The following is a 72,089-nucleotide window of genomic DNA, read 5'->3' as shown; positions in this document are numbered from 1 at the left end:
CATAATACCATACTTAATTTACACTACCACCTGTCAATAAGAAATAGACCAAGACATATCTTCTGAGCTATCCATAGGGAATATTCAATTATAATTAACCTTCCTATTTTTGTTAAATCTTTGTCCTGAAATGGATTGTTTGTGCCATTTCTTATTCTTGTAACAATCTGTCACTAGAAGGAATTTGAATTTTAATCTATTATTCTGTGAGAAATACAATAGAGGATGTTTCTTTTAATCTCCTCAATACTACTATTGCTTGTCTATTTCATTTATTTTCCATAGGTTAATTATGACTAAGGTTGTAGTCTTTGTGCAGGTGTGGGATACTTTGGCAGTCTGTGGAAAATGATCTTCCACAAACCATATTGGATACAATATATGGCAAATGGGAAATTTCATTTTTTGTAACTTAATATTGATGAGAGGAAAAATAATTTTAGTTCAAGTGATGTACTTTAGAGCATATGAATTCATGCCATCATGTGGATAACTTTATCAAACTACTTTTGAGCAATAGTTAACTGCTATTTATAACCTAAAAACCATAAAAAATAGTTCAGAGGTTACCTTTAAAAATATAAAATTGAGAAAATAGCTTTTGCAGAAAATTAGACACTCTGGCAATGTATTATCAACTGAGTAGGTTTATTGACAGTTGAAAGTGTACTTATTTTTCTTTACCCTTTCCCATCACAGTTTGTAAGATTAATGAGCCCACAGCACTTTCCCACTCTCCATATTTTAGATGTACGCACAAGTTTATCATGACTCTCCGGTCATGAGGGAACAAGGTCTGAGAAAGAGAAGGCCATGCTTACATCTTGAGAAGAACTCTCTTCATAGGTGCAGTGGAGGTCAGTGTGGTCAACTGTTTTACAGACAGTAGCCTGGGTTTTACGAGCAACCAGGGTTTACAGACAAAGCCATGATTGCATCCTTGCTCTGACGCTGTGCGCATTTGAGCATTCTACTGCACTTTTCCCCTTCCCTCCCCTCCCTTTCCCTCCCCTCCCCTCTCCTCCCCTCCCTTCCCTTCCCTTCCCTTCCCTTCCCTTCCCTTCCCTTCCCTTCCCTTTCCTTTCCTTTCCTTTCCTTTCCTTTCCTTTCCTTTTCCTTTCCTTCCTTTCCTCTTCCCCTTCCCCTTCCTTCCTTCCTTCTTTCCTTTCTTTTCTTTCTTTCTTTCTTTCTTTCTTTCTTTCTTTCTTTCTTTCTTTCTTTCTTCTTTTCTTTCTTTTTCTTTTTCTTTCTTTCATTCTTTCTTTCTTCTCTCTCTCTCCCCTTCCTTCTTTCCTTCCTTCCTTCCTTCCTTCCTTCCTTCCTTCCTTCCTTCCCTCCCTCCCTCCCTCCTATTAAATCTATACAATCCAAGGGGAGAAAGTCCAACATAAAACTGAGTAAAAAGGAAGGATCCAGTTGCTGCATTGACCCAAAATTCATTTGGGACATACAGAACCAAACACCAAAAAAATAATTGGTACTACTTATGCATTAAAAATAAAATGAGTTATTAAAAAATCACAAAAACAACACCTAGAACATAATATTTAATAATAAATGTTAGCTCAGTATGATTATTTTAAAAATACTTTTGAAAGGTGAGTTTTTAAATTGAAAATTTAACTCTGTTTAGGGTAAAATATGCCCCACTATAAATAATAAGACAACTGATGACCTCTGTTTTCTTCTCAAAAGAAAACGGAATATTTTCATGTTTCTTTAAATATTTGCTTCGAATGTATACTTATTGAAAGACAAACTTGACTGGTGCAGTACTTTTATAGATGTAAATAAGCAAAAAAAGACATAAATAAGTGAAATATAATACTCCAATGACAAATTTTGTCAAGTAAAAATTGAAACTTTGCAGTACCTAAAAAGATACCGAGTAGAAGTGCATATGCTCTCTCCATGTGCTGGGAGCCAGCCAATTTGTGTTTCTTTCTTTTTTTTTTTAATATTTATTTATTTTTGAGAGACACAGAGACAGAATGCGAGTGGGTTAGGGGCAGAGAGAGAGGGAGACACAGAATCCGAAGCAGGCTCCAGGCTCTGAGATGTCAGCACAGAGGCTGACGCGGGGCTCGAACTCATGAGCTGTGAGATCATGACCTGAGCCGAAGTCAGTTTCTCAACTGACTGAACCACCCAGGCGCCCCCCAAGTTGTGTTTCCATACTGGCTTTGCTTCTTAGAGATTACTGCCTGTATTTCAGTTTCTGATCTGTAAAATATGAGCAAATATATACTTCTTTTTTCTTCGGTGTGTCATGAGGATTTAATGATTCTTATTTGTAAAATATTTAAAGCAGCAACTGGTAAATAATGAATGCTATGTTGGGAACTTAATGAAAGAAATACAGTTATCTTTATATTTTATTTTCCTTCAAATGAAACAAAAATAATCTTTTTTTCTCTATAATAAAAACCTGTCTCTTCATACTTAAAGAGCAAAAATCATTTGACTCTATTTCAAGAAACAAAAAATGACCGCTTAGAACTCTATATGTAATATCTCTTTTAATCTTCATAGAAATTCTATAAAACATGTACTCATATCCCCATTTTACAGATGAGGAATGAGTGACTGATTGGTAAAACATTTTGTTTTAGACATTGCCTAGTCAGTCAAGCATGGTATCACCTTTGTCTTGAGGCCACATTATAGTAATTGCAGCTGAATTTCTCCCCCCAGATTTAGCAATTCTGAGGATTCTGTCCAGGAAGGGAGCTTCAGTTTCCTAGGAGAAGTTCATTCCCCTAATACATCTCCTAAAATGACAGGTGTGACTGTACCCATTACCTACAGTTGCTGTAGTGGTATCCATGATTTGTTTCAATGTTTTATTCCCTGGGAAGGTCAAACTACAGTTCCCACATTATATTCACATAAAGGGTGTAAAATATAAGGCAGTGTAGATGTTAGATATATATATTAAATCAGTAAAAGGCATACATATATTCATTTTCTACCAATAACAACCAAAGGAGATAAAAATGAAAGGTGCTTTTAGTTTCCTAGGATCTTTTTCAACTACTTGTGAAATTTTCAGTATCATTTTTTTTTCTTTTTATAATTTTGAGGAAAGCTTTCAATTTTTACCTTTATATCATTGTAAACTGATTTTTTTTTTAATTTTTCTTAACGTTTATTTATTTTTGAGACAGAGAGAGACAGAGCATGAACGGGGGAGGGTCAGAGAGAAGGAGACACAGAATCTGAAACAGGCTCCAGGCTCTGAGCTGTCAGCACAGAGCCCGTCGCGGGGCTCAAACTCACGGTCCGCGAGATCATGACCTGAGCCGAAGTCGGCTGCTTAACCACTGAGCCACCCAGGCGCCCCTAAACTGATTTTTTATCACATAGCTTAACCTTCTTTCTTCAAACAAAGCACTTCTTTAAAGCAGCATGTGTTTTCATTTTGAGTAGCTACCTTATTTATCAGTATTACCTGTAGTAACTTGTAACCGAGACAAGATGCATATAGAAGGAAGCAGACCCTTCTGTTCCCAAGGTGGCTCATATTTATTGAAGCTAACCTGTTTCTATCCATATTCGCTTTTCTTAAACCTGCCACACGGCAAAAGACATACCACTAATTTTCTTTTGTTTTTTTCCTTTTTTTTTTAATGACTAGTAGGAACATTTCAGCTTCTTAATCACAAATAACACATATAAAATGCTACCAATATGTATTTCTTGATGAACTTAGCAATACAGGAAAATCAAACACATATTCTACACATAGAATGGAGGTTGCAGGATAAGTTAATTCAGTTATTCTGAGGCTAGTAAGTCAAAATATATTTTAATATTTACTACATAGCTTGCAACACACATTTAAAGAATTAATGATTTATAGGGGTGCCTGGGTGGCTCAGTTGATTAAGCATCTAATTTCAACTCAGGTCATGAACTTGCAGTTTGTGAGTTTGAGCTCCGAGTGGGGCTCTGTGCTGATACCTCAGAGCCTGGAGCCTGCTTTGAATTCTGTGTCTCCCTCTTTATCCGCCCCTCCCCAGTTCGCACTCTGTGTCTCTTTCTCTCAAAAATAAACACTAAAACATTTTTAAAAATTTAAAGAATTAATGATGTGTAATAAAGGGCATAATAACAACTGTGAATTTAAGCTTCATAAAATATACTAAAAGTATTAACTTCATGTTCAGGAATGAAACATACCTATATATGGTAATGTTGGGTAAATGAAATTTTTATGAAAAATAAAATTTGAAAATAGAGTATATTATTTTAAACAAATTTATACATTTTATAAAATGAAAAGCTCATCTTTTAATTAATTTTTAAATATTCAGTAATTTTAAACAAATATGTCTACATCAGATAAATTTTAGTACAATCTCTTTTTTATTTATTTTTTATTTTTACTTTTTAAGCTTATGTGTTTATTTTGAGAGAATGAGAATAATCCCTGGAACACAGGAGAGATTCTATAATTGTTCATGAGCAAATGAATAAATAAATGAGTTAAGTCTATGTGCCCCCTAAGAAAGCTGGAGCTGGGAACTCATGCCTTTGAATTCTTCATGGCATTGTCTACTTTTTGCCCTCTATAAGTGAGAGATCATCTGGAGAAAAGACATCCTATGTTTTCATGGAGTAGAGGAGGAAATAAAGTTCTAATCCTATACCTAGACCTTAAATAAACTCATGTGAAAGCTCTTTATTACACGGATAAAATCACTGTAACTTTTGAACATTTTATTTTTGCATATGCCTAAAAGACTGCTAAGATGTCTCAGTGTTTAGACTTCTATGATCTAACCCAAATTTCATTACTTGAACTCAACCAATAGTTCATACTTGCTCAATTAAATCCAGTGACAGTTAATTTATTATGTCCATAATTATCCTCTTTGTAATAGGTACATAGAATTTCCTTAACAAAATAAAGGCCATTTTGAAATCATTTTCTGCAAAGTCAACCCCAGTTTGACAATAGATTTGATTGCTTTTGAATACCTTCTACCGTAATAAAGCCAAATGGATTTTCCATTAATGTGAACTACTCACATAATACCAGCAGGATAAAATGATGTTTCTAAAGAGAGAGTAAATAATTACTGACTCAATGTCCCCATTTAAGTTAAGAAGTAAAGTAATTATGTTTTCCTGCCTCCCACCTGAGGCCAGTGAATGATCTTTTTGATATATTTGGAATTACTTGTTGGTAAGGGGAAAAAAAAATCCTGAGTATATGAGATATCCAACCTTGTTTCATTAAACACCTCCTGTTTAAAAGAGTGTTTTTGGCAATTTACTCTGCCTTCATGAATTGCCAACCTTGAGACCTGGAGAAAACTGTTCTGAAATGTGCTCTTTAGTGACATAAAAACATCCAGCTGTATGATATGTGCTCATCCTGCCTCAAGACGATGACCTTTTAGGGGTATTTGAAACTTGGCCAGTTCTTTGCCTTGTTGGACATTTTGAAATTGGCAAGGATATTAAACTGCTACCCAGATTTTTTTTTCTCTTCAATGCCATAAACAATAAAATTGGCACAAAATTTTAATGTCAAGAAAATGATCCAACGTTTCTTTAGTCCCAATATGCTGTTGCCTTAATGACATTATCATCAAAATAAATTTCTACTTGTTCTATAAATACAGAGTATAAATCCTCTTTTCAACATCGAAATTCAGGACAGTTTAGAAGCACTGTATGCCATTGAGTGGTTTTTTTAATGAAAATTAAATGATTCATGTCTCAACTTGCACGTTTTAGAAATGAGCATGTCCACTTTCTACCCCAAATATACTTTGACATGTTAATAGTCACATTTTGGTGCCTATAATGATTCTCAGGAAAAAAAAAAAAAAAGAAAGATAAGTCTCTCCATATTTATATCTGCCAAGAAAAGAATTTTGTTTATAAAATCTCATCATGGAAACTCAGGGTAAATCCAGCCTCAAACAGAGGATAAGGTTTCCTTCACTACAGGGATTCAGAAGCTGCTACTTCCACATTTACACAAAATAAACTACAGGCAAGTCAGAATTGCAATCCAAGCAGTGACCTCTATCTGAGCCCCCATAAACCAGATAATTCACCTCTGCCCCAAGCCGGCTAGAGACTATGGAGATGCGTGATGCTGACGGCATGCAGATCTTCTCAGTAAATCTACTCATAGCTATGACTCTCCTTTCTAGAAAGAGAAATGCTCAGTGGAAATGTAAACAAACACGTCTTGAATTTCCTGAAAGATCAGTTTGCTTTATAGAACTGTATGCTCACATGACAGCTTTTAAATGTTGGTACTCAAATTAAGGTTTCCTGGCTAGAGGTTGAATTTGATATTCATATCTAGTCTTAAGGTATTATGGTAGTTTTATTTTTTCTCCTAACAAATTGAAAACATATTTGCTGTGTCAAAATATTTTTAATCAATAGATACTATCTTAATTTTATAATGTACTAGCAGAGATAATTACTTCTAAGCAGCATTTGGATAAGTCAGTAGTGGAATTATGAATAGGATGACAGTTTATTGAATCCGTATATGAAATATGCATACTCATTCACCAAATGCATGTTCTAGCCCATAGAAGTAGTGATATTTCAGCATTGCATCTATACTTCTCATTAGTAAAAGGTTTTCTTATTTCTAAGCAGTCTGCCAGATTCTTTGTGCTTCTTTTGTTCATAAATTTAGAAATGGTTGGCATTTTCTTAAAGGGAAAGCTATAAAATAATTTTGATTTATAATCTGTAGACAGAAGGAATGTCAATCAGTTTACATATAAAAGGGATTCACTAGGCTATGACTTCTTTGGGAAGAATAACCCTTTCTTTTTCATAACACTTATGAAATGTCTTCCCCACTGCTTTTCTATCTATGGGGGACAGTACATAAGCAAAGAACTGTATAGTCAATAATTTTCTGAAGTGCGAATGGAGGGTTATGGTTTATTGTGACTTGTGTCTGAAATTTGATCAGCCTTGCAAATTTGGATTCCATGTGATGGTGTTAGAGAGGTCCTGCCAATTTGGAAGTCAAGTAAAATGAATAAATATCAGTTGATAAAGTGGACAAATCCTTCACAAATTAAAGTGGGACTGTAACTAAAGCCAGATGAATGAATATTGGATCCACATGTGTATAGCAAAAGCCAGTTGGAACTTAAAGTTGAATGTCTTACAACCAGCTTGGCCAGTATGGTCAAAACAGACCATCAATTCAAAACAACCAATGCCAGATCCTGTTAGTTTTAAAAAGATCATGCTTCCCAATAATTTGAAAATGATCTCACTGGTAAATTCAACTCTTCTTGAATTTTGTTGATTGTTTCCTCAGCTTTGAACATTGGTTTATATAATATAAATATAATCGTGCAAATACAATATTCATTATATTTTTCCAATGAGAACATTCATTGGTACTTGTTAAACTGTAGTGCTAAGCTGAAATACCACAGAGCTGAATAATTTTTAATTCACTATAGGAAAATTTGCAGCATGATCTATGGGCCCCAAATTAGAGATGTTTTGAGTGAAATTATTATTTATGTAAAGTCTACCAGTTTAGATATGTAAGGAAACAAGAACAAGGCTTTCTATGAACCCTTAAAACTAATGGCAAAATTTGTGGTTATATTTGTCACATTTGGAATTGAGAGATTAATATGCTCATTTATAAAACCAAGTAAAGCTGAAAAATAGGAATAATTATATAGATCAGGGATTGGGGGAAAAGACAAAACTGGAGAAGGGAGGAATATATCAGTATTAGAATCACCTGTGGAACTTTTCCAAAGGATTATTTATTTCCCTGGGTTTTTCTCCTTTAAGTTTGACTCAGAAATTTTGGTGTGGGCCTAAAGAGAGATATTTTGAGAAAGTGATCCTGTTATTCCTTTCCTCCTTCAACTTAAGTAACAATATACTTATTATATATTATACTTATATATTATATTATATATAATACTTATATATTATTACAGTAATAAAATACTGACAACTGATTGATGTAAATAGTGCTTCTGATTTTATTTATTCAGGTAATTTTTCTATAATAACATTTTCCAAAGTAGCATATCACAAAATAATGTTGCAAGGTGTATTAGTAGGACTGTCTCTCAAAATTAAAGAGAGATATTGTGATAAAGTACCATATTCAAATCCGCTTTGGTAATACCTGCTAAACAAATTAACCAGTTTCTTCTTTATACTGCTTTTTGGAAACTTTTATATGCAAATGTGTATTGTGATCTTAAGCAAAGACATAGTAAACAACATATACCAAAATTATTTGACCAGAATATATCTTTTTCTACCCCTTACTCTCATTATTATTTTATTTCAGAGTAATGTGAATTAAGATAGTATAGACATATGTTCATTTACCTTCTATTATTTCAACAGATACACTTCAGTCCAAGAATACAGTCTCTTGCCATCTGAAGTGTGAAAATATGGTTAATGTTTTATTTCTGTACAGTGTGTACTGTTCTGTACGACTTCAAAGATGGTTGTCTTGTGTTTGAGGATAAAGTTTAAATAATTGAATGTAACAGACAGGTGTACTTTTAGAGATCTTTGTTGTTTTTTTCTTTTTTTTATAGTCTGGAAAAAAAGAAGAAGCTAGAGGCAAGAAGCAAAGCATTTGATAATTGGAGCAAAAACAGCAGTTAGTAAATTATTGCAAATTACTGGTCATTCTTTGAGTGGGCTACCCCGATGCTTGTAGTTTTATCTCAGTAACTTTGCATTTAAAACTTAGATAGAGCTGCAAAATCAGAAGACACTGAGAAGGAGGTGAATTACGTGGAAAACGAGCATGGGGGTATCTGAGAAGTTCAGAGAGGAGAAAGAAGAAAAAAGTAACCAGTGTCTGTGAGAACACAGAGATAGAGATTGCCAGTTACCTTGACTAGAGCATCTCAATGTATTGGGACGGACACAAACTAGATTGGAACAAGAGTGGAAATAGCTAAATGACAACTTGACAGCCTTTTTTTTTTTTCTTTTAGTATTCTCCTTAAATACCTCTGTAAATATACACAGTTCCGTAAGAGTATTCGGGGATTGTAGAGGCAGATAGGAAGGAGCCACCAAAATGTTGAGGACAAGACATTCACTATTACAGTTTACTCTGAGAAATATTTTAAAAGTGCAAAATGGACTGTATCTTGATCAGTATCCCCTAACTACTACTTTATTCATTATATATATGTATATATATTTATATTTTAACATATATTACTAAATATATATTTACATATTTGAATATTATACTTTGAACACTTTTGTCGAAACACCTATTTCACTTTTATAAAGAAGGTGATTCTCATAGAAATTAGCAGTGAACCATGAATAAAGCAAGCAACAGTGAAAAGGAAAGAGGAAGAATATTGAAGAAGCAACAAGAGAGCACTGTTTGAATTGTACTGTGATTGAGTCAGGAAACCTCTCTGTGACTCAGTTTCTTCATCTACCAGATAGAGATAATAATAGTACCAAGTTCAGAGGTTTCTAATGAGGATTCAATGTGTTAATTCCTGTAAAGTCCCTAGAATAGTTTCTATCTTATAATAATTACTCACTAAATGTAAGTTACTATTAAGTGCTATTAAATGTTGTTTTTGTTGCTATTCTTATAACTCTTCTGGTATGGGTGACAGATGAACTCAAAAAAATATGTAAATAAAATAATTTCAGAAAGGGATAAGAACCACAAAAATAGTAATGGGACAGAAAATAGAAAACTGGAGTTTATGTTAATGAAGGTGAAGTGGTCACATGATTTGAAACAGGATTATTTTCATAAATATGATATAAAGATTTGAGTAATGTTACATAACAACTCTCAGTATAGATTTATAAATTAGTCTGGAGCAAAATTTAAACAAAATTAAAAAAAAACATAGCTATTATACCTAATGTGTTTTCTATTTATATATTTAAATAATATTCTAATATGCCTTTACATATATAGTTCAGATATTGAATATTAAACAGGAATTAAAATGTTGAAGAGGTTTTTTCTTTGTTTGGTTTTTGGTTTTTGGTTTTTGGTTTTGTTTTGTTTTTTGTATTTGTTTGTTTTTTAAATTTAAATTTTTTTTTAATTTATCCTGAGAGGGAGACAAAGAGAGAGTGGGACTAGCAGAGAGACAGGGAGAGAAAGAGAATTCAAGGTAGACTCTGAATGAGTAGTGCAGAGCCCAGCATGGGGCTCAAATTCATGATCATGACCTGAGCTAAAATCCAGAGTCCAATGCTTAATCGACTGAGCCACTCAAACACCCACTGGTTGTTTGTTTGTTTGTTTTATAAAATGCTGAAGAGTTTTAAATGAACATGTTAGTTATCTATAAAAGTGTGGAGAGATCATTGTTTCAACTTTATTATAATAATGAAAAGGGATCTGTGAAGTTAGCCAAGCTATATATGCTGTATAGAAATAAGCATTCATTGTGCTAGCCATAAACTCATGTAAGGAGCTCACCTTTTTATGTATCAGTAGGTACAAATGTACAAGATATTTATTATTTCACACTCTAATGTGTTCCAGATAGACTCAGACTACATTTGTGTTAATGCAAATGTGAAAGTTCAATTGAATTCCTCATATTTAGATGTTTGGTGACCAAATACAAAACAACAACAACAACAAAAACCCCTCCTTTTTAACAGTGTTGAGACTTGAACTCACTGGTTTTGTTTTCTATGTTCATCTAGTTGATTACTTTAATAAAAAATGAATATAGATAGATTCATTCTGAATAGTCAGTAAATAATATATAAACCACAGCACTTTATTTTTAATGTTTAGGAAATGTGAGCATGGCAATAATGAATATACCTATCTGTAGGAAAGATTAGGAAATCTATCCTGTGAGAAGCAGGCCCATAAGTACTTAGAAATACAAATGTTAAATCAGAATAAAAGTGTCTCAGCAGTTTAACCTGGAAATGTGTATGTGGAGGTTCTTTCTTCTTTTTTATAAATAACTGTTTTGATGGTTTTAAGACACAGTTGTGTAATAATTGCATGTCTATGATGACTGAAAATATGAGTAAAACAAAATCTATGCAAGCAGGGGCACTCCCCCAACCCCATAGTAAATTGCACATTCTGTCATGTCTGATTGCTTTAAGAGTACAAAAGGTAAAAGCAAAAATAGACTCCACAAATCACTTATACTCATAAAAGTTTGAAATGAAATCATAGTAAGTAAATATTACTAGAAATGTCTCATATTTTTCATGAATTAGAAAGAATAAACAATGCATATATTCCTGCTTTACTTATTAGCTAGTATTGATTGACACCTTACTAAAATGTAGAAGAGTTATCAATCGATAGAATTTAACACTGCCTTAGAACTTTTTGCTACAAAAAATTTTAAGAAATAATGTCTGACTTCAAGGAGTTTATAGTTAAGTTCAAATAAAATTTTAGTCCTCACTATTACATGAAAGCAATTTACAGATTCAGTGCAATTCTTACCAAAATTCCAATCACCTTTTTCACAAAAATGCAATCCACAATTCTAAAATGTATATAGGACTAGAAAAGATAGCCAAAGCAATCTTCATAAAGAACAAAACTTGAGGTATCATGGTACCTAATTTCAAATTAAATTACAAAGCTACAGCAATTATAATAGTATGGCTTTGGTATAAAAACAGGCACATAGTTCAATGGAGCAGAATAGAGAGTCCAGAAATAAACTCATGCATACATGGTTAAGTAATTAATGACAAAAGGACCAAAATGTAAATGGTGAAAGGACAGTCCTTTCAATAAATGGTGGTGTGAAAACTGGACAGCCACATGCAAAAGAATGAAACTCAATCACCATCTTTCACCATACACAAATATTAACTCAAAGGATTAAAGACTTGAACATAAGACTTGAAACCATAAAACTGCTAGAAGAAAACATAGGTGGTAAGCTTTTTGACACAGGACATAGTGATGATTTTTTTGAATCTGACACCAAAAGCAAAAGCAATTGAAAGCAAAAATAAACAAGTGGAGTACAGAAAACTAAAAAGCTTCTGCACAGCAAGGGAAACTATCAAACAAAATGGCAGCCTACTGAATGGGGAAAAAATTTGCATATCATACAGCTGGCAAAAAGCTAGTGTCCAGGGGTGTCTGGGTGGCTCAGTTGGTTAAGTATCTGATTCTTGATTTTGGCTCAGGTCATGACCTCACAGTTTTGTGGGTTGGAGTTCCATGTCGAGCTCTACACTGATGGCAGGGAAACTTCCTGGGATTGTCCCTCTCCTCTCTCTCTGATGCTCCTCTTCTCTTTCTGTCTCTCTCAAAATAAATAATAAAATTTTAAAAAAAGAAGCTAGTATCCAAGATGTATAAAGAACTCATAAAACTCAATAGCAAAAAACAAAACAATGTATGTAAAAAATAAGCAGAAGATATGAATACACATTTTTCCAAATGAAAAATGAAGACTTATAAATGGCCGTAGGCACATGAAAAGATGCTCAACATCACTAATCATCAGGGGAGTGCAAATCAAAATCACAATGAGAGAGCACCTCACACCTGTTAGAATGTCTGTTATCAGAAAGACAAGAAAAAAACAAGCGTTGCCAAGGATGTGGAGAAAAGGAAATCCTAATACGCTGTTGGTTGGAATGTAAATTGGTGCTGCCACTATGGTTTATCAAAAAATTTAAAATAGAACTACCATATGATCCAAGAATTTCGCTTCTGGATATTTATCTGAAGAGAATGAAAACACTAACTCGAAAAGATATATGCACACCTATATTCATTGCAGGATTATTTACAATAGCCTAGATATGGAAACAGTCTAAATGTCCACCAAGAAATGAATGGACAAAGAAACTGTAATATATATATATATATATATATATATATGTATATATGTGTATATATATGCATATATGTATATATATATGTGTGTGTGTGTGTGTGTGTGTGTGTGTGTGTGTATATATATATATATATATATATATATATATATATATTCAGCCCTTATAAAGAATGAATTCTTACAATTTACAACAGCATGGATGGACCTTGAGGGCATTGTTCTAAGTGAAATGTGTCAAAGAAAGATAACCATATGATTTCTCATATATGTGGAATGTTAAAAAAATCATATACACGGGGAACAGAGGCAGGGAGGATAGTGTTGGGAGTGGGAGAAATGGGTGAAGGGATTCAAAAGGTAAAAAAATTCAAATGAAAGAATGAATATTATGTCTAGATTGCCTAAAATAAATTACAATTTTAATCTTCAATATTACATTAATGCTTTTTAAGGGAACAGACATTAGTCTAATTAAAAAAAAATATCATGATTGAGTGCTTTAGAAACTATAGCAACAGTGTTTTAGAAATGGAAGGGACAATGTCCATACACATATGTATATGGACATAAACTTGTGTTCTCATAACATTACTGTTAGTTAGAGTTGAAGTCCAAAGACATAGAATGTGGAATTTTCGAGTCTGTTAAAAACATCTCCCTTATATTTTGATGATTAAAGAAATTCAGGCATAGAATATAATCATGTTTAGTTTTTCCAAAGGAAGAAAACATCTCTAATAATGTGACCCAAATAAGTTCAATTTTATGAAAAACATTGTTTTCTAATATGGAAAATATCACCCATTGTGTTTTCAGAAGCAGAAAAAAATATTTATTTGGCTAAGTTTATTTTCTTATATAAACTTGCTATGAGTGAACATATTCTAACATTATATCCCAGTAATGGAAGCTACATGACAGCATGTTACAAAAAGACACGTGCATTATTAAGTGAATGAAAACAAAATGAAAACTTCCCCGGCACTTGCCTTGATTCTCTGCTAACGTGTAGTCTATTATCTATCAGTAGATTCCTCTTGTCACTTTTATGTTGGTACGGAGCTATTTTTTTAAGTTTATTTATTTATTTTGAGAGAGAGCAAGGAGGGAGGTGCAGAGAGAGAAGGGGAGAGAAGAATCCCATGGAGACTCCATGCTGTCAGTACAGAGCCTGACTCAGCTCGAACTCACGAACAATGAAATCATGACCTGAGCTGAAACCAAGAGTCAGGCACTTAACCAACTGAGCCACCCAGGTGCCCCTGTAGTCAATTCTTAGTGTATAACTTGACAAGATAAAGTAATGGGTCCAAAACTTAATAGAAGACCCAATTCATGTTCTAAAATAATCTATAAAATATAAGTAGGAAGAAAGATTATTAATTTATAATTGAAACATCCAAATATGGAGTCAGTAAGAAGTGTGTGCGCTAAATACACTCAAGCCAAGAGAGAGCAGGAGACACAAGAGTGGAGCTGAGTAGAAGTTTAAAAAAAAAAAAAAAAACCTTCTGGAAATTGCTGGATTTAAGCTACTCTTGAAAACAGGAAACCATCAGAGTTCACATGAGATTGACGTACACTAAATACCATGCCAAGGAGAAAAAAATATATTTAAAACTTTGAAGATAGCAGTAAGGCTAGCTTTTTGCACAAAGGATAGCATGCTGATTACAGTTGCTGCTAAGGAGCATTGTAGAGAAGAGAAATATGAATCAATTCGAAGAACTCAAATAATATACATAATAGTGAAAATAAAGGAATAACACTTTGGTGATACTAAGGCACTTATTTAACTATCAGACTTTAGTTGAAAAACTATTATGACATTTTTGTAACATTTATGCCCTAAAATTGATCGATGGTGTTGTTGTTGTTGTTGTTGTTGTTGTTGTTGTTTTATCTATGGTTTTTGTAAAGGGAGAATTAGACTTTTTATGTATAGCATAAGTGCTAGAAATAGAATCTCTGGTTGAAAGTAATTCAATAGTTGCAGAAAAGCAACTATATTAATTAAAACAATAGTATTCACAGATAAATCTGGATGACCTATTTGGTCTCCAGAGTTCCCTTTTTCTGGAAGAGTTCATTCAATAACAGCATTTTTTCAGAGATACTCTCCAAAAGGCTCTCATATTGCACAATATATGTAAATAAATCAAAGAATACCCAGAAATATATAATGCTTGGGTATGAAAAAGCTATTTGGATGTAGTTTTCTATTAAAAGTAAAGAGATTTATTCATTTTTCTTTCTATATCATTGGAATAGTGCTCAAGAATTCTGAATCACTATGACATTGAAATAGAATATGATTTCAATTTATTAATTAACTGTGGAATTAGTTCAGGTTATTTTAGTTGCAACAACTCAAATAGCATACAAAATAAAATAAGATTAAAAAAAAGTTGGTTCATGGAGTTGCAAGTTCCAAGGTTAGAGATGACTCAGGAAATTTGTGAACTTTAATGATGCTATTGGTCTAGAATTGGTCTCTTTTTTTTCTTCTCCTTTTCCCTCCCAAATCCTATCAAAATCCATCGTTTTCTTATTTTGTTTTGGTGTATGTGGGTTTTTTTTGTTGTTTGTTTGTTTTCCTCTTGACTAATTTTGTTTGTTTGTTTGTTTGTTTGAGTCATATTTTACTTTGACCACACACTGGTCAAAGGAAGGAATTCCACATCTTTAGAGTTGGTAATCTAAGAGGAAAGGGAAAACTTCTCTTTCCCTTTATTCAAATATAGTATCCTAAGGGGAGACGTACTTGTCCTGGATTGGATTATTTCCAACCCAGAAATAATCACTGTGGCCAGAAAAATGAAGTACAATGATTGATCTAGTCTGTGTCACATGTTAACCACATGAAGGGGAGACTGGGACTCAGGAGGACAAGGTGGGATGGTGATTGGTAGTTGCTGTGGGACCACAAATATTTTGGGGGGAAGACAGTTCCCCAAGAAAGTAAAGTAAACACTATCAGAGTAATTGAGCAAGGGATGCTATCTGGGTCAGAACAGTATATGTTTTTTGCCATATCTATCTGTCTATCTGTCAATCAGTCAATCTATCCACCTATCTGTAGGTCTATCCCTATAGAGAAATTTACTAGAAAATTTACTAGGAAATTAACTAAAAAAAATATTAAGTAGTAACAAGGAATTATTTTCTAAGAGGTCTAAAGTCCCAAGAATGCAGGAATAGTAGATGTAATGGATAACTGTTACCTCTAATGTTGAGGCAGGAGTATCCAAGGAAGGAATCAAGTTGGAGGAGCTCCATATCCTCCCCAAAACTGAGATTTAAACTTTGTTGCAAGGGGTGTGTCTCTCCTCCTTTCAGTGGTGGAAATGGTTGCTGAGGTGTTCTTGACCAGGAATGACAACAAGAAACCCCACACTAGGTTGCTTGAGGTACTTTTTGACCAGTGGTGACACTAATATTGAAGACTCACCAAGATACTGGTGAAACTTACATGGAAGTATCCCTTTCAACTATGATTAAAACTTACTGGAAGACTTCTAGTAGGATGCTGGAAAAAGTCACTGGAATTTGAACACCTCTGAATCTCCTGCATACTTTTGGTTTTTTTTTTGGCAAGAAAGCAGCATCTTAGGTGCAAGAAAACAAGTACCACACCAGGAAGAGAAGCCCCTTCATTTTGCCCTACTCTGTTGGTCTAACATTGTGCCAGCTGGTAAAGGGGGAATGTGTACAATATCTAGCTTCAGGTGCACAGAGTTGTATAAGAAAGGATAGAGTTGGAGCTAAGAGGCAGTAAGTTGATAACTGGTACATGTCGTTTTTCCCTGATCAGTCTATTTCCCTTGTATGATCAAACAACATGGAAAGCTGAATCATACTTGAAAAACAGTTTACTACTTTTCCTTAAAACCTCGCTGTCATAGAACAAAAAAAATACTCAATTCCCATGAAATATTACCACTATTACTACTACTACTTCTAATAATAGTAACAGTTCCTGTTTTTAATATATGCCAATTTTTGGAGCAAATGCTTTATATGCATTATTTTATTTAATATTCAAAACAGCTTTATGAACAGCTATAGTTATTAATCCCATATGAATAATTAGTAAACTTAGATATAAAGGGCTTGAGGTCAAGGAGTCAAAGAACCAAGATTAAAATGTGGGATTGTCCATGTACTACAAATGCATACACCATAAATAGCTTCTCATGAGAACCCCTAGATTATTTAGTAAGCATGGAATCAGAAATATGGGATATAATGACCTAAATGTTAAGTAGAATCTGATGCAGAAAGCTCAGGCAGTTATTTTATCCCATGTGTAATGAATGCTTTTGTAGGCATAGTATGGAGCAAAACCACATCAGTTGTCACAAAATAAATGCCTACCAGAGCCAGGCTGACAATGCTGAACATTGAAATTATACTGTAATAAACTGTTAGCCCTTCCTGGAGACTGCAGAGCGTGTGCCACTATCTAAAGGAGCAGCTGCCCCTCAGTGTACTTGAATGACGACACTGGAAAATAAAACCAAATCATCTTGATTTTTTAGGAGAGGTTAAAAAAAATGTTTATGTGAAAAGTAAAACAGGTTTAAAAAGACAATATGTGGGGGAACCTGGGTAGCTGAGTCAGTTGAGCATCCGACTTCCCTCGGGTCATGATCTCACATGCTTTGTGGGTTCTAATCCCACATTGGCTTGCTGCTGTCAGCGCAGAGCCCGCTTTAGATCCTCTGTTCCCCTCTCTCTGCCCCTCCCCTGCCTGCACTCTCTCAAAAATAAATAAAAACATAAAAAAAAAAAAAAAAACACTATGAGGACCAAATAAGACCTGCCAGCAATCTTGTAGTCAACCAGTTTGATGCCTCTGTTCTTTAGTCATCTCAGGACAGAAAACATATTGTCACTGAGAAAAGAAATACTGAGGATCTGATGTCGAAGACTTCCTGATATCTTGATAATGACTGGATAGGCACTGTCAGTGTCTGTCTCTCTGAATCCTCTTAACTTTACAGCCTTGCTCATGAGTGCCATATTCTTTGGTTTGATAATCCAGTCCATCAGGATATAGAGGACTCTGGCTGGCTTGGAAATGATTCTGTCTTCTAATGGCTTTGCAAAGCTTTGGACTGATTCACTTGATATTGTTCTTTGAAAAAATGGGCTTCCTCATTTTTTTTTCATCATGAAAAACTTTAAATATAAAATGTCTGAAAACTAGAACAGCCCCTATATATTCATGATCCAGATTCAGAATCATCAAGGGTTTGTCACATTAGCTTCGTGTGTATCTTTGCTTACTTTTACTGCATCGTTTTAACATAAAATCCAGACATTATGATACTTAAGCCTTACATATTCCAGTGTATCTTTTTTTTTAAATTTTTTTTAATGTTTATTTTTATTTTTGAGACAGAGAGAGACAGAGCATGAACGGGGGAGGGGCACAGAGAGAGGGAGACACAGAATCCGAAGCAGGCTCCAGGCTCCGAGCTGTCAGCACAGAGCCCGATGTGGGGCTCGAACCCACGGACCGTGAGATCATGACCTGAGCCGAAGTCGGACGCTTAACCGACCGAGCCACCCAGGCGCCCCTCCAGTGTATCTCTTTAAAAAGTCATATTTTCTTACAGAAATCATTGTCTCAGTGCTATTAGCCCAATTATCAAAATTAATATTTCATTCATTCCAGAATGCCCTGTGTTCTGCTTTTGTCTCTTTGCTTCCTTGTAGCGTTATTTACTATGTTCTTTTCCCCTCCTAGTTCTTGGTAATGGTTGTTATTGCTAGAAAGTTTGATGGTTTAAATTTAGTAAGAATACTTCAAGGATTCCTGGGTGTGGGTGGGCTTTTTTTCAACGTTTATTTATTTTGGGGACAGAGAGAGACAGAGCATGAACGGGGGAGGGGCAGAGAGAGAGGGAGACACAGAATCGGAAACAGGCTCCAGGCTCCGAGCCATCAGCCCAGAGCCTGACGCGGGGCTCTAACTCCCGGACAGCGAGATCCTGACCTGGCTGAAGTCAGACGCTTAACCGACTGCGCCACCCAGGCGCCCTGCAGGTGGGCTTTTTGAAAGCACTCCTATTGCTCTCCTCTCCAGTTTGTGGCACAGCAGTTCAGGGTATCCCTAAAGTGTCGATAACCACTTTACTTTCTTACAATGCTGAGAATGTCTTATTTGAAATCACAAGCAAACAAAGCAAATTTGCAGTGGCCAGTTTGCTTTTGATCTTTCCTTCCTTCTTGTCTGTGACCATCAGTCATCCCGTGCTTTTTCAGAGTCTTCTTCTAGGACATATTCCATGCTCCCTTCTGAAATGTCTTGAAAATTGCCTTTCTCCATTCCCAAATAACAGATGCCTCTGGAATACATGTATTACAGGAATGCATCTAGCAGGGTATATAATTACAAATGACTACCCATCTCAAAACAGGTCAGCATATATTCATCCCCTTCATCTATAGTCACTTTTACTTTTATATTTGCTAATATACAGGAAAACAGTATGATAGGATCCTTTTATCTTCACTGAAATGTCCTTTGCTATAGAGAAAAGTCTTGGGAGATTAAACTGCATGTTTTAACAGCTTGGTTGATGTTGGTATGTAGATACCAACTGACCTCACTACTTTTCAATGAGGGTGATTACTGTTGCCCATTAATTACAGTGGAGGAGGCTTATCCTAACTATTCCTTTTGGAGCCTATCTTATTTTTGTGACTTTGTTAGGTTAAAAGAACATTGCTCTTTCCTTTGTTAATTATAATGCAACTGCTTTGGGTAATTATTTTAGACCATTTTCTCAAATAGATAAACATCACCATTTTTCCCTTAATTGTTCCCAACTATCCATCTTTTGATTCCTGAATTACCAATTTGAATACCATTCTAAGCCCTGTATTTAATAAAAGACTTCATTGTTTCTCTGGCATCTTCTCGGTATTATCTGTTCTTTATGTTAATCTGTGTGTACAGTGTGAGAAAGGTACAGAATGTGCCTAAGGAATTTTGAGAAAAGAGATGACATCCTGTATTAGCTAGCTCATGCTGCGATAACAAAATACCACACACTGGGAGGCTTAAACAACAGAAATTTATTTTCTCACAGTTCTAGAGGCTAGAAATCCAAGATCAAGGTGTTGGCAGATTTTTTTTTTTTCCTGAGGCCCCTTTTCTTGGCTTGCAGATGATCACCTTCTCACTGGGCCCTCACATGGCCTTGCCACTGTGCACACACATCCCTATGTCTCTTCCTCTTCCTTTAAGGACCCTGGGATTGGATTAGGGCCCTACTCTTATGACTTCATTTAATAAGTACGTCTTTAAAGGCTCTATTTCCAAAGGTAGTCACAGTGAGGATTAAGTCTTCAACATATGAATTTGGAGGAACACAATTTAGTTCATAACCCATTTTAAGAGTATTTTTTTCTGGTCTATAAATGTTTGTATAAAATAAACCATCTAAACCATACTGTATTAACTTCAAATTCTGAATATGTATACAAAAGTCTGAATATAATAAATATGCATTTATTAGCAGACGTGGATCACAGTCTGTCTAATTGTTTGCAACTGAATCATTTAATTTGGTCATAGTTGATTGGGGAAACAATTCAGGTGTTATCCTGGTGTGTGTGTATTCACGCAGGTGTGTGTACACGATCATTCACTTATGTATATAGACATTGATTTAACTATTTCTGGTTTTGATGATTCAATAAAATAATCCCCTCTACGCTATTACTCTTACCCCCTCACAAAGAATGTGCAAAACAGATATTTGGATCTGTCTTTATGTCTGAAAATCTACTCTTATATTTTTTTAATGGCACTATTCCTCTAAAGGGTAGCACTTTTTTAGCCATTTGCCTCTATGTTTACGTTTTAAATACTTTCTTAGTGCATGTACAATGAGTTAGAAAAGTGGTTGGTAGTTTCTATAGTTCCTCGAAATACAAAGGAAAAGGAGGCTCAGATATGAGCAAGAAATTAAATCAAAGAAAGTCACACTGATAATGAAGACATAAAATAGGACAGTGACTTGCATATAAAAATCTGAATGAAAAATGAGTGAATTGATGATTGAATTTTACTAAAATTATGTCCATTCCACATGTAAGTAATATTCCTAATTGAAAAATGGTCTAGAAGACTCTTTTAAAATAAAAGTTTTGGGGAATCAATTCATGTTATGATTCAGGTTGTATATAATATTCATTTTTCAATGTTAACTATGTAAAAAAGCTATGTGGGTTGTTTAGGGCCCAAACTGTATTTTTTTGAAAAAAGTTTTTATTCCTACTAAAGACTCTTGCTAAACATAGCTCACATTCATAAATTCTGATGATTATTCCAAGTTTGCAACTTAGGACAAAACTAAATCCCAAACTGTCTCCTGTCTACCATGGGTTAAGACAATTAGTAACAATTTAGAGTAATGAAATGAGACACTACTCAGGATAAATGGATGTCTTTGGTTTGCATGATAAGCTGTGACTCTGTGATTGAGTGTGAAAGTTTATGTGCCAGACAGAGGATATTGTCACCTTGGGTTTTTTTTTTTTTTCCTGTTTTGAAGTCTTTCCTAGACCAGTTCAACTGTTAAATTTCAATTAAACTAAATTTGGTCAAAAAAACAACACACAAAAAAGGTTGGAAATGTAAGTCTATTTCTTTTATCTAGCCTGAGCTGTTGGCAAAGCAAACTGGCTTTTCCATACTTGGCATTTATTAATAATATTTTGAATACCATTGCGCTTTTTAAGCTGAGTGTGGTGGAATTCTCTTGTGGGATTATTAAATGAGTCGATTTGCATTCTAATGAGAACAAATGTTTGGGATTGCATTGTTAAAATGCTAAAACGGTGTGTGTATAATTATTTTGCAGCTTAGATTCACAGAACTCATTTCCCCAAACTCCTTTTTTTAAATAACTAAAGAGTCAGAGCCTACTGACGGCTGGAGGGGAGGTGATTAGGGTAATTTAAACTGTTCACAAATGACTTTGCTACGGAATGAAAGCATTTCTTTGGCTTTGCCGGGGCTCCTTTCATTATCTTTAAGCGGCCGCAGTGTTGAGTCCCATAAGAAGTCTCACCAAGCTCTCTTTCCTTGTACAGTTTCTCATTTGTATTGATTAATCATTTTGTAATTCCATTCTAGGTTGACTTGCTCATCTTTAAGGCATTCGCTGCTTTTTCTTTGCTTGTCTATCCTGTAACGGTTATGTTGTCTGTTCTAATACCTTAGCTTTATCACTGCAAGTCAAGCTTTAAAACATTAATCCCTTCATGCTTTAATTTCATATTCTATTACCAGAATGAATGCAAATACTGCTTCCTTTTTCTCCTTTTTAATCATCTTTACTACAGCTTTTGCATATGGGGCAATAGTGAAGCAAGCTTTTATTATTTAGAGTGTATCTCGTTTTTTAGTAGTTTTTCAACTCCCTTTCTTTCATTAGTTTTAAATTCTGTTGACAAAATACACATGTTTACTGCGTATGTTTGTAGCCTCAGAACTTAATTTGTTTTTGCCAATTTTTAATAAAATATACATATTATAAATTAACAGTCTTAAGCTACTAATAGTAACAATTGAAATGTTTTATTGTCACATTTCCAAGTATTTTCATTATTAGGCTTGACCTGAGGAGTTCATTCTTATGGCAAAGCATTGGAGAAGTGATAATTTTAGATTCCTTACATCAACAACTTGAAGTTGGGGAAGAAACTAGTGGGGATATAGTTCACCCTTCTCTTCTTGTAGATAATGCTTATGAATCCAGAAAATGTAAGTGATTTTACTACAGACACAAATAATTATTTTATACATGTTTATTTAAAAAAGAATAGAGCTGAGTCTTGTTTGTAAGTTTATATTGTGATGATCAATGCTTTATTAGGCTAAATGATACTCTATATATATTGCATAAATATGTATTTTATAAACGCATACATAAGACAAATAGAGTTATATTGAAAAGGATATTACTTTGAAAAACACAAATATTTGAAAATCGTTCAGTAAAACTTTATTTTATGACTGTTACTAATGAATTCAATGGAAGCAGGTGGCTTTATTTAAAGCAAATGTTAAAATTTGATAATATTCAAATATGAAGAAAATGCCAATTAAGTAATGTGCTGATGGCTATTCCCTGCTTGAGACATTAATTAAAAGCTCGTGATAATTGATGTCAAGACATTTTGTAATCTAAAAATTGGTACTTTTGTTCAAAGTCAATCTTTGATGATTTCAATTCAAGAACTTAAAAAATTTCAGAATATAGCATAATATATTTTAAAATAGTAATATAGTTACAAAAATGGAGAAGTTTAAATAACACTAATTTAGCTATTCCTAAAGGTTTACACTGAGAGATCAGTTAGGATTCATTTGTTTGCAGCAGGTAGCCAGAAACATGACACAGACAAATTTAAACAAAAAAAATGGAAGTTTTTTAGCCCAAATAAATGAAAAGACCAGAGATGGAATTAGTTCAAGCTTATTGGTTTATATAGGTTATATGAATAACAGATAAATAAATATTATATAATTGATATTGGGTCGATCTAGGTTAGTTATCTCAGCCTAAGACAGCCTGCTTGGATCATGTGGTTTTCTAAAAAATATCAGTAGTTATTGAGAAGGACAGGGAATGAATGCTAGCAAGGAAGCCCCAAAATATCTACTATATAGAATTATCGGCCAAAGTTTCTAGATTATAATATATTCTCCAAATTATTATGCAGAACATAGCTGTAAAAACCATGGGCTCCACTTCCCCACTTTCTCTTGTTTCTTCAATTCTTTTACTGTTTTTTTCCCATGTGCTTTCATGTTGGGATTCATAGGGTATGTGAAGGAAAGGGGACCTGAAAAAATGATTGAAGGGAATGCAATTATTCCATACTAATTTCGTTGTGTTTTCAGATTTAAGGTACATGGTAGGTATATGTATCACAAACAAACCTTCTCTTGTATACAGAAAAATTACAAACTTTGTTCTCTACAACTTTGAATCCTTTAATCTTTCTGTGGATGAATAGCTCCCTCCTCCTGCCCCCCGAAGCCTTAGTCTGTCATGACCTTTCATACCTGTTTTGTCTTTAGAAACAGCTTTGTAAATGTCACAAGCTTAGGATTCTTTTCAGGGGCTTTGGGTTTCAGCTCTATAACCACTGAGTAATCAAATTCAAGTTGGCTGTGGTTCATGATATTTATTGACTGCTAGTTTGGCTTTAGGACCCTAATGCCATGGGTTGAAGTGCCATATTGTCCTATTATCAAAGAAAAGTCAAAGGCTGTATATCTTGTTAGATTCTTTTGTTTTTGTCATTTTCTATATATATATTTTTTTAATTTCCTAACTTACTGCAATCTTAATAGTTTTAACTTTATGATTTTTCTTCTATTGATATGTAAGAAAACCAAAAGAAACATAGGCTTTCACCAGTTTGCACCAGGATAGTATAATACAAAGATTGAACTAAAGAATGATGACCAAAACTAGGCCCTCAAATGAAATTGGCAGGAGGGAAGAGCCACTAGGTATTTATACAGTCATAGGGAAAGCTCTTAACTTAGATCATAAGCAAAGACACAACTGAAAATTAAAGGACCACTGACTGCAAAACTGCACTACTGTGGGTGATGTTAATATTTCAGAATGGCTTAGAAAAATTATTATTCTTACAAGCACTAATCTAATTTTTGAAATATAATAAATTAAGATGAAATCTTTAAAAGTAGTGATAATCCAGGTAATTGTATAAAATATACTAAAAGCTTCATGGTGAGAAATTTTACTCAAAAGCCAGAGCCTGTTCATATTTGGCAAAAATCATGATTAGACTGGAGAAAACAGTATTGGAGTTGATTAAGCAGCTCACCCATTGTATGATTGTAGTGAAATCTGTTGCCCTGAACTTGTTTTGTTGGTGCTTTTTGAGCAGGTGTGCTGTTCAAAGGTTGTTCATTAAGTGTATTTCATATTGTATATGTGTGTGTGTGTGTGTGTGTGTGTGTGTGTGTGTTTGTGTGTGGTTGAATCCATATTTCAGGTTTGCCAAATGGCTCCTGATATTTTTGCGTTTAAAAATAAACATAAATTTCCTGGAAAACATGTAAATCGTGTAATATTTACAGGAAATTTTGTTTCTGTTCCTTTTACACCTAAAAAAATAGAGAAGCTTGTCTTAAGAGCATTCATATCTTTATTTTTCCTGCCTTTGGGGCCTTTAAAAATTATAATTTTGCCAAAACAGGGCTAATAAATTTACTAAAATATTTAAGTGAATTCAGAACTCTGACGATGCTGATTTGCAATGGGTATTTATCTTGGCAAAGCATATTTTTCTAGTTGTAATAAATCCAATTACTCAAAAGTACATTTATTATGCTTTTCTCTTTTTAAAAATTTCTCTTTGCTTCTTTCTATCCAGGATTAAAATGCTTAGTAACACTATAAAGGTATTTAGCTAGCTTTAGGAATCCCCTACTAGTCTGTAAGACATGGAAAAATAAAGCTTCAGTGTAGACAAGCAAATTAATATACTTAGGAAAAATTAATCCCAAGTGGTTTTCTAAGTTACTGGACTCAAAACTATAAATTATGAGCTATGAGGGGATTTTAAAAGCTATTGTGAACCATTGGCACAATGTTCTACTTTAGTCAAAGGCAAAAAAATTAGGCAGCTTATCGAAAGCAAAACAAATAACATAACCACATTTTTTTTTTTGCTTTACAACTTAGAAAATGCTTTGCCATACATTTTTATATTGTGCTTGCAAAATCCTTTTGTGGCAGGAAATTTATGAATACTTGTCTTTGTTTACAGATTAAGAATCACAGTTACAATGAGATTAAGTTACTACCTGAAGCCATACAGATTGCCGCAGGTAGATCCAAGACTATAGCACATGTGTATCTGTGTTGTTTCTATTATACTGAACTGCTTTCCAGATCATTACAATCATGGCTGATCAGATAAAAGCTCAGTAGATCTAAAGAAAGAGTACAATGAAAAGATCAGGGAATTAACAGAGGGTATAGTTAAAGTCTAATATATGTCTTATTCAAGTAATACATACTAAACACTAAATTAGGTGTGTAGTATAGATAAAAAAAACGGTAAGTAAATAAGGATATCAGCTTATCTTTAGATAATTCGTATGTAATAGTGAGGAAAATTCACATGCAAGAGAAGAAAACACTCAAGAGGTTTGGGTGTAAAATTTTGGGGGTAGGGCCTTGAGGAAGATAAGTTGATTGCATAACAGAGTCAGGCTATTGAATACAGTAGTCACGCGTGATTATTGAATACTTGAAATGTGGCTAGTGTAAATTGAGATGTACTGTGTGAAATACATAAAGATTTTGAAGACTTAGTGTGAAATATAAAATATTTTATTAATTTGATATTATAAATGTTGAAATATTAACATTTTGGATATGTTGGGTTAAATGAAATATTCATTAAAGTCAGTTGCATCCCCTTTATAAAATTCTTTAAAATATGGCTCCTAGAAGATTTAAAATTTCGCCTGTTGCTCACATTATAATCTTACTGGGCAGGAACTGATATAGAGAGAGTAGAGAGCTCCCCACAGCTGGTGGGAAGCATGAGAGGAGGAACAGATGTGGGAGGAGGAGAAAAACAAGGAATCAATAGACGACTCTTTGACGACACCTTCCATAGCTCTAAATCTTCAATCCAGACTACTAATCACAAACCTTTCTTGTGAACATTTTTGTGAAAAAGCTCAGTTTTGCATTTAAGACAAAGGGGGTTAACTATTCAGTATTACATGAAAACATAGGAAGCTATGGTTGAGGGGGCTAGAAGAGTATAACCTAATCTCTGTCCACATCTTGAATTAAATTAATAGGAAGAGCTTTGGGATGTCATCCCATTATAAAATAAAAATTTAGTTGATTGAAGAATTACACGACCACTTTCTAGCCTCTGGGCTAAAAACACATTCTTAAGAAATATAAATATCAATTTAAATACCAGGTTAAGGAATACATTCAATAACATGTATTATATACTTCAAGTATTTTATGTAGTTAAAACAGAAATGAACTCCACATCAGTGATGTCATGGCAGCTGATTTAATATCTATACTACATAGATGAGCAGTGAATGAACACAAATCTAAAGGAAGTGATAGTGAAATAGAGAAAATAAGACTCATGAATCTATTACTGTAACATAAAGAGAAAGTGGCTACTGTTATGAGGGCTTAATGGAAAAAGAATTTCCATCTGGAGTTATGATGCAACTTCATAAAGAAGACAGCATTTAAATGATTCTTAAGGAAGGGCTTGGCTATAAATATGTATACATTTTTTGAAGAGTGTATTGTATATATGATTAACGAAGTTAACATAGAAGAGAAACCTTAATAGGAGTGAATAGTTTAAATTGATCAAAAGAAGAGATTTTACATTAATGTTCAATATAGAAAAATAAATTTGGGGCATATCTTAGAACGCATGTAGTAGTAAGGCAGTGAATTTCATTGAGGGGGGATAGGTTCATATAGCAGAGATAGAATCATACAGTGGCAATGTTAAAAACATAGTAAATAATAATGACAATAATAATAGTGGTTTATTTACATGTATGTAGAAAAATAAGTCAACAGCGTGAACTTGTTTTGTGACTCTGGATTAATTTAATGGAAGTTACAGTAATAGTCCAACAATAATGAAACAATTAATCAGCTAATATTTCACCTAATTTTAGATAATTCAAAAAGAATTACATTGAGAATGCAGCATTTGCTAGTAGTTTCTCAGATTTTTTTGTTCTTCTTAATTGGTCTAATACATACAGAATCATTCCCTCACTCTTAGACATGGTTGAGATATTGTACCACAAACCCTAGGGTCTGGCTTCTTGTGTAGCCCCTGGGGAAAAAGATGGAACAACCTAGAAATGGAAAGGCCACTGAGAAACAGGAGACCAAATGTATCCATGCAGATCTATTTTTCTTCTGTTGTTTCCTTTGTGTACAGTATCCAAGTGTGGTTCTCTACAATGAACATTCCATTGAAATCCCACATGATGGCAAACATACTTATTTGCCGTGTGACATTTTGCATCTCTTTGCAGCTCATTGGAAAGGAGTAGACATCACAGTAACATATTTCATACTTTTCCTTGCCTCACTGTCCTCACTCAGGACTTATATTTTTTCAAATTAATTATCGGCATTTTAATTTTTGTGTCAGTGTGTTAATTTTTTTTAAGAAGATACAGGCTAAGGAGGGCAGGCATATTGACAAATGTGATTAATCAAAAAGGAGAACAGCAACACTAACTTTTTTTAAGTGCTTTCTGTGTTCCAGAAATTTGTTTTTAGTACTTTTCACAAATTGTCTTTGGTAATATTCACAGTGAGTCCATTATTTCCATGAGGAAATAGGAGTTCAAAAATGGTAAATATATTACTCAAGGTTAAATAGATAGTAAGGGAGAGAACAAATGCTCAGAGAGTTTAGACAAGTCCTTTAAGGTCATCGAGGTGGCAGAAGAAATAAAAGCTCAGAGAGATGAAATAACCATTTTCATCCAAACCCAAGTTAATGGGGGCAGAAAAGAGTTTCACAGTAAGACATGACTAACTCCATAGACTGAGATCTCAACTGCTGTCTTACTCCCTCTTCCAGAGAAAAAAAGGAAGATAAAGAAGTCTTAAAAAAAAAAAAAGAAAAAGAAAAAAGAAAACAAAAGACTAAAATGATTAAGATGTCTACAAAGAATAAAATATAACTTCAGGGGACAGAGGAGCTTTAAAATATATGAAGTGTTTTCTTATGAAAAAGGCATATCAGACTTAGTCTATATAACTCCTATAGCAAAAGAAAAGAACCCATTTTGACTCATTATATGGAAAAACCTTTCTGAAAATTGGAACTACTTGAAAATGCCAAAGGCTTGTGATTTTTTCCCATCATTGATAGGGAGTTGGAGGGATCAAATTAGGTCTGAAAAATTTTAGTAAACCATACTCTGGAGACGTAGTTGGCCTAACTTATCTTTATAGTAGTCCTTCCTAATGCAGAGATTGCATGATCTTGTGATTTTTGAGTTTGACTAATGTTTGAATGCACTAAAATTTTAAAAGCAAGGCATTATAAATTGTTACTATGAATAGATACTATGACCATTTGCCCCCAAATTTCGGCTACGCAAAGATTTCCTTTTAATCATGCAAATGAATACTGGAAAATAGGCATCTCATTTACAGTGTCATGAGTTTTTAACCTTAAACTAATACAGAGCCCACATCATTTTGTGACTATTTTGGAAAGCATTAATTCTTCATTTTATAAAAATAATTGTATTAAGGTCAAGGTAAAGTTTTCATGCTTGATAAAGAACGTGTTGGCGTCAACTTTAACCCAATAATTGCCCTCTGTTACTAAGAGTATTACACATAAAACTTCAATGACAAGTGAAACATATATTAGCTTTGAGTAGGTAGTAAAAATACCCAGGGAGCAAATGTAGCTTTTCAGATCTAGATTATATTAAAAGATCTCATTATTTAAAATATGATTGTCAAAACTAGATTTTCAATCAGATTTTATTATGGAATGACATAATAAGAAGAGTTTATAATTATCATTAGTATCAATAATTTGTTTATACCTCCAAATAAATTAAGGGCTCTTTCATCATAATTATTTCACATGTCACATAAAACATGAAGAAACATGAAGTTTTATAAAGTTGGCTATTCTGAGAGAAGCAGAATCTTTACAAAGAGATATCCCAAGAAGGTTATCCAGTAGGAGAAAAGAAGTCTGAATTGGAAAGAGCTTCTTACTATAAAAAGGGAAATTGATTTGGTTGAACACTTTTCTTAAACTTTGAGGGAAAAAAACCACATTTATATAACTTGTGTCTTTTCCTAGGTTTATTAGGATATCTTAGAAAGTATGGCCTTACAAATTCACAAAGAACAACGTCTTACACACTGCCCACTGCATATGATTTAAACTTTCAATTTAATCACCTTCCTCTGATATTTTTGAAGGAGCAGTAAAAACAACCATAGCCTCATCTAAAAAGTTGCAGACATATCTGCTTTTTAAACCAAATGTCTCATGCACATAATGAGAGGGTCATAGTCTCTCCCACCCCCACCAAGGTATTACTTGTCTTTACCAAAATAATCTTTTAATGTTTTCTTTCAGTCCTTCCCCTACAAACATTTAACTATTGAAAATTATTTGCTCAGACTAGGATGCTTTTCCTCAGATCTTCACTTTCAGTTGATCGTGCATCATAGTCTTTCACCTTCACCCCAGCCTTTTCATGAATCTGATAACCAGAGTGAAAGAAATAGAATCCTGTCTCAGGGGTTTCCCCTTGAGTTCCTCAAAGTGTGTGGAGTATAGCTGTGTTATTATCTACCTCTCATGCCAACCTAATTCCAGTTGGTGGGTCTTCTGGAATGTGGCTTGCTTGTTGTGCAAGGCAAGTTACTGTTTGCAGGAAGTATATGAGTAGTTTGTATTCTCTTGGAGATCTGTATGCTCAGAGATGGTATGCCTATGAAATATAATAGGAACAGCCAGAAGCTGATGAAATAGACATCTACATTGGGTTATCTTGTTTTACAGCCCAACATTATAAAACATAGACACCTTCAAGGTGTCAAGTAACAAATGTTTCTATTGTTTATGGCTCTGTTTTCAGCAGGATCTGGATCACAGAGTTCTTTCATCCTGATTTTGTCTCTAGAAATTAATAAGTAAGACATGACCCTTCTCACAGTGATGTTACAGTCTATTTGAAATAGATTTAAGATTTCACTATTCAAAGACTGAGAATAGCTACTCCTGTTTGTTTCCAGAGCACAAATTTAATATTGTAGGAGAGAATAGAAAATTTGAACAAAAATGGGTTTGTTAAGACTAAGTGACTTGAGAGTAATGTAATCCTGATCAAACTAATTTTTTTGGAAACCTACTCAAAAAATAAAATTATTTGACTTAGCTTACTACAGTTAGAACTTTTCCTTTTGAGTAACTGACAGCATTTTGACAAAAGTGATAACTTAAAGAATACAATACTCTCTATGGTAGGTAGGGTTTTAGGTTTTATGTTCTCTCCCCTTCCATTACTCCTGCATATGTTACCTTCCATTGCAAAAGGAACTTTGCAGATGGAACAAATGTTATGCACCTTAACATGGGGAGATTATCCCGAATTGTCCAGATGGGCCAATGTAATCACATGGGCCTGTAAAAAGCTTGAGAAGAAGACAGAAGTGTCAGAAAGAGAAATGAGTCTGTTAGAGAAATGTGGCATGCAAAGTACCCAGCCTGCTATTACTGGCTTTGGAGATGGAGAAAGAAGGCCATGAACCAGGGAATATGGGAGGCCTTGAAAACTAGGAAAGGCCCTCAGCTGACAGTCAGCAAAGAAGTGGGGACTTCAGTGATACAACTGCATGAAATTGAATTCTGCTAATTGACCCAAATGAATGTGGAAATGAATTCTTCTCTGGAGCTTCCAGAAAGGAACACAGCCCTTCAGACACCTGATTTCTGCTTGGGAGACTCCAAACAGAGACCCCTTTGAGCCTTCTAGACTTCTGATATACAGCAACTGTGAGATAATAAATGGATATTGTTTTCAACTGCTAAATTTGTGGAAATTTGTTAAGGCAACAGTCATATACGAATACACTATCCTACAGTTTTAGGCGGTCATATCACTGCCCCTATACTTAAACTGTGTGTGTGTGTGTGTGTGTATGTGCATACATGTTTTGGAGTAAATGCACTCAGATTGGAATGCATTGGAATAAATGTGTGTGTATTGGGATAAATACACTCAGATGTTATGGTTTCATTTCTTGAGTGTGCACCTGGGATTGGAAAATAGTTTCTGTGACTTCTTATGCAATTTGGATTGAAAGTATAAACGTATACTCCTATTTATGCTCGTTTTTAGACTATTTTGTGTATGGGGAAGAAGAAGAATATAATCTGTTTCATTGTGGCCTGACTTCACAGTTCAAGATCCTTCAAAAAAAAGCAGATGCACCTAAATTTGCATATTGTTTCATATTAGAAGGATAATAGCAAGGCAAATATGCCAAAATAATGTCCTTATTTCCTTTTATGTAGACATACTGCTAACAATTTATTGAGACATTATTTTGAGGGTTGGATATGTTCTCATGAAACTATTAGCCACACATGAAAAGTTATAGATCTTGTTAGAATTCACTAATATTCTCACTCACTATAAGCCAACCACTCCAGGAAAAATTACCATAACAATATTAGTATTGTTAATGCAAAGTACTGTGCCTCTCTTGCCAAAATTCATATGTATGTCTTTTACATATATCTCCCACTGGAAGTCTGTGGATTTAAAAAGAAAGAAGGAAAGCCATTCATGTCATTAAGCTACACTTGTGTTTGTTTCGCTCCGGTGCTATGAGCCAGGAATCTTGTGATATCCTTTTCTACCTATCTGCAGCATGTTTCCTAAGAGTTTCTCATGACCCTTAAGAGAACAAGGTATTTCTTCCTCATCTATTGGGAGATTCTGGGAGTTTGATTTGAGAATGTCTCGTTTCACATGGTGCAGTACTTCTGCTCACACTGGTAACTCACCAAGAGCCCAAGATTTTATTTCAGTCTGATCAAGCTGTAATCTACCACATGGTTCCATAAACCAGTGTTACAATGGTACACATTCAAGTAAAGCACCAAAACCATTAAGGCTAAAGAACTACTTAAATTAAAAAAATGGGGGAAAATCTTTCTTCTTCCCCTGTTCTGTAAACAGCAGATTGATTCAGACATCTTCCTCATTAGTAAACCACCTAAAAACAATAGGCTATAATGAGGTAAGTTGGCAGCTTCACATTGCAATATAGCTTGGGGGTGTGTGTACTTTTGGTAAAGGAGTGTATTATTACAGAAAAAAATTTAACTGTATCAAGTTAAAATCTCGGTGACAAACTAGTGCTAACTAGCACATGTCTCCATGTCACCATAGGTGGCTGTGCCTGACATTTCCTAAAGGACAGCCTATAGTTAAGTAGTATTGAAAGGCACCACAGGCATTATAGCAAATGTATAGGGGACAATGAACAACAATGGGGCATAATCAAGCTATTTGAGCTAATGGCTGATGCTGTGTTCAGTGTATTATACTTTTGCCATTCATATCACTATGGCTAAGTTTGTGTCAGTGTTTTCATAATAGAGCTACTATTTTAGAGGTTTATAACCTGGCAATAAAAATTGGCTTCCGGCAAAAACTTGACATACAGGACAAGACCTCAGCAAGAAAGTGATTTTTGAGAAATCATATTTTCTTGAGGGGAGATGGTATGGAATAAGTTTCGTTGTTTCAGATTCCCAGAAACTCAGAATACAGCTCAGAATTCGAAAATGACATTTGTAAGTTATTAAACTACAAGGAGGAATCAAATTGGTCACACAATACTAATGGGCTTAGTGCAGAACAGTTTTATCTTTGAAAATGTTCTTTCTAGACTTTTCAGTGGGAGTATATGTAATGATTCACAGCCCTTTATTTTGATATATAGAAAGGCATGGTTGCGTGAAGATCGAGGAGTTAAAATGTATTTTCAGAAGATAATATATTATGATATGGTGCTTATTTTTTTGAAGTTAAACTCCTTAATAACATCTAATTCATTAATCCTATTATTAAATGTCATAGATTTATTGCATCTAAACATTGGAAGGAATCCAGCTTCCGCACAGAGCTGGAAGATATATCACTGTTATCATCACCATCATCAGCTGTTCACTGCATCTTCAGTCTGTAACCTCTAGTGTGTGGGAGACTTGGATGCACTAACCTGACATCCAGTATTTGACCTCATGGATCTTAGATTCATATGTTGTCTTAGAGAGATATATACACAAAGAAGAGATAAGGTAAAACGGAATAAAATTTACAAATATATATGCTGTTGTACACTGAAACCTAAAGATAGTTTTCAGGCTAGACATTTTGAAGCATTTATTTTAAATGTTTACAGTAGGCATGGGGGTCAGTCATTAGCTTGTGTGAATTGAGTTACAAAACAAGAGAGAAGAGAAAACGTTGACAGATTTGGAAAAAGAGAATAATGTTCAAAGGGTAGAGAGGAGGATATTAGTAGAATAACTGTTCTTGACATTGATGTTGCTATTTTAATAGCTATTATTAATATGTTATTAATAATAAATGATATTAATTTTATCAGCCATTTTTACTGATGATCAATATGTGTTAGGCATTGAGCTGCTCTACAACTTTGATAGGGAACTATTGATAAACGATTGTAGTTTTCTCACAAACACTGTCATTTCACATTTCTCCTTAGACCATGTCTGTCAAGCTTCAGAGTATAGAACAGCAACAGGTATATCAGGCTGAATTTGAATCCCCATTCTATTTATATATCAGTGCACTTTCCAAAGGGAGTGAAGGAACTGGAGGGGCCTTAAGAAAGCCAGACCCCTGACTTTAGTCTAACTGACTAAAGAAGTTTTCTGAAAGGCCTCGTAAAACATATTCTCTGTCGTATGATATGGTGTCATTATTGACACGTTAGCTCAATTGATTTAAATAATGGGCATTTATTATTCCAGCTTATGTTAATATGAAATGGAAAAAATATTAGCAATCTTTCAAAAGTAGGATTGAAGAATTGAGATAGAACTGAAAATAAATTGATTTGACCCCCTTTCGTATTTGTTGAGAGTTGTAACAAAGACTTGACTAGATTAGAGAAAGCCCATTTGTAAATTATTTTCATGAAAGAGACAGAATCATCTCTGAGGTTATAGAATTTTTTTCCCTTCATTAATGAGAGCTATATCTTACCTTACTTTAAACTTTTCCACTTGTGTAAGTCTTTCAATGTGACTCTTTGTTTAACACTGAATCTCACATCAGAGACTTGACAAGTTGAGAGGTGAGTTATCTGGAGCAAAAAAATTAAGCTTGTCAGAAGCAGTCCTCCCACACAGAATTAAGACAAGATCTCAAATTGTTAAGTTCTCATGATAATAGTTCTAAGGAGATATTTTTATCTGTACCACCAATACTGAGTAGATTGTGGAAAAAACAGGTTTTCTCTCTCTGTTTGAGAGTCACTGTTTTTACAGAGACTCAGATTTTTTTGTTGTTGTTAAATTTGCCCTAAAGATATCTATCTATATAGATAGATATAGATATAGATATAGATATAGATACACATACTTCTGGGATTCATAGTTATTAGAAACTAGGAGGCAATGGGAAACACACACACACACATACATGTACATATATGTATATACATATATCTATGTATTTCTTTTGTAACCACTACTTAGTGGTTCCCAAGAAGTGAATATATATATCTATTATAACAGGGATTTAAAGGAGAATGGAAAATTCATTTAAAATGAATTGATCTACACATGGAAATGTGCAGTTCAAAAGGTAAAAAAGCAATACCAGGTAATCTCCAAGTTCCAGAAGGAAACTCAAACCTCTAGTAGTGAGCTAGAGTTGAAGCAGAAAAGACTCACAATCAGGCATTGATTTATTTTTTTAACGCTTATTTATTTTCTTGAGACAGAGAGAGACAGAGCATGAATGGGGGAAGCTCAGAGAGACAGGGAGACACAGAATCTGAAACAGGCTCTAGGCTCTGAGCTGTCAGCACAGAGCCTGATGCGGGGCTGGAACTCGAACTCCCGGACTGCGAGATCATAACCTGAGCTGAAGTTGGACTTGAGCTTAACCGACTGAGCCACCCAGGCACCCCAATCAGGCATTGATTTAAAAGCTGGATTCTCAAGACCCACACAGAAACCTAAACAGGGAAAATAGACCGTGTGCATAGCAGAAAATGGGAACTGGCCTCCCTCCATAATGGCTGACACCATATAGGAATTATCCTTTCTGTGAAACAAGAAAAATACATACATACATACATACATACATACATAGAAACAAACAAACAAACAAACAACCAGCCATGGGACTAGGCACAAAAGCAACTCATTCATCCTGCGTTTTGGATAATGCTGGGTTACATGTGTGACTAAATTCAAGCCTGCCAGTGTGAACATTGCAAATAAAAACTGGCCATGATGTAGTAAAACCCTTCATGTTCCAGCAATGGCAAATATGAAACCACTGTAATAAAGAAGCCTCTGCTATCCTTGAAAGAGAAGGGAAAATGGTAGACAGAATACACAGAAACCCAGGAACCATATTGTAGACTTAAAAGTATTTAGAAGATTCCCAGGTGAACAATTAATCTGCATCATATGTCTTCATTTGCCACTTCCAGAATCCAGTGACAAAGATCAAGAGTGTAAGTAAGGAAAAGGCTAGCATCAATTCTAGATAAGAGGAAAAGCTTCCATGCATGTCTTAGAGATAGTAAAAACAGTGTAAGATTGAATAAAATGCTTACTTTTTAAAAAGTCACAAACTACCAAATCTCACTCAAGAAGAAATAGATAACCCAAATCATTCTGTAAACATACTGAATTTTTAGTTAAAAACTGTAAGCCTCTATACATACAATGAATAGATAAACAAACAAACAAAAATAAATTTACAGCGCTAGATGGATTCACTGGAGAATTTTCCAAAAACATTTAAAGAAGCAAAGATCATACTCTATCCAAACTCTTTAAAAAATAAAATAAATAAAGGAATAAGATGTGTTCCCCAAATTATTCTGTAAGGTCTCAATTACCCTGACACTAAAACCAGACCAGAATATTACAGGAAAACTACAGAGAAGTGTCCCTATGAGTATAGGTACAAAAATCTAAACAAAATTTTACAAAATAAAGTCTTAAAAAAAGACAAACGATAACACATCATTACTAAGTAAAATGTAGCAAAGAAATGCAAAGTTGATTTAACATTAGAAAAATCACTCAATGTAATTCTGGATGAAGTAAAATCTATGTCGTCATCTGGATGGATAGAGAAAAAGCTCTTGAAAAAAACATTTCTTGATTAAAAAAACGATTAAAAATTTTTGACAAAGAAGAAAGAGATGGAAAATTGTTTGACTAAAAAACACATCTATGAAAAACCTACAGCTCAAATCATAAGTAATGCAGAAAGCTAAATATTTTTCTTCTAAAATCAGTAGTAAGGCAGAGAGGTCTGTTCTAGTCACTTCTATTCAACTTTACTCTGTACATTCTATCCAATGAAATAAAACAGTAAGGACTGATAAAGATAGTAAGGCAGTAGAGATATCTTAAAAAGTAAGCAGATTAGGAAGAATAAACTTTTATTAAAGTTGACTTGATCATCTATACAAGAAAACCCCATAGAACGTAATTAAAAAATAAATAGCCATCACTATTGAATTGTAGAATATAAGATCAGTATACAAAGATCAATTTAATTTCTACATACTGAACACAAATAATTGGAAATTAAAATTTAAAATAGCCTTTAAATTAGATTTAAAATAGAATCAAATACATGGAACATTAATGGATGATATGAAAGAGATCTGCAAACATGTACTTTGAAAACTATAAAACCAATGAAGAAATTAAAGAAAAGCTAAATAAAAAGAGATATGCATCATAATCATAGATTTAATTATTAAATGCCAATTCTTTCTATATTCATAGATTTACTACGTATCAAAATCCCAAAAGTTTTATTTTCTTTTGCATAAATTGACAGTCTGATTCTAAATTTTTTTTATGGAAATACAAATAACCTTCTCAGAACTTTGAAAAGAAAAAAATAGTATAGGACTTAATCTCATTTTAAGTCTTTTTATAGACCTATAGTAATCAAGGTCCTGTGCTATCGACACAAAGGTAAATAAATAGATGTTTTGAACAGAACAGATTCATAAATATATGGTCAGTTGAATTTCAACAGAAATGACAAAGTAATTGAATAATTAAAAGTAAAATAATGACACATTCAACAAATTATGCTGAAGGAATTTAATATCTATATGCAAAAACAAAAACAAAAATAAATGAAAACCTCCATCTTTATCTCATCCATATTCATGGCTTCAAGTGTAAAACCCAAAAGTAATATAGACCTAGATGTAGTACATACATACAATAAAAATATAAATCTCCTATCTTACCAGAAATAATTTAAATAATCAGGAAAATTATAAAGTCTCAGATATAGATATTACATATATTACAAACTTTTGATAATATAAAATGTTTATCTTTTAACTTTAGGATAAAACACAGTACTAACAATAGTCTAATGGCCAAAATAAATTGCAAACAGCTAGTAAACCAATGAAGCCATGTTCACTCTCTTTTTGCCAGTAGTTCACTTCTAGGTATTCATTCTTTAAGAGTAGTCATGCATGTGCGTTCATGTGAATGAAATTATCATAGCATAATAGCAAAAAGCTGTATACAAATTAAACGTCTGATCTTGTAAGATTGGTTAAATTGTGGGCCATCCTTGCAATAGAATAAATAATGTCATTTCGTATATCTAAAGAGATAGGAAAATTATGGTGCCATATTTATTCCCATGTTGTTCCCAAATATAACTTGAAATACACATAGAAACAGGCTGGAGACTTGTAAAAAAATATGTTAATGATAGTTTTTTCTGACATTGTAATTTTGGCTATTTTCACTTTCTTTTACTTTTTTTCCACACACTTCTACAATGACCTTGGGTTACTTCCTTAGTAATAAGTATAAGAAAAGTGAATATGGGGAGTAGAAATAAAAGAAGGTTAGAGGTTAACAAGTGCCAGGTTATGACATTTTTAAAAATTTTATAAGCAATGGAAAACAATTGAAAGGACCAAAGAAGACTGTTTTCTCATGATTCATTGTTGAATTCTGTATGCGACCTTATATGTCACGTATATATGACTTTCTTGGCATAACAATGAGATCTTTAAGCATTGGGGCTCTTACAGTCATCTTTCTACCCACAGAAACTTATACATAGTTAATGGTCAATACATACGGCAATTTTCTTTTTTTTTTCTTTTGTTAAAATTTTTTTTTCAATGTTTATATATTTTTGAGAGAGAGACAGAGCATCAGCAGAGGAGAGGCAGAGAGAGAGGGAGACAGAATCCGAAACAAGCTCCAGGCTCTGGACTGTTAGCACAGAGCCTGACGCAGGCTCGAACCCACCAACTGTGAGATCATGACCTGAGCTGAAGTTGGACCCTTAACCAACTGAGCCACCCAGGCACCTTTTTTTTTTTTTTAACAATTTTCATATTAAAAAAACACACAAGAAATCTGAGGAAAATGACCATATACGTGCATTTTGCAAGTACTGCCAAACCCAATACTTGAAACCATGTTGAAATTGACTTACCAGAGGGTAAACTTGAAACGATATTATGAAACTAATGAGGCTAATAATTTCCGGTTATATTACATTGGAATGGTTATAATAAACCTTCTAATTAGTTAAAACATTTTACTGATATTGGCAATTCTAAGTGGATATATGATCATAAAGCATGTGGCAAGAGACATGTGTAATATTGGGGTTAATAGGGTGGAAAGTTCAATGAGAAAATAAAATTAAATAAAACCTGTAAGTGCATGAGACCAAACTAAAAAATGTATACTAGATTATATCTAAGAAAATTATGAAATTTTTTATGGCAATGAGTTAAAATCGTTGGGATGAATGGAGAGGACAGGAGGGGGAGGGGACGGATATACAATATAATGGAAATGAATCAGTCTCTCTGACTTGAGGATAGAACTTCCCAATGAGTATTTTTTCCAAGGAAGTCAAATATTATAATCATGGACTGCCAACTAAGTATAGAGTATTCTTGTGATTTATTTCACCAAATCATGAGCATTAGGTTTAAAATACTTCAGCTCAGCAAATAAGCAAAATCTTTATTAGCATCCCTAGGTAGTCAGGTGAGTAACCTTAAATGCCATGGGAGACAGTAAGCAGTTTATCATGTTCATCATTAATCTAATAAGGGCCTTACGAGGAGGTAGAAAGTATTTAATTTGCAAAATTTCACATTTGTATTATAGACAAAAAAAGGACAAATATATATAGTTCTCTTAAACATAGAAAGGATGGCTCATTATAATTTTTATGGGTAAATAATTTACCTATAATATAGAGATAAAATATTTATTTACACAATTATTATCTTATTCTGTCAGTTTTACTCAAATTATTTAAATTAGAAATAAGTACCCAGAATGCTAAGATATTACGTAGTATTTCATACCAGTAGACAGTGTTCTCTACTCTTTTATAAAACCTGATGTCTGTTCTTTAATTCGGTGAATATTTATTATGTACTAATGGAATACTCAGAATTTTATTAGATACTATGGAAAATGAAAATGGCAGAAAATACAAGCCTTGTTTTAAGTCAGGTTTCTGAGAAGCAAATCCTAAAAGTGACTGACTGAGGGAGTGATCTTTAGGAAAATCCTCTAGAAGCAAGGGAGTGATACCAAATGTGGTAGGAAAAGGGAACTGGGCAAGGATGTGGTTTCAGGCAAAATGTAGCCTTGGTCTGATCTACATATCAGAGCCTTACAAGTCTGTACTGCAGAGTTGTTCCCTCATGGGGGCAAAAGGGCTGACTTTTTATTCCCCACTTCAGTCAATCATCAGCCTCGAGGAGGCTTTCAAAGGTGAGAAGCTTAGTATCATTTAGTCTAGGGATATTCTCCAGAGGAAGGGCAGGTGTGAGCCACAAACAGGAGAGTACACAACCTGCTAGAAGGAATAGGCACCAGATCTACTACAAGTCTTTCCTTTTCTCTTTCTTTCACTTGGCTGTTTACTTCTTAGTCTCCTATCTTTCCAACAGTCCCAACACACACTTTCTATAAAACATGCCACCATTTTCATGTTTCTTACCCACATATTAATATATCTTAGTGAGATGAACTGGTACCTAGTCCTTCATTACTCCATTAATGACACTTATGCTAATGAGATTGCTGATTGGAGTCAGTGCAACTCAGATATAGTTTGACTTTCTTTTTTTTTTTTTTTAATTTTTTTTTTCAACGTTTATTTATTTTTGGGACAGAGAGAGACAGAGCATGAACGGGGGAGGGGCAGAGAGAGAGGGAGACACAGAATCGGAAACAGGCTCCAAGCTCTGAGCCATCAGCCCAGAGCCTGAGGCGGGGCTTGAACTCCCGGACCGCGAGATCGTGACCTGGCTGAAGTCGGACGCTTAACCGACTGCGCCACCCAGGCGCCCCTATAGTTTGACTTTCTAATCCAAACCCTTGAATGACTTCTCAAATCATTAAGCATGGTCTATAAAACTCTACAGATGTATATCTCCTACATTTTTCTTGTGCTTTTTCTTGTCACCCAAAACCCAACACACCCATTCCACTCCAATCACATAGCCTCTTTGTTCAAACATGCTTAGCATGCTCCTGCTCAAGGTCATTGCAATTGCTGGGCATTCTATCTAGAACATTCTCCTTGTCCAGTAAGTTTACTCACTTTCTTTAGGTCTCTGATCAAATGTCATTTTGTCATTTGGGTTTTTCTAATTACATAATCCAAAATAACGCCCAACTTAAACATGTTTATCACCACCTGGAATATGATATATTTTTTATAGATTGAGTGGGTGGCTGTCTAACCAAATTAGAATTTAAGTATACCCATAAGAACAAGGACATTGTTCTGATCACCACTAGTTCCCCTATACTTGGAACGATGTAAAGGCCATAGCATGTTCTCAGTGAATATTTGGTTAATGAATAAATAGGTACTGAAGGAGCAAAAAAGATAAAATACTCTATAATTGTCAGAGAAAGTTTTGCTGGAATAACTTTGGTGCTTACAGTTAACAGGTAAGGAGCATATTTATAGGTAGGAAAGTAGACAAGGAATTTTCAGGCAGAAAAGTGATCTGGTGCCTCTGAGTCAAGAAAACACAAATGTCTCTGCAATAATTTGCCCATATTCTCTACTTTAGAGGGTTCATCAAATAATCATAGGAGTTTTCTCTATGAAGATATTTCTCGGAGCTATATTCTACTTTCTATTACACAGAAGGTGGCTGGGTATTTCCCCTTATATGGTCTGTTGTCACCTTAGGAAGACGACTCTTTTTGTATTTATTGCTGTCTTTCTGGCTGTGGTATTAAAATTACAAAATACAGGGGCGCCTGGGTGGCGCAGTCGGTTAAGCGTCCGACTTCAGCCAGGTCATGATCTCGCGGTCCGTGAGTTCGAGCCCCGCGTCGGGCTCTGGGCTGATGGCTCGGAGCCTGGAGCCTGTTTCCGATTCTCTGTCTCCCTCTCTCTCTGCGCCTCCCCCGTTCATGCTCTGTCTCTCTCTGTCCCCCCAAAAAAAACGTTGAAAAAAAAATTACAAAATACACCTCATGATCCCTCATTTTCCTATTTCATTATTCATAACTTTCGTTGATTCTTTTCTTATAATATCCTTTATTCTCCCCAAACCCACTGCCACAGCTATATCCTAATCTGTCATGCTGTCTTTGTCTATTGACTGTTTTCTGCGATTCTAAACTCTCCCTATTTAATTCATTCTGTGCAATAGCACCCCCTGCACAACTATGCCACTCAATAAACTCCTGGAGAGATCTACAATGTTCACTTCTAAAGTCGAAACCTGTAGTCAAGACCAACTTCCCACTTTGTTCTCTTTCTTCTTTCTATGAAGTCTCAATTTTTCTCACATTTGTTTTCACTTAAACTTGTCTACTGTTATACTTTTACCCACTGTTTCCCATCATCTTGAATGCTGTCCTATCCCTCTAAGTTTAACCTATCTTTTGAAACCTGGTTTGGATCCTCCGGCTACACAAACATAACTGCCCTGACAACCCATTCTAAATTCTTTGAATGTCTCAAATTTCATTTTTTATTATTCACTTAGGAAGTAATCATTTATTTCCATGGAATGTATTTCCATTATTTTATAGTGAAACATTATTTGAATTTATTATTTTATTTTACCATTTCACTTTACTTATGTATTTTTTTTTTTCCTCCAAGAGGATTTTAAGTTGTCTTTGGGTCAGGGATAAAATCATGGTATAGTAACATGCTGCCTAGTCTTCCCTGCCCCAAGAACTCTTGTACAATATTGTCAAATTAACCTCGCTAAATACAGCTTCTACCACCCACAACAACACCAGGACCACTTATAAGATAGAACTACAGTCAGTATTAATGTATGTTACCTTTTCAGATTGAAAGTTTACTTACTACTTTTACATGTCAATTTCCCACTTAGCCTTTAAGATTCACTCAGGAACATCATTTAAGATTTAGCTAACCTTTCCAGGTAGCTTCTGTTTCTACTTCGTTTTTGTTGGCTCTGCACCATGAGATTCCTTCCATTATAGCTATGGATTATATGTCATTGAAGATTTGGATTTGCAGGAATTAAGAACATAGGCTGATTCAGAGTCAAATTTAGAGTCAAACTTGACTTTGCCCCTTTATTGTTGCTATAACTCAGACCGGCTACATTGTACTCACTCCAATAACTTTGGGCGGAAACCAAAATGTCTTGTTGTTATTCTATAGGCTCATTACAGTAAATGGATCCTGTGGCATTTTTTTTTCTTTTGTTTAAATTTAAAGGGTATATATAACCATGCACAAACTGGAAGGAAATGGATAGAGAGAGTGTTGTAGATTGGGATAGCTACTCTAATTAATTCTTCAGGGAAAACACTCTCAACTTTGTTTTACATAATTTTATTCTGATTAATTTTCATTGTCGTTCTCTTGTCTAACACTTATCTGATAGCAATGTGTGGTTGTTTTCTATTGCCTTTGAGAGCTCTGGATGATATCTGGTTTCATTACAAAACTTTCTTACAAAAATAGCATCAAAATACATATTTATATTTAATGTTAGGAGAAGCAAATCTGGAATATTGTTACTCACCTTGCAGTTATCTTGCAATTAAACCTTTATTTTCCTAGAATATGCCAGCATAGGTAATGTTATTGAATTTTATTTTATGTCATATGATCTCTTTATCTTTTGAGAAGCTGACAACTTCTGTTATCCTAGGTAATATTCATTTCTTCCAAGCATTTACAGCTCTAAAAATATTTAACAATGCAACAAATATTATTCACTGAAAAAGGGATACTTCTTTCAGCAAATTAGGTTGAAAGAGTATTATTTTTGTCAGTTGGAATGTTTCTGCCTTCTAATAATAAGACCTCTGGCTCAAATGACAAATAATAAGGAAAATGTATTATTGGTGTAACAGGAAGTCTTGATTCATGATGGCTGTCTGAGTTGTTTGATTTATTGGCACAAGAAAGTGATCACCTATACCACTTCTTTTTATTTCTTGTCTTTGCCATCATAAAAATTTGCTTCACTCAAGATGGATATAATATTTTGAATCCTCAAATCCGGAAAGAATAATAAGAGGAAGTAAAGTTTTCATTTCTTTCTTCATCCTCTCTTAACAAATAAGAAAATTTGTCCCCAAAAATAAATAAACGTTGAAAAACAAACTTTAAAAAAAAGGGGCGCCTGGGTGGCGCAGTCGGTTAAGCGTCCGACTTCAGCCAGGTCACAATCTCGCGGTCCGGGAGTTCGAGCCCCGCATCAGGCTCTGGGCTGATGGCTCAGAGCTTGGAGCCTGTTTCCGATTCTGTGTCTCCCTCTCTCTCTGCCCCTCCCCCGTTCATGCTCTGTCTCTCTCTGTCCCAAAAATAAATAAACGTTGAAAAAAAATTTAAAAAAGAAATAAGAAAATTTCCAGAAGCCAGTGAACAAACTTCCCCCTGTCCCCATGTCTTATTGATGAAATTTTGGCCTTATAACCATTCCTAGTATAATCAGGATAACTATTTAAGCTACCACAGGCCAAATTCCCAGGGCTAACCTCATGGTCATGAAGTCTGTACAGTAACATGGGACCTCTGGCTTAGTTTAATACGCTGCTAGTGCCATCTTGAAATTCTTAACAATTTTTAACAAAGGTTGTGCATTTTCATTTTGCATTGAACCTTACAATATATGTAGCTGATTCTATGTCTTCTCCTGAGATAATTAGCTGTACGGAACAGGGGTGAATACCTATATAGAACTTGTAAGTCTCTAGGAAGGGAAGATGTGATATTGGGTAGGCAGCCAGCAGATTCTACTTCATATATTATTTGATTTTAGAACTGGTTTGACTCCATTTTAAATCACCAAGAACAGCCACCATTGGTGAAACAACCAGTTTCATTCCTACTAGGGAATGAATTCCTTAGTTTAAAAAAGCAGCTGAATACAAACTGGAAATTGTGGGGATTGAAAGGCAAGGGATTGAGTTAAAGCGTTCCTTTCTACATTGTTTAACGCTCTGAATAGCACCTAAAAATCATATGTTTACCCTACCAAACTAATTGTCTTTCATTGATACCTCTTTCCCCTACTTGATGTATTATCCACATGTAAACACACACACACACACACACACACACACACACACATTTTTCAATGCTTCTCACTAATATAAAAGAAAAGCAGAAAATCCTTAGCCCATATTGCAGGGTCCAGCATTATTTTGTCATTCATTTCTCCTCTATTGTGTAGCACTTTTTGCTCCTGGGTTCTCTGAGTTCTGGCCACCTGGCCCTTTCAATACTTTAGAGATTCATGTTGCCTGTAACTTTAGGAACTTTTGTCATGGCTATTCTTTCTGCTTCCTTTCCCTTCCCTTCTCTTTATCATAGTGAACTTTTACTCATTATTAGAATCAAATTTGGAATAATTTCCTCAGAAAACCTTTCCTGCACCCAATTCCAGACCCAATTATTTTGTTATCAGAACCTATAAAATTACATTGCTTTTTTTCTAAACCGGTGTCTCAGTTTGTATGTATACTTTTATCAGTGTTTGCAATGTGTAGATAAATACCAAGAAAGCTTAAGCCTACGAGATCAAGGATGGCAATCAAAAATCAGCTTTATAAAGCTTTTTCAAAATTTGGCTCAAGTCCATTAGAACCACTAATGAATAATATGCAAAGATGGAATTTGGGTCACATCCATAACTAGAGATTTTTTTGTGTAGAGGATGTGAGTTAGATTAACTAAGCTTCATAATTACAGTTAAATGACATTCCTGTTTTTTCACTCAAACATACAACTTTGAGTCACTTATTTTGTGATTTGGACCTAAACAATCACCTATTTTAATTTAAGTAGGAAAGTAACAAAGTATATCAGAGTATCATGATTCAGTGACAGACCCATCTGTATTCTTTTGGTTAAATAATTTCTAAGGTACTTTGAGGATTCTTTTAAACTGTGCCCTTTAACCTTACTACTTCACTGAGTGCCTTCCAGTCATTTTATTATCTTTTGAAGATTCTTCCATTGCTTACAAAACTCAAACGTTGAAGTGCTTATGGATCTGATGGGCTTGAGATACTTTCTAATGAAGGCTGGGGGATATATTTTTCTCTCTTGGCTCGTTGTCCTTCATTAATGACATTAGACACAACATTGAATTCATGTTTTCATTAAGGCCTCTTTTCAAGTGCTAACAATATAGTTGGTGATCTGATTGCTAATTAAAGGTCTGGAGTTAAAACCACAAAATTTTAGTTTTAAAAATGCACTAAGTGTGTATGTTTGTTTTTTGTGTCTGTGTGTGTCTGTGTGTCTATGTCCACTCGTATAAACATTCTTAAATACACATTAGTGACTAACTTGTGTTTTAGAACTCAGAAATTGTACTGAACTCATTTATTTATTCACTAGAAATTTTTTGAGTATCTACTATGAGTGCAGGTACTCATCTAAACATTAGAGATAGAGTAGCAAGCCAAACAGATAAGGTAACACTGTCAAGTAACTGATATTCTAGTGAGGGAGAAAAGATGACAAGTGAATCAATAAGTTAACATAATGGTAAGCATTATGGAGATGATATATTGGGTTAGTGTGGTAGTTATATAGTGGAATGATTGAGATAGGGAAGAGTTACTATTTAATATAAGAAGTCAGGGAAGATCTATCAGTAATGTGATGTTAGCAAAATGATTAGAAGGAATGAACAGTTTGAAAATTTCAAAAAAAAATTAGCTGGAAGTAAACTTAGCCCAACAATGAGGTTGAAATAAAAATACCTTTATCTATCTAGAAACTTTAATTGGTTGGGACATATTTTCTAAGTTCAAGCAACTTTGGCATTTTCTGTTTTTAATTGCATGGAAGGGCAACACCTGGCTGTTACTCACAAAAGTCAAAGACACTTCATTCTTCCTGGCTGAAATCCCTGACCTGGTTGCCTCCAACTGACTATGCCATCTTGTGCAAATTACTTATCTTCTTGGATGCTATTATTAAAAAAATACTCAAAAGTTTAAAACAACAACAAAAAAATAACAATGATACCTGTCCTGTTAACTTGTCAGAAGGTAAGTTGGTAAGAGAAACTACAGGGTCATGCTTAAGAAGATTTGGGAATAGGATATATAACTCAGTATCTGTGAAAGCTTGGACAAATTACTTAGCATTTCTGAACTCAGTTTTTGATCTGTAAATTATTGAAAAATAATAAAATCCACATAGGAGCTACTATGAGAGTTAAAGTAGACTATTTTTGGAAATCAACCTAACATATAGTAAGCACTATCAATAAATCGTAGATATTATTACTATCATTTTAATCAGAAAATAGTGACCATGAAAGTTTTTGTAACTGAAAGAAATTATAAACAGAGGATATAATCATGTATTTGGTAATTAGTCATGCAACAAATGATTAGGTAGCCGCCTTAAGCATCTTGCTGAATAATTATATTTTTATCTTAATTTGCGATTATTTTGAATAGAGAATTGGGCTGTTTCAGAATCATTATATTCCACCATAATTCATCCCTGTTTTTCAGAATTGCCTCTCCATAAATGTCCTTTTCACTTGGGGTACTAGACATATAATAAATCAACATATTTATTACCTCCAGGGAGTTAAGTATTTCTTGTCTTCTTATGGAGGAATGAATATTTTCATCTGACACTCCAGTCTCAAAAAGACAAAGAAGTATTCCATTCCTTAAGCACTAGGTACAAGGTGAATGAAGATAAATGGAGACATTTTTAGCTACTCAGAGGAATAAGTACAGTCAGAATAAAAGGGTCACTTCCATTTTTAAGCTTAAGAAAGCTAGCGAGGCCACAGTGAATAATTATATATTAAATGAAATGTGCAATTATTAATGGTACTGTCTCACTGCTAGCAATTTAATTGTCTACCAAAAGACTATCCAAAGATACTACATTGTATTCTCTAGTATTTTACTTCTTTGCCTACTGAAGCTTTTATAATGATTTACATTAGTAATAGGCTCTCTCCAGTTCACTTAATTTAATCATTCTCAATTTATTCTTCCTTTGATGGAAAGTAACTAAGGGAGTGTAGAGGTCCCCCAAATCAGAGCCTTCACCTCTGTAGACACAGGTGCATGATAGCATACACTTCTCAGCTGTGCCGTTTCTCTAGAAGTTCTGTCTATAAGGCAAGAACCATTGATTACACTCCTACTTTAAAAGCAGGAAAATGATCTTGTTTTGTAACATTAAAAAAAGTAATGGCAGACTAATGATAATAGTTAGCATTCCTCAGACACTCATTATATGTCACACACCGTGGTAATGTCTCTGGGTAGATTTCCTTATTTAATCCTCATTTCTAAACTATGAAAAAGGAATAACTATGATCCTTATACTAAATGGGCAAACTGAGGCCCTAGAAGTAAGGTAACTTGCCATGGCTTCATAACCAGGATAGTTGCCATGCCATTCAAATGCAGGCACTTAGTCTGTCTTTAGAAATTGTGTGTGTGTGTGTGTGTGTGTGTGTGTTTTACATTTATTTATTTATTTACTTTTTTTTTTCATTTTTTTTTCAACATTTATTTATTTTTGCGACAGAGAGAGACAGAGCATGAACGGGGGAGGGGCAGAGAGAGAGGGAGACACAGAATCGGAAACAGGCTCCAGGCTCCGAGCCATCAGCCCAGAGCCTGACGCGGGGCTCGAACTCCCGGACCGCGAGATAGTGACCTGGCCGAAGTCGGACGCTTAACCGACTGCGCCACCCAGGCGCCCCATTACTTACTTATTTAGATAAAGGGTTAGTGGGGAAGGGACAGAGAGAGAGAGGGAAAGAGAGAATCCCAAGTAGGCTCCATGTTCAGTGTGGAGCCTGATGTGGGGTTCATACTCAGGATGGCAAGATCATGACCTGAGCTGATATCGCGTCAGATGCTTAACCAACTGAGTCACCCAGGAACCCCAGAAACTGTGCTTTTAACCACCATTGATCAATGTAAGTCAAATTATGTTATTCTCCCATACACAACTTTCCAAAAGTTTCCATTCAGACTTTGTACTTTTTGGCCTCAATGCCTAAAAACCATTTTTCAGGTGTTCATGTATTTTACTTCCTCATTTCATTCAGGTCTCTGCTGAAATAGTAATTTCCTGGAGAAATCTTCCCTGACCATGCTGTCCAGAATAATAGCCCCTGCCTCTCTCTTAGCTTGAATTATTTTTTTTTTCCTTCATGGGTCTTCTTATTACTTGAAAGTATAATTATCTATTTGTTTAGTTAACATTCCCTCTACTACACCACAAGGAACTTGAAGACAATTTTTTCGGTGCTGAAAGCACTATACAAACCCAATAAATATTGATTGGAGAAAGGTATGAACAAATAGTAAATAATAAATAAATGAGTGACAATATTAAGCACAGTGCCTGGCACAAAGAAGACACTTAATAAAGGCTGGTTCATTTATTTTGTAGTAAAAAACAGTAATAATAATTATCATGATCAAAAGTAATGAAAGAACACATATTAAAGGGTAAAGAATAAAATGCTACTTTCACATCCCCTGAAGGGATTTAGAAAGTTGAGACAGAGCCAATAATAGAGATAATTTTTGTTAAAGAACAAAAACACCATATTATTTTCCTGGAAAAGAAAACAATATTTTTTTTAATTTTTTTCAACGTTTATTTATTTTTTGGGACAGAGAGAGAGCATGAATGGGGGAGGGGCAGAGAGAGAGGGAGACACAGAATTGGAAACAGGCTCCAGGCTCTGAGCCATCAGCCCAGAGCCTGACGCGGGGCTCGAACTCCCGGACCGTGAGATCGTGACCTGGCTGAAGTTGGACGCTTAACCGACTGTGCCACCCAGGCGCCCCAAGAAAACAATATTTTAAGTCAAATCTTTTCCTTTTAAAATTATCAGTAATTAACACTCACTTCCAAATTTACACTGTAGACTCTAGGCACAGACAAAATTTTAACACATATATGACAATAACATTCTTCCTGGGATTGGAATTTTAAAACTTGAAGTATATCAGCCCTAGTTAAAGATATGTTCTGTAATTTAGTTTGAAATATGTATACATTCAAGTCATATGGTTAGATAAGATAGAACAATATAAACTAGAAGATAGAATGATTTATATGTATTTGTGATATACTTTCTTCAACAGAGAGTGTAATTGTTCCTTATATTCCTATATTCTTAAAGAATTAGTTTAGTCAAATTATAATAAACACAGGGAAGACAACTCAGTGAATTACTAAAATGATGTTCACATCTTTTATGACACATCACATCATTTATTACTTTTATGACAACCACACTGATTTTACTCCATACATTACTTTTTAAAGATGTTTTGCTAACCACAATGCCACTTGGTTGCCCACCACTATTTTCCATAGTATGCTAAAGTGAACTATAGATATTAAGTTATCACAATTTTCTGAAGAAGCAATAAAACAGTAGTAAATTTCCTGAATCACAGAGATGTCACGTTCTATGTCCTCAATTCAGAAATACAGATGTATTATCTAGGGAAAGATGACTAGACTGTCTCTGACAACACTCTGAATTGTGAGAAAACATTATATGATTAACTTCTAGACTCTGGAGATGCAGTGATAAACAATGCCAACAAAATCCTTTCCATTGTGTAGTAAATCTCTAGTAGATATGAATGGCTATTGCTCCCTGGTACACCTACTTCTTTTATGGGAACAGAGGAAGTCTATAGTTGCCAGAGTCCTGCTCTATTATCCTTGATTCTCCTATAGCTGATGTTTCTAGAGATGGATTCTGAGAGTCATTCCCTGTAACTTTAAATACATATTTTTTAATATGTATTTAAAATATGCATTTTTTTAATCTAAAACTAAGTTAAAATTCTCCCTTTCTTCTTTGATGGTACTAGCTAAGGGATATGAAGCTTCTTAACTGCCCACAGCTAAATCTCCATTTAATATGGATAGAGTGGTTAAAGCATTAAAGTGGTTAAAAAGTTAGAGATTTAAGCCACTGTGCATAGAAAATGGTTAATTGAAGCATCCCAGAAGCATAGAGATCCTGTGTCCAGTTAAACTTGAAATCCAGATGTACCTCTGACCTTGTAATGTTTTGATTATATGAGAGAGTACTTTTGATTTGTTTATTCTTAATATCTATCTATCTATCTATCTATTTATTTTAGTACTTTTAAAACCAGTATTCTTTGTCTGGCCTGATCTAGTTTGAGTTAGGTTTCTATCACTTATAACCAAATAAGTTGTAACTAACATCATTAGATCTACCGTGTACCTACTCACATCCACATGTACAAATGAAGTTATAAGCATAATCAAGAAAGTAATTTTAAATGAAAAAAATAAAAATATTTTTTTAAATACAGAAATCATGTGTAATCTTGGTCAGTAGGCATAATGGAAGTTGAAACAATTAACCAAATAAGTGGCGAAATAAGTGGCAAAATAAAGAAAAAAAAAAAACCTGAAGAAACCAGTATACAGAAACTGAAGGAAAAGCCTAAGACCTTTCAGTAAGAAAACATAAAGATTGAAATGGGGAATAATGAGCATTTTTAAATTAAAAAAAAAAAAACTTTTATTTATCTTCAAGAGACACAGAGAGACAGAGCATGAATGGGGGAGGAGAAGAGAGAGAGGGAGACACAGAATCCGAAGCAGGCTCCAAGCTGTCAACACAGAGCCCGACGTGGGGCTCAAACCCACGAACTGTGAGATCATGACCTGAGCCGAAGTCAGACACTTAACCATCTGAGCCATCCAGGCGCCCCAACATTTTTAAATTTTTGAAGGAGAGTGTAGATTTCTACTAGTCCACTCAGTGCATGGATGGTAAAAACTTAAGCACATAGAAAATAATTCAGAACTGAATTCATTGTGTACTATACTAACAAGATGAGTATAGTGGATAATGTATGTTGTCAAAAAAAATGTATTCATGGCTATGTAAGATATGGTGACAGAGGTCTGATGGGGTACAACTGAAGCAATGGAAAGGTAACAAATTAGATTTAACTGTCAGAGTAGCACAGAACTAGTATAAAGAATTAAATTTGTATGGACCAACTAAAGTAGTCTGGTGGGACTTGAATAGAGAAAGATGAACTTGAACCCTACATAACATGTGGGGAGGTAGAAGGCAAACAGTTCAGGATGAGTAACGAGTCTTAAGTGCTCCTAGCTCATAGCACTAACATGGTGTACTTGGAGGATATCTGAGGAATTGACTGTCTGGCAAGGATGTGATTGGTAACAAGTAAAAATTAAATCCCTCTCTTTCTCCAGTCAGGTCATTCATTTCTCTCTTTTCTCTTATCTGGGTAAGGTAGTCACTATTCACTATTCCCACTCCCTTTTTTATTTTGCTTTCTTCCCCCCAAGTTCCTACAAGCCACTCTACTCATTTTCTTATTCAGAGGTCACTTGTGACTTTCTACCTGTGAAACCCAGAGATCTTTCATATACCACCCTCCTTGACTATCATGTTTATCTATGAGAATGGGCAAAAGCACACCCTCAAAGGTAGACCTCTGGGATTTGGAAAGTGCAACAAAATCTCCTCCAAGGAAATTATTAAGAATCTCCACGTCTGAAGTCTAGCATTTATGCCTTCTATCTGTTTTGATTCTGTCTAGTATAAATCCAAACTAACCCACTGTTTGCATTTTGTGTTGCCCCTAACATACTCACAAAGCACTTTAAAACAACTGGTTCTATTTGAAGGGAAAAATGGGTTAAGGAAAGCTGAACATAGGAGATAAAACTTCCCTTAACTGACCTTTTCTCTTGAAACAGATTGAGTCAGTCCCTTTAATGGCCACATCTGTCTCAGCTTTTACTCCTTGCACTGTAATTATGTTTGTTTTCTATATTCTCCATCAGACTATGAGGAAGTGGAGTGCATTGACCAAGTTTCATTCATCTTTAAAATTTTTTTCTGATTTTTTTTTAATTTTTTTTTCAACGTTTATTTATTTTTGGGACAGAGAGAGACAGAGCATGAACGGGGGAAGGGCAGAGAGAGAGGGAGACACAGAATCAGAAACAGGCTCCAGGCTCTGAGCCATCAGCCCAGAGCCCGACGCGGGGCTCGAACTCACGGACCGCAAGATCGTGACCTGGCTGAAGTCGGACGCTTAACCGACTGCGCCACCCAGGCGCCCCTCTGATTTTTTTTTTTTTTTGAGAGAGAGAGAGAGAGAGACAGTAGGAGAGATAGAATCCCAAGCAGGCTCCTCACTGTCAGCACAGAGCCCAATGCAGGACTTGATCTTACAAACCATGAGATCATGACCTGAGCTGATATCAAGAGTCAGAGGCTTAACTGACTGAGCCTCCCAGGTGATCCTCATCCATCTTTAAATTCTTATTAATTAGCAGGCAAATTGCCACGTTGTAGGTACATAGTGAATTTTGGCAAAACTGAGCAGAATTGTGTCATTAGTCCTACAACATTCTTTACAACTTTCTATTATATATCTAATACCCTGTATTATAATTTATTTTCTGTGAATTTATCAAGAGAAAGCTTCCCAATTTATTCACGTTTTTTTCTTTATTTCCTAGTACATAATAGGTATTTAAAATATTATTGCATGCCTGAATTAAATAAATGAATGGGCAAACAAATTAGTGAATAATAAATAAGTCAAAATGATTATTGAATTTTGTGGCATGAGAATTAAGAGAATGACTGGGAATTGACAGATAATATATATCTTGCTGGAAAATATTCAGTTTGAGATACAAGGGAAATCCAAATGGACAGAAACTCTAGCTCAGAATCATCTGTACTCTTTCCACTGTAGTTCAGTTGCACATAAAACTGTTTCTGTAACTCTACTTGCATTATTCATCCACCTGGAATAACCCTAATTTTTCATTTTTTTTCTTTTTTTCCTTAAAGTCTTATTTGTCCTTCAAGATCCTATTCAGATCCCACATACTTTCCTGGCTTTGTCCAATGGCATGCATTTTTCCCTCATCTGGACTATTCATATATCAGATTGGTCTTTATAGAAACCTTTAATACAGCTACCGTGCATGTGTTTATTTGTTCATGTGCTATCATCTGCAGTAAATACTGAGGCCTTGAAAAGCAGAAATCAGGTTTTAATTTTTATTTACAATTCCTAGACAGTTTTGCATAAAGAAGATATACCACATATGTAAATATATATCTTGCAATATATTATCTTTACATTTTTTTAATGTTTATTTATTTTTGAGAGAGACAGAGACAGAATGCAAGTGGGCTAGGGGCAGAGAGAGAGGAAGACACAGAATCAGAAGCAGGCTCCAGGCTCTGAGCTGTCAGCACAGAGCCCGACCCAGACCTTGAACTCACGAGCCGTGAGATCATGACCTGAGCCGAAGTCAGACGCTCAACCAACTGAGCCACCCAGGTGCCCCACAATATATTATGTTAATAGTGGTTACAAATATAAGACTGGAGATTATGTAAAAGCTCAGCAGTGTAGACACATTAAACACTGTATACACATTTTAGATATATTAGAATAATAGATGTAGTAGATAAGTATGTGTGGGAGCATTCAGTTTTGGCTGGTGACCTGATTATTGCAACAAAATTAGTCATTATGTTGGAGGGATCAAACTTGTGTCACGGGTAGTATAATTTTTATTTTTATTTTTTTATTTAAACAAATATTGTTTATTTTTGAAAGAGGGAGGGAGGGAGAGAGAGAATGAGAGAGAGAGAGACAGAGAGAGAAAGAGAATATGAGCAGGAAAGGGGCAGAGAAAGAGTCTTGAGCAGGCTCCAGGCTCTGAGCTGTCAGCACAGAGCCTGACGTGGGGCTCAGACTCAGGAACTGTGAGATCATGACCAAGCCAAATTCAAATGCTTAACCGGCTGAGCCACCCAGGAGTCCCCATAATTTTTAACGTTATACCCATTTTTACGAGATAGAGGCAAACTTTTTTTTTTTTTTCTCTTCAGCTCACAACTGAAATTCTGTATGTATCTGTATTGCTGACCAGGATCTCAGAGAATGTATGAAAATATAATTCATTCACAGGGTTTGCGTAAGTTACATTCTAGGTTTTTTGTTGCTGTTGTTGTTCCCAAATGGTTTATCAAGCTTGGGAGAAAATATTATACATAATTGCTACACCTTAGATTGCAATATACTATACCAAACTAATCATAGATATTTATAGCCTGCATAAACTCTGTGTGCCCATCCATGTCAAGCATTTAATAAAGCTAGTTCATCTGGAAAGGAAGTTAAATTAAATAATCCAAAATGAATGTGATGCATATTCACAAAAAGTGTCGTGTTTGGATTGAGCTAACAAAAAGGAAGTCAGGCCCCAGCAAAGACAGACAAGTTAGAATTCAATCTTTCTCTCTATATGAGACATTAGGCTTTCACTCTATGTCCATTCTTTTTAGACATTGTGCCTCTACCATTTTATTAAATCCTCTAAAATCCAATACGTCTCTATTATATAATGCATGGATACAATAAAACATTATCATCCAGCTGCTGTATAGAAATCTAAAAACTATATAAGGATATTCAAATGAAATTTTCAAGGTAGATTTTACTTTCTTAACATGAGAAGAAAATTAATTTAAGTGTAAATGTGTTAAAGCTAAGGGAAGGATGGTGAAATAAATTCTGATATTTTCATTCTTAAGATACTATTAAATTTCCAAACACTTGAGGAATCATCACACTGTAGTAATTATCTATGTAAAAAGAAGAGACCCATGGCATTTAATAGAAGATCATTTTCCACCACTGTGCAAACTAATGAAAAACTTACTGCAATGTTAGGCAATGTTATTTGGTTCATGAACAGGCTATCAGGGTATGATATAGGTCTATAGTTTATTATCTGTAACTCTAAAATCCAAATAGTCTTAAATAATATAAATATAAATATAAATATAAATATAAATATAAATAAATATGAATATACCTTAGTGAATCATTTGGTGTCAAAACGTCCCTTGACTTGAGCTGACAGGAATAATACATAGTCTTATTTTTACAATTTAGTATGAATAGTCATACATTTTGCTAGCATATTAATGTGGTGTTATATTGTATAGGATGCTCTCTTTTTAAATTCAAAAACATTTTGAATTCTGAATTCCATCTAGCCCCAAGGATTCCAGATAAGAGATTTTGGATGTAATGAAATCATTTTCCCTTTCAAACTTGCAACCTTATCTCTCTCCTTACTCCTCCCATAGCAGCTCAAATTTCCATTTGCTTTTGATGATTTGAGAATGTTTTTGTTTGCAGAGTTTTGAGAATGGAAGTAGAGAAATTGAGAATATATTTTCTCTTTCCCTACTCTAGTCAAATGAGATTTGAACTTGTATATTGAGAAGGGTATGGACAAGCAGTTTAAAAAAAAATGATTTCTTTTTTTTTTTTTGAGTTATTAAAAATTTGGGCCAAAGCAGATTTCTTTCATGATCCCTGCAACAAAGTATGGTATAGATCAGAGGAGAAGTGAAGTATTCTCATCACTCTTCCATTCTGGCCGGCATCCGAAAGCTGCTGTGTTGGAAACATAAGGAAATAAGATTCTTGACGTAGCCACTGGTGTTTAATTCCTAAGACCCATGAGCAATGACAGAAGTTGAATTGGAAGTGATTTGTCTTCAAATGAATTGGAAGGCATTAAAAGTCAATAGGTGAATTCTAGAGCAGGCAAAGAATATTCTAGACATAACTTGATGACTCTGTGACACTAAATTGTGAGTCACATGGAGACATGTCTTTAGGGAATCTAAGTAATAAGTGGGGGGGCATTTTTAGGGAGCTAATTTCTTTGTAAATGTATGAAACTCAGCATTATTCTAATAAGCACATAAATGTAAAAGTGAAACTGATAAGGCCAAGTGACATTTTGGTTTGGTAGGTTGGATTTTGTTTATTTTTACCATTGATAAGAAAATACTAAGTCTATGATATGGGTAAGACAAAGACCAGTACTCCTCAAAATACCAATACTCACATTATCCTTATTAGTATTATTCTCTATATATTTAGTTAAAATTTTCAAACCTCAAATTAATTATTTTACTGTAAAAGTTGGTGTCTTTGGCTCTAAAGTTGGTGTCTTTAGACAATCGGTGTCCAATTATGGAATCCAACATATATTCCCAACTTTATTATTAATCTGACCTTTCATCCTATCACCCTAAGGAGATCCTTTACCAATCAAGATTACTTACACTTTGTATTTATTCTCCAGTGCTCACTGTTGTCCACTTGGAATGAATGTCTCATTTTCTAGCCTCCTAATGGAACAAGTACAAACCTTAGTATCCAGCTTATGTGGATTTATTTTCTCCTTTAAGAGGTTGACGAAATTGAAGAAAACCATCTTAACAGAGATTTCTTTAAACAAAAGGATCCTTAGTACTCCTAAGCAAGAGGGAAGACATTGTGTACGTATACTGTAGACCTCAATAGAGATGTGTCTCAGTTTGCCTATTAATCAAAACTTCTTCCACCATTTTTCTTGTCACTTGATGAATATACTTTGATAGGTTTCCATCTAACTTTTGGAATGAGGTAGAAAATGGGCATTTTGTTGGTGAGATTATATATGAATGTGACTGGTGACTCCCAAAACTTTCTTTTTGGTCAAATTTATAATTTCTGCAGAACTGGAAGGGCATTAGTTAACAGTGATACTTGACCACTTACGAATTGTGCATTTTGAAAAAGTGATTCAATTGTCTCTTCAAATCCTAGTGAGCAAGGAGAGGGTAGAAAAGTCATTCATTAAATGTACTTCAGGTAATAGTGAAGGTCTAGAATTGAATGTTCTCTTGAAAACGTTGCTTGTTGACAGATGAAGCCATCAGAAGCAAGGGGTTAGGGGTTTTAAAAATGTTTTTGTTTGAGGTGCCTGGGTGGCTCAGTCATTTGAGCATCTGACAGAAATTTGGCTCTGGTCATGATCTCAAGGTAGTGAGATCAAGCCTCACATCGGGCTCCACGTTGAGTGTGGAGCCTGTTTGGGATTATCTCTTTCTCTCTCTCTCCCTCTCTCCCTCTCCCCCACTCACTTTCTGTCTTGCTCTAAAAAGAAAAAAAAATAAAAATGTTTTTGTTTTTCTTCATTTTTGTTATTGTTATTTTATAAGAGGAGAAATATATCCCAGATATTTAGTCTCTTGAAGATATATTCAGTGCTATGTCTTTGATGTGAAAATAAGAGTCATTTCTGAGTTACAAAGATAGTATGTTCATGCCACTGAAGACATTTAGAGGCATTTAGAATGGCAGATACCAAGCCTTTCTATTTGTGGCCTGTGACTGTGTATGTGTGTGTGTGTGTGTGTGTATAGGATTTGTGTGTAAATATTAAGTACTTTAAATACATTTTATGAATAATTTTCAATAATCTTCCCTCATTTGTCTAATTTCTGTTAAGTGTGTACATCACACCATGTTCTGTGGCCTCTCTCCACCAGTCAATGACACCATCCCTATTTCCTTGGCGTCTATACATAGCTAATTATGGTGTGTGTAGGGTGATTTTATTTCTCTCCCAGTTTGCTTTCCTGTTTATAGAAAGCTTCCATTTAAAAATTATAGACTCTAACCTGTCTGAAGTGAACACTGCAATATGTTTATCTGTTTTTTTATTTTTATTAATTTATTTACTTTGTAATTTTTAATGTTTCTTTATTTTGAGAGAGAGAATGCAAGCAGGGGAGGGGCCAAGTGAGGAGAGAGAGAGAGAGAGAGAGAGAGAGAGAGAGAGAGAGAGAGAGAATCTCAAGCAGGCTCTGTGCTCACAGCATGCAGCTCAAACCCATGAATCATGAGATTATGACCTGAGTCAAAACCAAGGGTCAGGCACTTTACTGACTGAGCCACCCAGCTGCCCTGTTTTTGATTAAAAAAAAAATCATTGCAAAGTTTGTACATATGATCCTTTACATATAGAGCAACCTTTACATATAGAGCATGATGCATTAATAACTATGTAGTTTTGGACTATGTGAAAACTCAAGTCTCTCTTCTTTTGAAAATAAAGTCGTATTCATAATGAATATATAAATTTATTGAACTGCAATCCGTGCATTGACCATTTTAAATTAGGCCTTTTTTTCCTTTTAGAATATACTCTCATTGTGAGTGAAGGCAGAGAGTAAAGAAGAGATTAAAAACAAACAAACATAGAAACTTTGTGCTTCCTGAAAAAAAAAAAAAAGTAAAAAGTAGCTTCTGAAAAAAAAATCAAATACTGCTTGCTTATAATATAACAACTACATTCACTTGTTCTGTAGGTTCCTTTATAAGGTGGAAGCAAGAGAAACTTTGAGAAAAATTTCAAACAGTAAAATATACATATAGCAGAATGGTCTAACTGGAAAGACTGGGCTCTTTTATACCTATCTTTTATTTAGTGTGGAAATGAAGCTAGTACTGTATTGCTCTTTTTCCATGCCCCAGAGGCCTCTGAGAATTGGATTTCACTTGGTGTGACTTCTCAGAGCTCCTGGTGACCAGTGAATTCTCCAAGGGGACTTACTGATACTTGTTACAATACATTAATCAGAACAGGGGCTCTCTTCATGAAAGGAAACTGGGAGGGGAGAGTCTAAAGTCTAGAATTCTGCAAGTCAAAAGCTTACAAACAAAATATTCTTACCTGCATTTCCTCCTACAGGAAGCTTTGGAAAGGGAAGTTACCTGTATTACTTTTCAGAGGTGAAAGAGTTTACTTGTTCAGAATCCCAACAAACCATATTTCCTTCATGTAAGACTTATGAAGAACAACTATAAAATTGTGTAACTCTGAGTGGGAATAGGTCTTCTTTTGTGAAAAGGGCAAATATCCCTTTAATAAATGCTTCCATTGGCAAATTGTTAAGGGGGCTATCATGAAGGGCTTATACGATGATCCAGGAGATAATTGAGAAATTTGGGATGCTTGTTCTTTTCTACCAAATCTGGCTTATGTTATTTCCGAGCCAAGCTGTTGACCTTTTCATACTCCTTTTGTTAAGCTCTGGCACCAAAAGGATTACGTATCCAAACAATTTTGAGAAGCTTTTCACCATGAGAAAAGTAGGGGGCTTAAATTTATTGAATGCTGCTGCATTTAACCTATTTAATTGGGATACGTTAATTAGATCTAATTGCAAAGTTGTTTTAATTGGAAAATCAAGCATTGCACTGATATTGGTGTGCATGATTAAACAAAGTAACTGAGGTCACCAGTAGATTGTGTAAGATTCATTCCTGTGATTGATTAAGTATGAAAGTTAATCAATTTAATTTATGTGATTGATGTTAATTCTTTCCTTTTGAAATTGCCTGTTCCTATCTTATTTTATCAAGATACCGTGTGTGGAATGTCAACTAACCTACAGTAGCTCTTCAGTTTGTTTATTTTGGTATAATGATGTGTTTATTTCTGATCTAAGTAATTTTAACATGGTTTTTGTGTCACTAATTAAGATTTTCAAGTTACTGGAAATAAAATTAGATTTTCTATTAAGAAAATTTAATTTTCCTTGGGAAATAATTCAAGCAACATGGGAAACTTAACCTATTAGTTCCATTAGTGGATTTGGTAGTTTATCGCCTTAAAACATATGCCACACAACTCAGGAACAAAGGTGTCCATCTTTTTAATCATTGCATTGTCAATGTGTTTCATGCTTCCTCATCACAATGGTGATAATTGTAATAATAATGAGAAGATGAAGAGCATTTGTATAGTACTTATTATGTACTACTTTTTATACTTATTATGTGCCAGGCATTGTTTTAATTTCATTAAATATAATAACCCATTAAATAACTTATATTTTGTAAATGCATTTGCTTCTGTGAATTTCCTTTTATTAAATTGACAGTTGTAATATCTTCTTATGTATGGGTTGCATCTTTGACACCTTGGCAAACATACAGTTAAGTCATAAGATAAAACTATTTGCCTAGGTCGTATATTTAGTAGATACTTGATTCATTTTCATATTTAACATTGCAAAAGTTGAGCCTATTTATATAATTGGATATATACTTTGTATCAGTCAGGATTATGCAGAGAAACAGAACCAATAGGAGATATTTATATCTTTATTTATCTTACCTATATCTACTTACCTACCTACCTACTTAGTTATCTACCTGCCTATCTATGTATCTATAGAGAGAATTCTTTTAAGGATTTCTTTTAAGGAATTGTCTTCTGTGATTTGGAGGAAGGAATGGGTTGTAATCTCACATTGTAGGGCAGGCTGGCAAGCTAGACACTCAGAAGATGGCGTTACAGTTCTGAGACTGAAATTGGCAGAGAGGGCCACCAGGCTGGAAACTGATGCAAGAGTTGATGCTGCAGTTTTGGAGAATTTCTTCTTCTTTGGGAAACCTCAAGTTTTGTTCTTAAGGTCTTCAACTGATTGGATGAGATCCACCCACAATATTGAGGGTAATCTACTTTGCTTAAAGATAATTGATTATAGCTCTTGACCGCATCTATAAAATGCCTTCACAGAATACCTAGATAAGTGATTGATTAAGTAACTGGGTATAATAGGCTAGCTGAGTGATATATAAAATTAACCATCACATAACTTAAATTTATATGAATGGTTTATAAAGATGAGCAGGAATCATGGGAATGAATACATACTTAACTATAGTGAAACATCAATATAGGATTGTTTTGCAGTTAGAGAACAGTACTAATAACTTGGTAATAGTTTGTAATGTCAAAGTTGTGACAGATTTTGAAGTTTATTTCATGGACAACCTTTTTGAACTATTTTATTCCTTTCTTTTCAATTTTCCAAACTCCCTTGTACCCTGAGGGCCATGACACTAAATTTTTATGCAGAAGACATAACTATAGCTCTACTGAGGAAGGGATATTGTGATGGGGAAGATTTATCATTTTTTTTCCCTAAATAAAGCATAAAATAAAAATAAAAAGTAAAAGCTGCTACACAGATTTCTTCTTCCCTTTCTTCTTGCCCAAGCTACAGAAATGAAGCCTATAAAAGCAGCAATCACTGACAACCTAAGTACAAAAGCTAACACACCAAACAAAGATGGCAAAGCTGTGAGATAGGAAAACTAGCTTCCTGGAGGACAGTGCTGAGTTATTCTTGGCGAATACATCCTGTCTTTGGACTTCTTGTTATATAGGAAAAGCAATATACCCTGTTTTATAGCTACTACAACATGTGTTCCTTGGGTTTATTTGCTTGTTCGTTTGTTTTTGTTCTTGTTAGTATATGGACACAATCCTAACTAAAGTTTTTTGTTTGTTTGTTTGTTTGTTTGTTTGTTTGTTTTACTATTTTTATAGTAAAAAGGGAGAGTTTGTTTATATTTATTGGATATCCAAAACAAATTGTGGTAAAGCATTGCATCATCATCGGCAATCAATGTCATTTTATCAGAAGGGGTAACTCGAAAAGAATGTTAAAGCATTACAGACTTTCCAAAGCAAAATCAAGGGCTGTTATAAGAATACGCAATGTTGACTATGAGGGACTATGAAATCGTCTACATACTGTTTTTCTCTGAACTGAATTATTATCCATGTTCCTTAGTAACTGATATTATTTAGAGTTAATTTCTATTGTAATGGATAATAGAACCTATATTTCTGTGGAATCTTGGAAGGGAACACTCAGTAAATTTAAGAAGAGGAAAGAAAGGAGATAAGAGGCAAAGGTAAGAGTGAGAGTAGGATACTTGAGAATTAATGCTATATATATTTTTTTCAGCTGTTTAGAGTTTATCTCTTTCCCTCCCCAGGGTTGAGAAGGAATGATAATGGTATCAAAAACGTAATCTTACCTTTGCCTTGTTCTTATATTGCTTATTGTCTGGTACACATTCATGAAGAAATATATACTGGGTCATTGAATGAATGAAAAGCAAACTAATTAAATATCAAGGTACTGGAGATATTCATGTCAGAAATGCTTACAGGAGAACACACAAAAAAATAACAAGAACTTAGCCTAAAAAGGAAGTTTCAAGTGGATAGACATGAATTCTATGAAATCTTGAAGTGTATAAACAAGGCGGGTACCATTTTATGTAGTAAAATCAAGACTACAAGGGTAAAGATCACTTTGTTCAATTTTAAGTTAAAAAAATTATACAGTTATATCTTCTGCAATTTTGAGATTTTAAGTTATACACACACGTGTGTGTGTGTGTGTGTGTGTGTGTGTGTGTGTGTGTATGTGATATGTGATGTAAAAAAGGAATAAAGAGGGAATCTAATTATTTCAGGGGTATTCACAATCTTGAGGGATAAATACAGGCAAATCTTGGCATTTCCATCTATTATTTTCCATGGGTTTGCAGTAATTTCCTTCATTGTTCAGAAAACCATGGCCTCAGTGTCAGGCACTTGACACATAAACAGCCAATAATGTGTGTCGTGAAGTTGCTTACAAACATAAGATCAACATTTATAAATTTGATGACTTTACATAAGACTCCCTACTTCTCAGTTCTTTTGAACCACAGAGAAAATGTGTCTGCCTTCTAAAATACCATCAGTAGTCTGGAGCTGACAAATGGGTGTCCTACTAGATCAGGCATGCAATTAGAATTCACTCCAGGGCCCACCATTCCCTGTTTTCTCCTAACAATGAGACATTTAGTCAGTTATCTTTAATCAAAGAACCTGAATTGTTGTTTGGGTTTAGAGAAATACAGAAATGTATCTTTATAACCACTACTATCTATAAGGAAAACAAAATACAGACCAAAAGGGCTTTCACGGTTCAAGGAAACCAAATAAAGCATATTCCACTAAGGAAGTAAAGAATATTACAACATGTTTGATAGCAAATGGACAGTGTAATCTAGAATTATACTGTCCTATATGATATTCACTAGACACATGCAACTATTGAGATCTTGCAATGTGGCTAGTCCAAATCAAATATACAGTGTAAGTTGAAATATACACTGAATTTTGAAGACTTACTGAAAAATAATTTAATAACTGATTATATGTTGAAATAAAATATTTTTAGATCATGAGTTATATAAACTATATGAAAATTAATTGCTACAGGTTTTAAAGCTATAGAGGCTATGTAAGTGTTTGCTCCCTGAGCTCCCATTATTAGCACAAGTAAATTAGCATCTGATTTACATTCCTTTTATTTCTTTTTCTTGCCTCATTAATATAGTTAGAACCTCTAGTTCAGGTTGAATGTGGTATAGAAGTGATGAAATGGATATCCTTACCTTATTCCTGACCTGATTGGCAAAGGAAAGAAAAGAAAAGAAAAGAAAGAAGAAAAGAAAAGAAAAGAAAAGAAAAGAAAAGAAAAGAAAAGAAAAGAAAAGAAAAGAAAAGAAAAGAAAAGAAAAAGAGAAGAAAAGAAAAGAAAAGAAAAGAAAAGAAAAGGAAAGAATCTTTAAGCATTAAATATGATGTCAGCTGTAGTTTTTTTGTAGATGACCTTTATCAGGTTGAGAAAGTTCCCTTGTATTCCTGGTTTGCCGAGAATTTTTACCAGGAATGAACAATGGATTTTCTCAAAGGCATTTTTTTTTGTATTTATTGAAACAATCATATGTTTTTCTTCTATCAGTTTGTTAATGTGATGAATTATATTACCTTTTGCATGTTAAACCAGCCTTGCAGTCTATTAAAAAAATGTTTTTAACATTTATTCCTTTTTTGAGAGAGAACGAGAGAGAGAGAGTGAGTGTGATTGGGGGAGGGGCAGAGAGAGAGGGAGACATAGAATCAGATACCAGCCTTGCATTCTTTGGGTAAATCCCATTTAATCATGATGTATATTCATGTATATATATTCCTAGACTTGCTAAAATTATGTTTAAAACTCCTGCATCTATGTTCAAAAGGAATATTTGGTCTGTAGTTTACTTTCCTTGTATAGTGTTTGTCAGGTTTTGTATCTAGGTAATTTTAGCTTTATAGAATGAGTTGGGAAGTATTCCCTTTCTTACAATATTCTGGAAGAGTTAATGTGGAAAAATTTCCCCCTTTAATTGTTTCATGGAAATCACCTGTGAATACATTGGGCCACAGTATTGTCTTTGTGGAAAAGTATAAACTACAACTTGAATTTCTTTAACAGATGTAAGGCTATTCCGATTACTATATTTCTTCTTCAGCGAACTTTGGTAATTTTACCTTTCAAGGACTTTTTCCCTTTTCATCTAAGCATGAATTTTATTGGCAAAAAGGTTTTCATAATATTTCTTGGTGTTTTTCATTTCTGTAAAATTTTTGTTGTAATGCCACTTCTCTCATTCTTGATACTGATACATTTCTGCCATCTCCTTTTTTCCTGATTGGCTTAGGAAATGAGTGGCCTATTTCAATAATCTTCTCAAGTAACCAGTTTTGGGTTTCTTTTGTTTTTAAATATAAATTTTTCTGTATTATATACAAGTAATCCCCACTTTATCTTTATTACTTTATATTTCTAGGTTGGATTTCATTTTCTCTTATTTTTCTACCTTCTTACAGTATTGATACTGAAGTTATTAATCTAACACTTTCTTCTTTTCTAACATAGGTTTTTAATTTTGTAAATATTCCCCTAAGTATTGCTTCATCAACATCCATCATGTTTACTAAGTTATATTTTCATTTTTGTTCAGCACAAAATATTTACCATTTTCTATTTTTAATTATTTTTTGGCTCATGGTTTATTTAAAGATATTTTATCTAGTTTCCAAATTCCAAGAGTTTTTTCCAGAAATTTTTCAGTTTTCAATTTCTAATTTAATGCCATTGTGGTCATAGACCAAACTTTGTATACCTTAAGTCCTTTTAAATTTAATGAGACTTGTCTTGTGGAACCAATATGAATATCTTGGTAAATGTTTGGTATGTACTTCTGAAGACTTGATGTTCTGTTGTCATTGGATAGAGTGTTTTATAATGGCAATTATAAAGAGTTGTTGGGTACCTGGGTGGCTCAGTCAGTTAAGTGTCCAACTCTCAGATTTCGGACCAGGTCATGATCTCAGGCTTCCTGAGATCAAGCCCTTCCTTGAGCTCCATTCACTGTATGGAGCCTGCTTGGGATTCTCTCTCTCTTTCTCTCTCTGCCTCTCCCCTGCTCATGCTACTCTCTCTCTCTCTCTAAAAGTTTATTTATTTATGATAAACTTAAAAAAAAATAAAGAGTTGTTGATTGGTTGTTTAAATTTTCTATAACTTTACTATTTTTCTGCCTACTTATTGTTTCATTTTTTGAAATCTGATACTGAATGAAATCTTTCATTCTTATTATGAATTTATCCTTGAAGTTTTGTATTAATTTCCATTCCGTGTATTTTGAAACTTTGTTATTAGTGCAACAGAATTAAGAAATCTTACATTCTCCTGATTAATCAATCTCTATCATTTATAAAAATAACCTCTTTATATCCCTGGTAATCTTACTTGATCTAAAATTGTTTTTGTCTAAAAAAAAATTGTCTTGGGTAGTATTGACATTTTGACAATATTTATTTTTCCAATCCATGAGCAGGGAATGTCTTTCCATTTCTTTAAATCTTCTTCAATTTCCTTCAGAAGCTTTCTATAGTTTTCAGCATACAGATCCTTTACATCTTTGGTTAGATTTATTCCTAGGTATTTTATGCTTCTTGGTGCAATTGTGAATGGGATCAGTTTCTTTATTTGTCTTTCTGTTGCTTCATTGTTAGTGTATAAGAATGCAACTGATTTCTGTACATTGATTTTGTATCCTGCAACTTTGCTGAATTCCTGTATCAGTTCTAGCAGACTTTTGGTGGAGTCTATCGGATTTTCCATGTATAATATCATGTCATCTGCAAAAAGCGAAAGCTTGACTTCATCTTTGCCAATTTGGATGCCTTTGATTTCCTTTTGTTGTCTGATTGCTGATGCTAGAACTTCCAGCACTATGTTAAACAGCAGCGGTGAGAGTGGGCATCCTTGTCGTGTTCCTGATCTCAGGGAAAAAGCTTTCAGTTTTTCCCCGTTGAGGATGATGTTAGCTGTGGGCTTTTCATAAATGGCTTTTATGATCTTTAAGTATGTTCCTTCTATCCCGACTTTCTCAAGGGTTTTTATTAAGAAAGGGTGCTGGATTTTGTCAAAGGCCTTTTCTGCATCGATTGACAGGATCATATGGTTCTTCTCTCTTTTTTTGTTAATGTGATGTATCATATTGATTGATTTGCGAATGTTGAACCAGCCCTGCATCCCAGGAATGAATCCCACTTGATCATGGTGAATAATTCTTTTTATATGCCGTTGAATTCGATTTGCTAGTATCTTATTGAGAATTTTTGCATCCACATTCATCAGGGATATTGGCCGGTAGTTCTCTTTTTTTACTGGGTCTCTGTCTGGTTTAGGAATCAAAGTAATACTGGCTTCATAGAATGAGTCTGGAAGTTTTCCTTCCCTTTCTATTTCTTGGAATAGCTTGAGAAGGATAGGTATTATCTCTGCTTTAAACGTCTGGTAGAACTCCCCTGGGAAGCCATCTGGTCCTGGACTCTTATTTGTTGGGAGATTTTTGATAACCGATTCAATTTCTTCGCTGGTTATGGGTCTGTTCAAGCTTTCTATTTCCTCCTGATTGAGTTTTGGAAGCGTGTGGGTGTTCAGGAATTCGTCCATTTCTTCCAGGTTGTCCAATTTGTTGGCATATAAGTTTTCATAGTATTCCCTGATAATTGTTTGTATCTCTGAGGGATTGGTTGTAATAATTCCATTTTCATTCATGATTTTATCTATTTGGGTCATCTCCCTTTTCTTTTTGAGAAGCCTGGCTAGAGGTTTGTCAATTTTGTTTATTTTTTCAAAAAACCAACTCTTGGTTTCGTTGATCTGCTCTACAGTTTTTTTAGTTTCTATATTGTTTATTTCTGCTCTGATCTTTATTATTTCTCTTCTTCTGCTGGGCTTAGGCTGCCTTTGCTGTTCTGCTTCTAGTTCCTTTAGGTGTGCTGATAGATTTTGTATTTGGGATTTTTCTTGTTTCTTGAGATAGGCCTGGATTGCAATGTATTTTCCTCTCAGGACTGCCTTTGCTGCGTCCCAAAGCGTTTGGATTGTTGTATTTTCATTTTCGTTTGTTTCCATATATTTTTTAATTTCTTCTCTAATTGCCTGGTTGACCCACTCATTCGTTAGTAGGGTGTTCTTTAACCTCCATGCTTTTGGAGGTTTTCCAGACTTTTTCCTGTGGTTGATTTCAAGCTTCATGGCATTGTGGTCTGAAAGTAAGCATGGTATAATTTCAATTCTTGTAAACTTATGAAGGGCTGTTTTGTGACCCAGTATATGATCTATCTTGGAGAATGTTCCATGTGCACTCGAGAAGAAAGTATATTCTGTTGCTTTGGGATGCAGAGTTCTAAATATATCTGTCAAGTCCATCTGATCCAATGTCTCATTCAGGGCCCTTGTTTCTTTATTGACCGTGTGTCTAGATGATCTATCCATTTCTGTAAGTGGTGTATTAAAGTCCCCTGCAATTACCACATTCTTATCAATAAGGTTGCTTATGTTTATGAGTAATTGTTTTATATATTTGGGGGCTCCGGTATTCGGTGCATAGACATTGATAATTGTTAGCTCTTCCTGATGGATAGACCCTGTAACTATTATATAATGTCCTTCTTCATCTCTTGTTACAGCCTTTAATTTAAAGTCTAGTTTGTCTGATATAAGTATGGCTACTCCAGCTTTCTTTTGGCTTCCAGTCGCATGATAAATAGTTCTCCATCCCCTCACTCTCAATCTAAAGGTGTCCTCAGGTCTAAAATGAGTCTCTTGTAGACAGCAAATAGATGGGTCTTGTTTTTTTTATCCATTCTGATACCCTATGTCTTTTGGTTGGCGCATTTAATCCATTTATATTCAGTGTTATTATAGAAAGATACGGGTTTAGAGTCATTGTGATGTCTGTATGTTTTATGCTTATAGTGATGTCTCTGGGACTTTGTCTCACAGGGTCCCCCTTAGGATCTCTTGTAAGGCTGGTTTACATTCAATGCAATCCCAATCAAAATTGCACCAGCATTCTTCTCGAAACTAGAACAAGCAATCCTAAAATTCATATGGAACCACAAAAGGCCCCGAATAGCCAAAGGAATTTTGAAGAAGACCAAAGCAGGAGGCATCACAATCCCAGACTTTAGCCTCTACTACAAAGCTGTCATCATCAAGACAGCATGGTATTGGCACCAAAACAGACACATAGACCAATGGAATAGAATAGAAACCCCAGAACTAGACCCACAAACGTATGGCCAACTCATCTTTGACAAAGCAGGAAAGAACATCCAATGGAAAAAAGACAGCCTCTTTAACAAATGGTGCTGGGAGAACTGGACAGCAACATGCAGAAGGTTGAAACTAGACCACTTTCTCACACCATTCACAAAAATAAACTCAAAATTGATAAAGGACCTGTATGTGAGACAGGAAACGATCAAAACCTTAGAGGAGAAAGCAGGAAAAGACCTCTCTGACCTCAGCCGTAGCAATCTCTTACTCGACACATCCCCAAAGGCAAGGGAATTAAAAGCAAAAGTGAATTACTGGGACCTTATGAAGATAAAAAGCTTCTGCACAGCAAAGGAAACAACCAACAAAACTAAAAGGCAACCAACGGAATGGGAAAAGATACTCGCAAATGACATATCGGACAAAGGGCTAGTATCCAAAATCTATAAAGAGCTCACCAAACTCCACACCCGAAAAACAAATAACCCAGTGAAGAAATGGGCAGAAAACATGAATAGACACTTCTCTAAAGAAGACATCCGGATGGCCAACAGGCACATGAAAAGATGTTCAGCGTCGCTCCTTATCAGGGAAATACAAATCAAAACCACACTCAGGTATCACCTCACGCCAGTCAGAGTGGCCAAAATGAACAAATCAGGAGACTATAGATGCTGGCGAGGATGTGGAGAAACGGGAACCCTCTTGCACTGTTGGTGGGAATGCAAATTGGTGCAGCCGCTCTGGAAAGCAGTGTGGAGGTTCCTCAGAAAATTAAAAATAGACCTACCCTATGACCCAGCAATAGCACTGCTAGGAATTTATCCAAGGGATACAGGAGCACTGATGCATAGGGCCACTTGTACTCCAATGTTCATAGCAGCACTCTCAACAATAGCCAAATTATGGAAAGAGCCTAAATGTCCATCAACTGATGAATGGATAAAGAAATTGTGGTTTATATACACAATGGAATATTACATGGCAATGAGAAAAAATGAAATATGGCCTTTTGTAGCAACGTGGATGGAACTGGAGAGTGTGATGCTAAGTGAAATAAGCCATACAGAGAAAGACAGATACCATATGGTCTCACTCTTATGTGGATCCTGAGAAACTTAACAGGAACCCATGGGGGAGGGGAAGGAAAAAAAAAAAAAAGAGGTTAGAATGGGAGAGAGCCAAAGCATAAGAGACTCTTAAAAACTGAGAACAAACTGAGGGTTGATGGGGGGTGGGAGGGAGGAGAGGGTGGGTGATGGGTATTGAGGAGGGCACCTTTTGGGATGAGCACTGGGTGTTGTATGGAAACCAATTTGTCAATAAATTTCAGAAAAAAAAAATAAATAAAAACAAATTATTTAACCACTTAAAAAAATTGTCTTTGTCTGATACTATGATAGCAATTCTAGCTTCTTTTAGATTACTACTAGTATTTAATATCACTTTCTATTTTTTTTTTTTACTTTGTGTCTATTAGTGATTTCATATTTAAGGTATGTTACTTATAGGTAGAACCTAGACCAATTATGCTTTTTTATCCAATTTGAAAATTTTGGCATTTTAACTGGGAGCCCTACGACTACTTATTTTAAAGTAGTTATTGACATGTTTAGGTTTAAATTTTTTTTTTAACGCTTATTTATTTTTAAGACAGAGAGAGCATGAACAGGGGAGGGGCAGAGAGAGAGGGAGACACAGAATCTGAAACAGGCTCCAGGCTCTGAGCTGTCAGCATAGAGCCCGACACAGGCCTCGAACTCAGGGACCGCGAGATCATGACCTGAGCCGAAGTCCGCCGCTTAACTGACTGAGCCACCCAGGCGCCCCGACATGTTTAGGTTTAAATGTGTCATCAAACTGTTTATTTTTTACTAGTCCCTGTTGTTATTTGTTCTTTCTTTTTTCACCCTTTTCTGGATTAATTCAGTATTTTTTATGATTCTATCACTGCCTTTTTAAAATTATTTCTCTATAATTGTTTTGTTATTTTAGTGCAGTAAGTGTATCTTAAACATAGGGAAAAGTCAAGAGCATTTAACACTTAGATTTAGCACTTAGATTCAACATTTTACTGAAGGTCTTAATGATGTAATAATGCATGAAATGAATAAACTATAAGAAGATTATAAATGAAGAAAGAAAACTGGAATTATCTTCAAATGACTGCTTATTTAGAATATTCAAAAGAATCAATAGATTATTCAATGAAGGTTGCTAGATTTAAAACCATTATTAAATGTTTGCTTTTACTCCACTATCAGTCCTTAGAAATCATTCTGTTACATTGCATATTTATGTTAAGCATTTAACCGGTTTTGGAGGGAGCATCCAAAATTCATGGTTGGATGTTTCTCATAGGTTTCTCTACCTTGTTTAGTTATGGCTTTCTCTGTAAAGTTTATGTCCTGTAAATTCCATACAACCATGACACCTAACTCTTTTTTTCTTAATGTGTATTTACTTTTGAGAGAGAAGAGCAAGCAGGAGAGGGCAGAGAGAGAGGGAGACAGAGAATCTGAAGCAGGCTCCAAGCTCTGAGCTGTCAGCACAGAGCCTGACATAGGACTTGAACTCGTGAACTGCGAGATCATGATCTGAGCCAAAGTTGGACACTCAA

The sequence above is a fragment of the Prionailurus bengalensis genome, chromosome A1, assembly GCF_016509475.1.
Source record: "Prionailurus bengalensis isolate Pbe53 chromosome A1, Fcat_Pben_1.1_paternal_pri, whole genome shotgun sequence".
NCBI classification, from domain to species: domain Eukaryota; kingdom Metazoa; phylum Chordata; class Mammalia; order Carnivora; family Felidae; genus Prionailurus; species Prionailurus bengalensis.
Note: the sequence above shows the minus strand (reverse complement) of the source record.